Source organism: Cyclopterus lumpus, chromosome 8 (assembly GCF_009769545.1).
Source record: "Cyclopterus lumpus isolate fCycLum1 chromosome 8, fCycLum1.pri, whole genome shotgun sequence".
Taxonomy (NCBI): domain Eukaryota; kingdom Metazoa; phylum Chordata; class Actinopteri; order Perciformes; family Cyclopteridae; genus Cyclopterus; species Cyclopterus lumpus.
Genome location: NC_046973.1, coordinates 1222612 through 1292090, shown reverse-complemented (window position 1 = coordinate 1292090; position 69479 = coordinate 1222612). Strand labels below are relative to the sequence as shown.

At 51.0% G+C, this 69479-nt stretch overlaps 4 protein-coding genes across 10 annotated transcripts in view; 3 read left to right on the top strand and 1 right to left on the bottom strand.

Moving 5' to 3' along the window:
- Window positions 1-11412: 11412 nt before the first annotated feature.
- Window positions 11413-18608, bottom strand: mettl23 (methyltransferase like 23). Of its 2 annotated transcripts, XM_034538898.1 has the most exons (5): window positions 18370-18608; window positions 16071-16175; window positions 15763-16000; window positions 11720-11804; window positions 11413-11637 (listed from the first exon to the last, which is right to left on the bottom strand). In XM_034538898.1, exons 1-5 carry the CDS (start codon window positions 18463-18465, stop codon window positions 11481-11483), a joined length of 681 nt encoding a protein of 226 aa, XP_034394789.1. In that variant the 5' UTR covers window positions 18466-18608; the 3' UTR covers window positions 11413-11480. The 2 variants fall into 2 exon arrangements, with proteins under 2 accessions (XP_034394789.1, XP_034394790.1); XM_034538899.1 differs by lacking the exons at window positions 11413-11637; window positions 11720-11804 and adding an exon at window positions 12852-14115.
- A 129-nt stretch (window positions 18609-18737) lies between these two features.
- On the top strand, window positions 18738-32533 carry jmjd6 (jumonji domain containing 6, arginine demethylase and lysine hydroxylase). 3 transcript variants are annotated; one of them, XR_004609821.1, is made up of 7 exons: window positions 18738-18945; window positions 19671-20059; window positions 22327-22613; window positions 28891-29026; window positions 29501-29639; window positions 29857-30037; window positions 30077-30135. XR_004609821.1 is itself a non-coding variant. In XM_034538891.1 (7 exons), exons 1-6 carry the CDS (start codon window positions 18817-18819, stop codon window positions 29974-29976), a joined length of 1200 nt encoding a protein of 399 aa, XP_034394782.1. In that variant the 5' UTR covers window positions 18738-18816; the 3' UTR covers window positions 29977-30015; window positions 30328-30427. The 3 variants fall into 3 exon arrangements, 2 of the variants coding, with proteins under 2 accessions (XP_034394782.1, XP_034394781.1); XM_034538891.1 differs by lacking the exon at window positions 30077-30135 and adding an exon at window positions 30328-30427 and having other exon boundaries at window positions 29857-30015; XM_034538890.1 differs by having other exon boundaries at window positions 29857-32533.
- A 975-nt stretch (window positions 32534-33508) lies between these two features.
- On the top strand, window positions 33509-50220 carry LOC117734663 (protein TsetseEP-like). 2 transcript variants are annotated; one of them, XM_034538893.1, is made up of 4 exons: window positions 33509-33848; window positions 42753-43335; window positions 43607-43712; window positions 50030-50220. In XM_034538893.1, exons 1-4 carry the CDS (start codon window positions 33582-33584, stop codon window positions 50133-50135), a joined length of 1062 nt encoding a protein of 353 aa, XP_034394784.1. In that variant the 5' UTR covers window positions 33509-33581; the 3' UTR covers window positions 50136-50220. The 2 variants fall into 2 exon arrangements, with proteins under 2 accessions (XP_034394784.1, XP_034394785.1); XM_034538894.1 differs by lacking the exon at window positions 50030-50220 and adding an exon at window positions 49340-49745.
- Window positions 50221-61138: 10918 nt separating this feature from the next.
- LOC117734643 (caskin-2-like) overlaps window positions 61139-69479 on the top strand; it is a 64146-nt gene continuing 55805 nt past the window's right edge. For all 3 annotated transcript variants that reach the window (XM_034538863.1, XM_034538862.1, XM_034538861.1), the window contains exons 1-2: window positions 61139-61496; window positions 69014-69270. In XM_034538863.1, coding sequence (XP_034394754.1) covers window positions 69177-69270 — 94 coding nt within the window. In that variant the 5' untranslated portion in view covers window positions 61139-61496; window positions 69014-69176. The remainder of the gene's footprint in view (window positions 61497-69013; window positions 69271-69479) is intronic.

Below are 69479 nucleotides of genomic sequence, written 5' to 3'. Positions count from 1 at the left end.
CTGGTGGATGTGTACTTGTACACGCTTACTGGTGGATGTGTACTTGTACACGCTTACTGGTGGATGTGTACTTGTACACGCTTACTGGTGGATGTGTACTTGTACACGCTTACTGGTGGATGTGTACTTGTACACGCTTACTTGTGGATGTGTACTTGTACACGCTTACTTGTGGATGTGTACTTGTACACGCTTACTGGTGGATGTGTACTTGTACACGCTTACTGGTGGATGTGTACTTGTACACGCTTACTGGTGGATGTGTACTTGTACACGCTTACTGGTGGATGTGTACTTGTACACGCTTACTTGTGGATGTGTACTTGTACACGCTTACTGGTGGATGTGTACTTGTACACGCTTACTTGTGGATGTGTACTTGTACACGCTTACTGGTGGATGTGTACTTGTACACGCTTACTGGTGGATGTGTACTTGTACACGCTTACTGGTGGATGTGTACTTGTACACGCTTACTGGTGGATGTGTACTTGTACACGCTTACTGGTGGATGTGTACTTGTACACGCTTACTGGTGGATGTGTACTTGTACACGCTTACTGGTGGATGTGTACTTGTACACGCTTACTTGTGGATGTGTACTTGTACACGCTTACTGGTGGATGTGTACTTGTACACGCTTACTGGTGGATGTGTACTTGTACACGCTTACTGGTGGATGTGTACTTGTACACGCTTACTGGTGGATGTGTACTTGTACACGCTTACTGGTGGATGTGTACTTGTACACGCTTACTGGTGGATGTGTACTTGTACACGCTTACTGGTGGATGTGTACTTGTACACGCTTACTGGTGGATGTGTACTTGTACACGCTTACTTGTGGATGTGTACTTGTACACGCTGCCTCTCTTGCTGCTACAAACTCATTTGACTGTTAAATCGTTTCGTTTCCACACTTTCATGACTAACTTTGTATTTATGATATTCATGTTCAGGGGTTCAGATAGATAAACGTTAGCTCAACCTAGCTAAATAGTTCTCGGGGAAGGAAGGAGAACTCTAGCGTGTGATTGGTTGAAAACAACGTTGAATGAATCGCACACAAACAAAACGGCCGACGTGTGAATAATTAATAATCAGAGACGAAGAAACTCAAAGCGGGTTCTGAGAAATATTTTCAAAGAAAAACTCCCCAAAAAGCACAAAATACAATGAAACCGATTCACAGAGAAGGATTTAAAAAAGACTAACTTATGCACAAATAATTTATTATTATTTAAAAATATTTATTATTATTCATTATTTATTAATTAATGTATTAATTATTTATTATGTATTATTTTATTTTTTTTAGTGATAATGTCTTTTTTATTTATTTATTGTGCGCTCGTTTCCAAACAAGGTCGCCGATCTCAGACGGAACTACGAGAATGTACTTTGTACTTTTACTTTAATATTTCTGTCGCCGTAAAACGGCGTTCACTGATTGGCTGCTGCTCCGCTATTTTTTTTGAATGTTTGATGCTCACTAGTCTCTTTATTGTTTGAAGGATCCTCGTATTGTATCGAGCCGCTCATTAAATATTAATGTGAGGGGATGAGAAGCTTTTTGTCATAAAGTGATGAAAATCTTCTGCAGAACTTCACACGGTTTGTTTACACTCCTTCTCTGTTACTTCCTGTTTTTGTTTCTTTTCTATTTGACAGCTGATGACCTGTCTTTGTATTTTTATATTTATATTTCCATCCTCTGGATCTCGTTTTGTATTTACATGATAACCTGCTGTTTGTAATGCTCCTGCTTCCTGCTCGCTTTTTATAAACGGTAAGGGGGGGGGGGGGGGGGGGGTAGCATGACGTCCTCATATTTATGATCATATCTCCTGACAGACTCTTCTTGCCTGTGCATGCCTTAACTTCTGAACTATACACAATGCATAACCAACACACTGTTGACTCCTGATGTGGAGTCTGAGATCATGTTTGAAGGAATAAATCACGAGTTAAGTCCGACCTGCTCCTCGTCTGCAGGCTCCTCCATCACTGCTGGTAATACTGCAGGCACGTGAAATGAATATGTCGGTTACATTACAGGCATCACTTACTCCTGTACATATATATATATACATATATATACATATACATATACATATACCAGCTTTGTATATAAAGCACACCCTGTTTTCACTCTCGTGAAATACAATATGTTTAAAAATAAACTTTTATCTTCAGAGGAAACTACTATGTTTAATAAAATATGGTGAAACTTTATTTTGAAATTAACATGTTTTCTGTACTTGGATTTGTTAAGTGAGAACTACTCACTTAACAAATCCAAGATGTTGACTGCCCAAAACCAAGATGGCGACGGCCCAAAACCAAGATGGCGACGGCCCAAAACCAAGATGGCGACGGCCCAAAACCAAGATGGCGACGGCCCAAAACCAAGATGGCGACGGCCCAATACCAAGATGGCGACAGCCCAATACCAAGATGGCGACAGCCCAATACCAAGATGGCGACAGCCCAAAACCAAGATGGCGACAGCCCAATACCAAGATGGCGACAGCCCAAAACCAAGATGGCGACAGCCCAAAACCAAGATGGCGACAGCCCAATACCAAGATGGCGACAAACACCGTTCACTGAATTACAGAATGTCTTAAAACACAAGAACATGAATAAGTATTGACAACATAACCTTTTATATTTTAAACTGTTTGCAAAACTACACACCATGAGTCTATAAACGGCTATAAAGTCTCAACAGCTTTTATTTTCTTAAACTTTTCGAAAGATAGAGAGAGACGAACCCTGTTTCTAGGCAACCGTCGGCAAGGGAGCAGTAGAGGCAGCGGGGGATGATGATGGGATGGATTCCTCACTGTTAATAAAAGAGCTGTGTGTGTGTGTGTGTGTGTGTGTGTGTGTGTGTGTGTGTGTTTGCTTCATTGGAATTTTAGATCCTTATAAATTATTAAGAGACTTTACCGCAGAGGCTACAGGAGGAGATCAGAGGGAGGAGGAGGAGGAAGAGGAGGAGGAGGAGGAGAGGGAGGAGGAGATGAAGGAAGAGAAGGAGGTGGAGGAAGAAGAGGAGGAGGAGATGAAGGAAGAGGAGGAGGAGGAAGAGGAAGAGGAGGAGATGAAGGAAGAGGAGGAGATGAAGGAAGGGGAGGAGGAGGAGGGGAAGAGGAGGAAATGAAGGAAGAGGAGGAGGAGGAGGAGATGGAGGAGGAGGTGGGGGAGGAGATGGAGGAGGACGAAGAGGAGGTGGGGGAGATGGAGGAGGAGGAGGAAGAAGAGGAGGTGGGGGAGATGGAGATGGAGGAGATGGAGGAAGAGGAGGTGGGGGAGATGGAGGAGGAGGAGGAGGAGGAGATGGAGGAAGAGATGGAGATAGAAGAGATGGAGGAGGAGATGGGGGAGATGGAGGAGGAGGAGGAAATGGAGGAGGAGATGGAGGAGGAGGAAGAGGAGCAGGAGGAGGAAGAAGAGGTGGGGGAGATGGAGGAGGAGGAGGAGGAGATGGAGGAGGAGGAGGAGGAGGTGGGGGAGATGGAGGAGGAGGAGATGGAGATGGAGGAGGTGTGGGAGATGGAGGAGGAGGAGGAGGAGATGGAGGAGGAGGAAGAGGAGATAGAGGAGATGGAGGAGGAGGGGAAGAGGAGGAGATGAAGGAAGAGGAGGAGGAGGAGGAGATGGAGGAGGAGGAGGAGGTGGGGGAGGAGATGGAGGAGGACGAAGAGGAGGTGGGGGAGATGGGGGAGGAGGAGGAAGAGGAGGTGGGGGAGATGGAGGAGGAGGAGGAGATGAAGGAAGAGAAGGACGAGGAAGAGGAAGAGGAGATGAAGGAAGAGGAGGAGGAGGAAGAGGAGGAGGACATGAAGGAAGAGGAGGAAGAGGAAGAGGAGATGAAGGAAGAGGAAGAGGAGGAAGAGGAGGAGGACATGAAGGAAGAGGAGGAGGAGATGAAGGAAAAGGAGGAGGAGATGAAGGAAGAGGAGGAGGAGATGAAGGAAGAGGAGGAGGAGGAGGAAGAAGAGGAGAAGGAGATGAAGGAAGAGGAGGAGGAGGAAGAGGAAGAGGAGGAAGAGGAGGAGATGAAGGAAGGGGAGGAGGAGGAGGGGAAGAGGAGGAGATGAAGGAGGAGGAGATGGAGGAGGAGGAGGAGGTGGGGGAGGAGATGGAGGAGGACGAAGGGGGTGTGGGGGGTGTGGGGGTGTGGGGGTGTGGGGGGTGTGGGGGTGGGGTGGGGGGGTGTGGGGGTGTGGTGGGGGGGTGTGGGGGTGTGGGGGTGGGGTGGGGGGGTGTGGGGGTGGGGGGGTGTGGGGGTGTGGGGGGGTGCGGTTAGCTGCGCCGGTTCTGAAGTTAACAGGGTCAACAAGGAGGATCAGGGCCAGTCTTCCAGTCAGGAGGTCTCTGTGGATCAGGACCTCATTGACTGTGGTCCTGATGGAGCACCACAGTCAGGCTGTGACGAGGCAGCAGCAGTTTGTAGGTGGAGACGACAACAGAGGAGGAGCAGGGAGGTGTCCAACAGACAGCTGTCTACTGGATGATCAGAGCGGGTCAGAGGCTTCTATGTGGGGGCTGACCCGTACTCGTTAGAGGAGATCAACACATTTTTGGATGAAACGTTCAATAAATCTGTAAATGTGAGTGATCACTTTGATGATGTTGGCCCTGACGCTCAGCTGCTGAACGAGCGAGAAGAGCAGAAACAAGCCGAGGAGCAGCAGGTTACTGAGCTGATGTTCTCAGGCCTTGGAGAACATGAGGAAGAGGCTTCCACCAGTGGGAAAGACCTCCGTGGGGGGGCAGGTGCAGAGCAGGGGGTCCCTAACAGCCAGGAGTCCTGTGGGGGTGATATGGTGATTGACTCTGGGTCTGATGCTGCACCTCTCAGTGCAAAGAAGAGCACTGATCTCTACTCTCTAGAGGAAATAAACTCCTTTCTGGATGAAACCTTTAACAAGCTAAAGTAAGGGATTACTTTGGGGACAGCAGTAAGTTCATCAGGTCAGTGGGCATGCTGAACAAACTGGATGAGAGGAAGCGCTACAGGCTGAAGAAACACATTACGTATTCACAGGAGGGGAAAGTAGTGAAGAAAAGGACTCAAAGGTCATGAGTACGTGGGTCAGTCATTGGTTCACTTGTTACTTCTGGACTGACTCTGGATCTGAAGAAGAGGGCGTTGATCTCTGAAGTCTCACTTAGCTCCTCACTGAGGTGGTGAAGGGTCGGTTCCCACAGCAGCTGTTCAGGAGAACACTGGGGGCCTCCATCTTGTCCTCACTGAGGTGGTGAAGGGTCGGTTCCCACAGCAGCTGTTCAGGAGAACACTGGGGGCCTCCATCTTGTCCTCACTGAGGTGGTGAAGGGTCGGCTTCTCGTGGTCAGGGTGGAAATAGAGGGCTCTATCTTCTGTTGTGTAAATGTATATGCACCGAACCATTTGTGTTGTTTTTGTTGTTTGTTTGTTTTGTCTTTGTTTGTTGTTCTGAGGCTGGAAGAGTTGGTTTTATTAATTCATTTAAGTTGTTTTGTTAAGGCTGAACTAACATGATGATGTTTGGTGTCTCCATGGGTGGAGAAATAAACGGACTTTAAAAACCGAACCTCCTCTCGTCTCCTCTCTCTTCTGTCTGTCTCCTCTCCTGTCTCCTTGTCTGCTCCGTCTCCTCCCATGTCTCTTTATCTCCCTGTCTCCTCTTCTGTCTCCTCTCCTGTCTCCTCTTCTGTGTCTCCTCTCCTCTCTCCTCTCTCCTCTTCTGTGTCTCCTCTTCTGTGTCTCCTCTCTCCTGTCTCCTCTTCTGTCTCCTCTCCTCTCTCTCCTGTCTCCTCTCCTGTCTCCTCTTCTGTCTCCTCTCTCTCCTGTCTCCTCTCTCCTGTCTCCTCTTCTGTCTCTCTTCTGTGTCTCCTCTCCTGTCTCCGTGTCTCCCTGTCTCCTCTCCTGTCTCCTCTTCTGTGTCTCCTCTCCTCTCTCCTCTTCTGTGTCTCCTCTTCTGTGTCTCCTCTCTCCTCTTCTGTCTCCTCTCCTCTCTCTCCTGTCTCCTCTCCTCTCTCTCCTGTCTCCTCTCTCCTGTCTCCTCTTCTGTCTCCTCTCTCTCCTGTGTCTCCTCTCCTGTCTCCTCTCTCTCCTGTCTCCTCTTCTGTGTCTCCTCTCCTGTCTCCTCTCTCTCCTCTCTCCTGTCTCCTCTCTCCTCTTCTGTGTCTCCTCTCCTGTCTCCTCTCCTGTCTCCTCTCTCTCCTCTTCTGTGTCTCCTCTCCTGTCTCCTCTCTCTCCTCTCTGCTGTCTCCTCTTCTGTGTCTCCTCTCCTGTCTCCTCTCTCTCCTCTCTCCTCTTCTGTGTCTCCTCTCCTGTCTCCTCTCTCTCCTGTCTCCTCTTCTGTGTCTCCTCTCCTGTCTCCTCTCTCCTGTCTCCTCTTCTGTGTCTCCTCTCCTGTCTCCTCTTCTGTCTAAATTCAGTTTATCAAAGAAAACAGACGTGCGACCAGTTTAAAAAATGGATCCTCTCGTCACGTAAAGATGATATTATTAAATAAATGATGACTCTTGTGGTTGAACCACGGTCCTCTGGAGGTTCTCTTCTCCACGATAGAGCTCGAACCTCCAGAGGACGCCGAGAGGAGAGAGGGGAGAGGGAGTAGAGGGAGGAGGGGAGAGAGTAGAGGGAAGAGAGGAGGGGAGAGGAGAGGAGGGAGGAGGAGGGGAGAGGAGAGGGCAGGGGAGGAGAGAGGAGAGGGCAGAGGGGAGGGGAGGAGAGAGGTTTGGTTTTTAAAATACGTTTATTCCTCCACATTCATGGAGAACATCATCATGTTAGTTCAGCCTTAATAAAACAACTTAAATACATTAATAAAACCAACTCTTCCAGCCTCAGAACAGCAAAACAGACAAAACAGACAACAAAACCAACACAAATGATTCGGTGCATATACATTTATACAACAGAAGGTAGAGCCCTCTATTTCCACCCTGACCACGAGAAGCCGACCCTTCACCACCTCAGTGAGGACAAGATGGAGGCCCCCAGTGTTCTCCTGAACAGCTGCTGTGGGAACCGACCCTTCACCACCTCAGTGAGGACAAGATGGAGGCCCCCAGTGTTCTCCTGAACAGCTGCTGTGGGAACCGACCCTTCACCACAAAGATCCACCTGGTCTGCTGCACCGTGTGAGTCTCCTGTGAGAATCAACCCTCCACCTTTCTGAGTGAGACTTCAGAGATCAACGCCCTCTTCTTCAGATCCAGAGTCAGTCCAGAAGTAACAAGTGAACCAATGACTGACCCACGTACTCATGACCTTTGAGTCCTTTTCTTCACTACTTTCCCCTCCTGTGAATACGTAATGTGTTTCTTCAACCTGTAGCGCTTCCTCTCATCCAGTTTGTTCAGCATGCCCACTGACCTGATGAACTTACTGCTGTCCCCAAAGTAATCCCTTACTTTAGCTTGTTAAAGGTTTCATCCAGAAAGGAGTTTATTTCCTCTAGAGAGTAGAGATCAGTACTCTTCTTTGCAATGAAAGGTGCAGCATCAGACCCAGAGTCAATCACCATATCACCTCTGCAGGACTCCTGGCTGTTAGGGACCCCCTGCTCTGCCCCTGCCCCCCCACGGAGGTCTTTCCCACTGGTGGAAGCCTCTTCCTCATGTTCTCCAAGGCCTGAGAACTGATGCTCTCAGCAGCAGCAGTAACCTGCTGCTCCTCGGCTTGTTTCTGCTGCTCTTCCCGCAGCTGTGCGTCAGGGCCACCCCCCGCCGCTCTGCCAACACCGCAAACTGCCGCCGCTCCTCCAGTCGCCGTTTCGCCGGTCGCCGCTCCTCCAGTCGTAGTTTCGCCGGTCGCCGCTCCTCCAGTCGTAGTTTCGCCGGTCGCCGCTCCTCCAGTCGTAGTTTCGCCGGTCGCCGCTCCTCCAGTCGCCGTTTCGCCGGTCGCCGCTCCTCCAGTCGTAGTTTCGCCGGTCGCCGCTCCTCCAGTCGTAGTTTCGCCGGTCGCCGCTCCCTCGCCGGCCGCCGCGGAGCCGGCCTGCTTTCTGCGTGGACACGCAAACCGCTTGTGGCCCATGTCTCCACACTCGAAGCAGCCCCGAGCTGGCGTACAGCATGTAGGCCCGTCCCCGTGCTTCACCCTGAAGGACACCTCCAGGCTCTGTGCAGGTGAGTCCAGGAACATGAGCACCTGCCGCCTCAGAGACTGGACGTGCCTCAGTTTGGGGTCTTTACAGCCCAAACTCACCGTCTTTAGACCGCTGGCGAATTTGCCAAACCTCCGGAGCTCATTTAGAATCGCTTCACTGGAGATAAACGGCGGAACACCGGACACGGTGATCCGCGTGGAGGGCGCTGACATCGGGGACACCTGCACGTAGGCGTCCCTGATGAACACGCCGCTCTCGATCAGCCGGTACACGTGCGTCTCCTCCTTTAGGAACACGACCACCGCCCGGTTCATACGGGACGCGAAGGACAGGTTGTCATGGCCGACCTGCTCCCCGACAGCCAGCAGCACCTCCTCCACGGTAACGCCGCTATCCGGCGGCATGATCCTCACGCCCTGCCGGAGCGACGGAGGCGGCGCCCCGGAGGACGCCATTCCTCCGAGAGCACCTCCATCAACACAAAGTCAGGTGAACAGTTGTAGACTCACCTGGTCAGCACGTGAGGTTCACCTGGTAGAACCAGGGACACTATCCACCTACTGGTTCAAACAACCCGCCACTCGCATATCCTCCACCACGCTCACCGGAACCGGAAAGAGAGGAGAGGAGAGGAGAGGGAGGAGAGGAGGAGAGAGGAGAGGGAGGAGAGGAGGGGAGAGGAGAGAGGGATTAGAGGGAGGATGGGAGAGGAGAGGAGGGAGGAGGAGGGGAGGGGAGAGGGAAGAGGAGAGAGGAGAGAGGAGGAGGGGAGGAGAGAGGAGAGAGGAGAGGGAGGAGAGGAGGGGAGAGGAGAGGAGAGAGGAGAGGGAGGAGAGAGGAGAGGGAGGAGAGAGGAGAGGGAAGAGAGGAGAGGAGAGAGGAGAGGGAGTAGAGGAGAGGAGAGAGGAGAGAGGAGAGAGGAGAGGGAGGGGAGAGGAGAGGGAAGAGAGAGGAGAGGGAGTAGAGGGAGGAGGGGAGAGGGAGGAGAGGAGAGAGGGATTAGAGGGAGGAGGGGAGAGGGAGGAGGGGAGAGAGGGAGGATGGGAGAGGAGAGGAGGGAGGAGGAGGGGAGGGGAGAGGGAAGAGGAGAGAGGAGAGAGGAGGAGGGGAGGAGAGAGGAGAGAGGAGAGAGGAGAGGAGGAGAGGGGAGAGGGAGGAGGAGAGGGAGGAGAGGAGGGGAGAGGAGAGGAGAGAGGAGAGGGAGGAGAGAGGAGAGGGAAGAGAGGAGAGGGAGGAGGGGAGAGGAGAGAGGAGAGGGAGTAGAGGGAGGAGGGGAGAGGAGAGAGGAGAGGAGAGAGTAGAGGGAGGAGGGGAGAGGAGAGGGAGGGGAGAGGAGAGGGAAGAGAGAGGAGAGGGAGTAGAGGGAGGAGGGGAGAGGGAGGAGAGGAGAGAGGGATTAGAGGGAGGAGGGGAGAGGGAGGAGGGGAGAGAGGGAGGAGAGAGGGATTAGAGGGAGGATGGGAGAGGAGAGGAGGGAGGAGGAGGGGAGGGGAGAGGGAAGAGGAGAGAGGAGAGAGGAGGAGGGGAGGAGAGAGGAGAGAGGAGAGGAGGAGAGGGGAGAGGGAGGAGGAGAGGGAGGAGAGGAGGGGAGAGGAGAGGAGAGAGGAGAGGGAGGAGAGAGGAGAGGGAAGAGAGGAGAGGGAGGAGGGGAGAGGAGAGAGGAGAGGGAGTAGAGGGAGGAGGGGAGAGGAGAGAGTAGAGGGAGGAGGGGAGAGGAGAGGGAAGAGAGAGGAGAGGGAGTAGAGGGAGGAGGGGAGAGGGAGGAGAGGAGAGAGGGATTAGAGGGAGGAGGGATTAGAGGGAGGAGGGGAGAGAGGGAGGAGAGGAGAGAGGGATTAGAGGGAGGATGGGAGAGGAGAGGAGGGAGGAGGAGGGGAGGGGAGAGGGAAGAGGAGAGAGGAGAGAGGAGGAGGGGAGGAGAGAGGAGAGAGGAGAGAGGAGAGGAGGAGAGGGGAGAGGGAGGAGGAGAGGGAGGAGAGGAGGGGAGAGGAGAGGAGAGAGGAGAGGGAGGAGAGAGGAGAGGGAAGAGAGGAGAGGGAGGAGGGGAGAGGAGAGAGGAGAGGGAGTAGAGGGAGGAGGGGAGAGGAGAGAGGAGAGAGGAGAGAGGAGAGGAGAGAGTAGAGGGAGGAGGGGAGAGGAGAGGGAGAGGAGAGGAGAGGGAAGAGAGAGGAGAGGGAGTAGAGGGAGGAGGGGAGAGGGAGGAGAGGAGAGAGGGATTAGAGGGAGGAGGGGAGAGGGAGGAGGGGAGAGAGGGAGGAGAGGAGAGAGGGATTAGAGGGAGGATGGGAGAGGAGAGGAGGGAGGAGGAGGGGAGGGGAGAGGGAAGAGGAGAGAGGAGAGAGGAGAGGGAAGAGGGGAGGAGAGAGGAGAGGGAGGAGAGGAGGAGAGGGGAGAGGGAGGAGGAGAGGGAGGAGAGGAGGGGAGAGGAGAGGAGAGAGGAGAGGGAGGAGAGAGGAGGGGAGAGGAGAGGGAAGAGAGGAGAGGGAGGAGGGGAGAGGAGAGAGGAGAGGGAGTAGAGGGAGGAGGGGAGAGGAGAGGAGAGAGGGAGGAGAGGGAAGAGAGGAGAGGGAGGAGGGGAGAGGAGAGGAGAGAGGGATTAGAGGGAGGATGGGAGAGGAGAGGAGGGGGAGGAGGGGAGGGGAGAGGGAAGAGAGGAGAGGAGAGAGGAGGAGGGGAGAGGAGGGGGAGAGGAGAGGAGAGAGGAGAGGGAGGAGAGAGGAGAGGGGAGGGGAGGGGAGAGGAGAGGGGAGGAGAGAGGAGAGGGGAGAGGGAGGAGAGGGGAGGGGAGGGGAGAGGGAGGAGGAGAGGGAGGAGGAGAGGGGAGAGGAGAGAGGAGAGGGAGGAGGGGAGAGGAGAGAGGAGAGGGAGGAGGAGAGAGGAGAGGGAGGAGGGGAGAGGAGGAGAGGGAGTATACGGGAAGATTAATAAATTACATTATATAAGAATAGATAAATACAACCGTAAAAGATATCTATATGCAATAATAGATCATTTTTATTTAACAATACATACATGTACAAATATAAATACAATTAACTAATGACTGAAAATATTTTTTGTTTTTAAATGCTTATTTTTCTTATGAAAGGGAACTACTTTATCTAAAACCCTGCAGCAGTAAAGAACCTTTTAATGTATGTGATTAATAAATCCCTCTCTCTCTCTCAACTGGGGGTTCAGTGCCTTGCTCAAGGACACTTCAACATGAACTCTGGGGAGAGCGGGTATGGAACCAGGGAACCTTGTGGTTCCCATGAGCTACAGCCGACCCTAAGGTAAATATGACAAGGAATCACAAAAGCTTCTATTGCCTTTATTTGTTTATTTGTATGTATACTTGAAGACAACAACAGATGTGTGACATGTTCACGTCTTGGTGCTGATGACCATCATGAAGACGCTGTGGTTTCCTGGCAGCGTCGAACCCGCCAGCGCCGCCTCGTCTGCACCGAACGTTTCCAGAGGGACGTCCACGCAGCTCAGCTCCCACCTGTGGAGCAGCGCTTCAATGGACCAATCAGCACTGAGGAGGAGGAGGGGGCGGAGTTAGGACCTCAGGTGTGTAACTTACAACTTAAGAAGTGGGACACCGGTTCCTTCAGCACCTCCTCTCCTGGTAGGTGGTCCAGAACTGAGCTTGGGGGTTCTTCCTCAGGAGGAACGCAACAGTCAGGAGGACATCTTCAAAATCTGGACCAGGAAGACGGGTGAGGAGGAGAGAGAGGAGAGAGGAGGAGAGGACGAGAGAGGAGGAGGAAAGGAGGAGAGAGGACGAGAGAGGAGGAGGAAAGAAGGAGAGAGGACGAGAGGAGGAGGAAAGGAGGAGGAAAGGAGGAGAGAGGACGAGAGAGGAGGAGGAAAGGAGGAGAGGACGAGAGAGGAGAGAGAGGAGGAGGAGAGAGGACGAGAGAGGAGGGAGGATGAGAGAAGAGGAGGAGGAGAGAGAGGAGAGAGGACGAGAGAGGAGCGAGGAGGAGGAAAGAAGGAGAGAGGACGAGAGAGGAGAGAGAGGAGGAGGAGAGAGGACGAGAGGAGGAGGAAAGGAGGAGAGAGGAGAGAGGAGGAGGAAAGAAGGAGAGAGGACGAGAGGAGGAGGAAAGGAGGAGGAAAGGAGGAGAGAGGACGAGAGAGGAGGAGGAGAGAGGACGAGAGAGGAGGGAGGATGAGAGAAGAGCGAGGAGGAGGAAAGAAGGAGAGAGGACGAGAGAGGAGGAGGAAAGGAGGAGAGAGGACGAGAGAGGAAAGGAGGAGAGGACGAGAGAGGAGGAGGAAAGGAGGAGAGAGGACGAGAGGAGAGAGAGGAGGAGGAAAGGAGGAGAGAGGAGGGAGGAAAGGAGGAGAGGACGAGAGAGGAGGAGGAAAGGAGGAGAGAGGACGAGAGAGGAGGGAGGATGAGAGAAGAGGAGGAGGAGAGAGAGGAGAGAGGACGAGAGAGGAGCGAGGAGGAGGAAAGAAGGAGAGAGGACGAGAGAGAGGAGGAGGAAAGGAGGAGAGAGGACGAGAGAGGAGGAGGAAAGGAGGAGAGGACGAGAGAGGAGAGAGAGGAGGAGGAGGAGAGAGGACGAGAGAGGAGGGAGGATGAGAGAAGAGGAGGAGGAGAGAGAGGAGAGGAGCGAGGAGGAGGAAAGAAGGAGAGAGGACGAGAGAGAGAGGAGAGAGGAGGAGGAAAGGACGAGAGGGGATGAGAGAAGAGGAGGAGGAGAGAGGACGAGAGAGGAGCGAGGAAAGAAGGAGAGAGGATGAGAGAGAGAGGAGAGAGGAGGAGGAAAGGAGGAGAGAGGACGAGAGAGAGGAGGAGGAGAGAGAGGTTTTTGAAGTCTGTTTATTTCTCCACTCAGGGAGACACCAAACATCATCATCTTAGTTCAGCCTTAACAAAACAACTTACATCTTCCAGCCTCAGAACAACAAACAAACAACACAAAAACAAACAACACAAAAACAAACAACACAAAAACAAACACAAAAACAAAACCCATCTTTACAAGCTAACACATAGCTCCCCCCCACAGAGCAGAGAACCCCCCCTACAGCCGTCACATTGTTCATCATCGTATAACAGGTGTGCTCCACCCTCAGTCGGGCCTTCAGCAGCCCCTTCAGGACCGGGACCAGGACCACCAGGACCGGGACCGGGACCAGGACCACCAGGACCGGGACCAGGACCAGGACCACCAGGACCGGGACCACCTCCACACTGCCGGTACTCTGTGTCCAGTTCTTACGAGTCAGCCAAATGGCCGACTTTGCAATCCCCAACAAAAGATTCACCAGCATGTGCTCCCGTTTCCTCTTTACTGTGTACTTCGGCCCAAAGACAAACGAGAACACCTCCCCAAGACCCTGGAACCACCTTTAACAGAGCAACCAGCTCTGCCAGACGAGGACACTGAACGAAGAGATGGACCAGGTCCTCACTCTGTGCAGAATGAACACCCCTCCCCCAGCTCCGGATCAAGCTGCTCTGTACCTGTTTGTGGCTATCGCTCCATGTACGACCCTCCACTGGAGGTCTGCTGCTTCTCAACAGGCAGCTTGTACAGAGCCCGCCAGCTGCCTTTCAGGGAAAAACTGGACCAAAGAACTCGGTCCACCTCGACTCCTTTACCCCGGCCAAAAAACGCAAATCCACCACCTTGACACACGTATGGTAGACGGCTTTTTTCCCCATATCCTGAAATGTTCCAAGATGCGGGGTTGCCATTGTGAGCAGCTGACTCTGCCCCAAAGAGGCAGCGACGGACAGCGAGGGGAACCAGTACTCAAACCCATCCGACCACTGGTCACAGAGAGCTCGGTCCATGGTGAACTCCCTCTGGTTGATGGACAGGGCGGCACAGACCTCCTCCACCACCCGGCTGATCAGCCTGACGGAGGTGATGTTGCTCCTGTCCCTCAGTGCGTCCACCGATGTCGCCGTCATCCTCATCAGATGGCCCAGTTTGGTGCAGCCGGCCTCTCTGAGACTCGCTCGCAGGCTGGCGGATTGCAGGGTTTGAGCCTGGAAAAAGAAGAGAGGTTCCTCAAACAGCCACATTCCAGGAACCTCAGGGATGGTGCGTGTGGTCTCAACGGTCCTCCAGGCCTGCAGTACGGAGCTGTAGAAAGACGTGAGCCCGTTTGGATCACAGCTCTCCGGCTGCAGGAGGAAGAGCTGCTTGTCAAAACCAAGCCGCCCAGCTCTCCTCAACAGGAGTCCAGCTGTGTCCAGCCAGCCTGGGCCACAGCTGTAAAGCAGTTTTTGAGCTGTCCGGAGTCTAAAAGAGGCAATTTTTGACTGAATGTTAATCAGTCCTTGCCCCCCTTCATCCACAGGCAGGTACATGGCTGCTGCCCGGACCCAGTGTTTGCCAGACCAGAACAAGTCCACCAAGGCTCTCTGGAAGTCCTCCATCAGGCCTCTCGGTGGCATCAGGACACTGAGCTTGTGCCAGAGAGTCGCAACCAAGTTATTGATGACCAGAACTCTTCCCCTATACGACAACTGAGGTAGCAACCATTTCCATCCAGATAACTGAGCGCACACTTTCTCCTTCACTCCCTCCCAGTTCTTTGTTTGAAAAACCTCGGTGCCCAAAAGATTTTCAGCCCCTCCCTCCCCCACTCAAGTCCACCAGTGCTGTTGGCAAAAAACACAAAGCTTCAGAGAAACAAAATCGGCCTTTCTGCTTTTCCACACCATCCAAAACGTCTCAAAACTCTGGCAAAAGACACCATCCTGCAGGAGTTTGACTTGACCCTTTGACCCTTTGACCCTTTGACCCGGGGACGTGATCAGCTGTGCAGTGACGATGTGATGGCCACTGAAGCCAACTGGACTGATCATGCTGTGGAGGATTCTGGAGCTTAGACTATAACCGGTCCAATCTGGCTGCACTCACCCTGTTGGTGTTGACCCTCACCCATGTGTACTGCCTGGCTTGTGGATGTTTGGTTCTCCTTGCGTCTAACAGGTCCAGTTGTGTGATAACCCTCTGAAGGCTCCGAGCCGACTGTAGGTGTGGTTCCTCACCAGTCCGATCTACAGTGAAGTCCACCGTGCAGTTAAAATCACCACCAACAACCAAGTGCTCCCGATTGTGGTTCTTCAGCTCATGTTCCAGTGTACTGAACAAACCTACCCTCTCTGTTCCCTGGTTCGGTGCATATACATTTAAACAGAAGATAGAGCCCTCTATTTCCGCCCTGACCACAAGAAGCCGACCCCTCACCACCTCAGTGAGGACAAGATGGAGGCCCCCAGTGTTCTCCTGAACAGCACCGCTACCCCTGCGCTCGTATTCGTGCCATGGCTGTGGGAAACAGACCCGTCCACCACAACCCCGATACAAACCCAAACCTCCGGAGCTCATTTTAAATCGTTTCACTGGAGATAAACGGAGGCTCACCGGACACGGTGATCCGCGTGGAGGGCGCTGACATCGGGGACACCTGCACGTGGGCGTCCCCGATGAACACGCCGCTCTCGATACGTACGTCTCCTCCTTTAGGAACACGACCACCGCCCGGTTCAACAACCCGCCACTCGCATATCCTCCACCACGCTCACCGGAACCGGAAAGAGAGAGTAGAGAGGAAGGAAGACGAGAGAGAGAGAGAGAGGGGAGAGGAGAGAGGAGGAGAAGAGGAGGAGAGACGTTAAACTGACCCTGCGGCTCGTAGAAGACATCCGATCCCAAGATGATATCCAGCTCGGGGAGCAGGAGGAGCTCAGGTGAGACCTCCCCCCAGGTGAGAGACAGCACCCCCACGTCCAGGAGCCCGTTGGCCTCACAGCTACGCCGGCAATTGTCCAGACACAGAGGGGTCTTAGCGCCGTCCGACAGGGTCACCTGGGCCCCGCACCGCGCCGCCACCACACCTGGGAGACTCACACCTGCACCGAGCTGAGAGAGAGAGGCTGTTTTTAAAGATGGCCGCTCGGATCCCTGGCGATGCAACGGGAGTCCTCCTCACCTCCAACACCTTCTTGCCCCTCAGCGTCTCCCTCCGAGTCCACAGATACTGAGCCAGCACCACCGCACAGGGCCACACGTACATCCCATAATGTGGGTCCAGAACCTGGGAGCACAAAACACAACGAGCAGCGTTAATCACACCCAGAACCTGGTCTAACCTCACATCGAGGACCTGGTCTAACCTCACATCCAGGACATGGTCTAACCTCACACCAGGACATGGTCTAACCTCACATCCAGGACCTGGTCTAACCTCACACCCAGGACATGGTCTAACCTCACACCCAGGACATGGTCTAACCTCACATCCAGGACATGGTCTAACCTCACATCCAGGACATGGTCTAACCTCACATCCAGGACATGGTCTAACCTCACATCCAGGACCTGGTCTAACCTCACATCGAGGACCTGGTCTAACCTCACACCCAGGACCTGGTCTAACCTCACATCGAGGACCTGGTCTAACCTCACATCCAGGACATGGTCTAACCTCACATCCAGGACATGGTCTAACCTCACACCCAGGACATGGTCTAACCTCACATCCAGGACATGGTCTAACCTCACACCAGGACATGGTCTAACCTCACATCGAGGACCTGGTCTAACCTCACATCGAGGACCTGGTCTAACCTCACACCCAGGACATGGTCTAACCTCACACCCAGGACATGGTCTAACCTCACATCCAGGACATGGTCTAACCTCACACCCAGGACCTGGTCTAACCTCACATCGAGGACCTGGTCTAACCTCACATCGAGGACCTGGTCTAACCTCACACCAGGACATGGTCTAACCTCACACCCAGGACATGGTCTAACCTCACATCCAGGACATGGTCTAACCTCACACCCAGGACCTGGTCTAACCTCACATCGAGGACCTGGTCTAACCTCACATCGAGGACCTGGTCTAACCTCACACCCAGGACCTGGTCTAACCTCACATCGAGGACCTGGTCTAACCTCACATCCAGGACATGGTCTAACCTCACATCCAGGACCTGGTCTAACCTCACACCCAGGACCTGGTCTAACCTCACACCCAGGACATGGTCTAACCTCACATCCAGGACCTGGTCTAACCTCACACCCAGGATATGGTCTAACCTCACACCCAGGACATGGTCTAACCTCACATCCAGGATATGGTCTAACCTCACACCAGGACATGGTCTAACCTCACACCCAGGACATGGTCTAACCTCACACCCAGGACATGGTCTAACCTCACACCAGGACATGGTCTAACCTCACACCAGGACATGGTCTAACCTCACACCCAGGACATGGTCTAACCTCACATCCAGGACCTGGTCTAACCTCACATCCAGGACCTGGTCTAACCTCACACCCAGGACATGGTCTAACCTCACACCAGGACATGGTCTAACCTCACACCCAGGACATGGTCTAACCTCACACCCAGGACATGGTCTAACCTCACACCAGGACATGGTCTAACCTCACACCAGGACATGGTCTAACCTCACACCCAGGACATGGTCTAACCTCACACCAGGACATGGTCTAACCTCACACCAGGACATGGTCTAACCTCACACCCAGGACATGGTCTAACCTCACACCCAGGACATGGTCTAACCTCACACCCAGGACATGGTCTAACCTCACACCAGGACATGGTCTAACCTCACACCCCACCTTGTTCACTTCGCTCGGCTTTGGCCAATCGGCTTGTAGCTCCGTCACTACGAGCTGCAAGAGTTAGTAGCACTTAAATGTCTCTTACTGATAGCACTTTGTAGTTTAACACTTTAGTAGCACTTAAATGTCTCTTACTGATAGCACTTTGTAGTTTAACACTTTAGTAGCACTTAAATGTCTCTTACTGATAGCACTTTGTAGTTTAACACTTTAGTAGCACTTAAATGTCTCTTACCGATAGCACTTTGTAGTTTAACACTTTAGTAACACTTAAATGTCTCTTCCTGATAGCACTTTGTAGTTTAACACTTTAGTAACACTTAAATGTCTCTTCCTGATAGCACTTTGTTGTTTAACACTTTAGTAGCACTTAAATGTCTCTTCCTGATAGCACTTTGTTGTTTAACACTTTAGTAGCACTTAAATGTCTCTTACTGATAGCACTTTGTAGTTTAACGTTATTGAAGAAATTGTACTTTCTTGATTCTTGTTGTTCTGAGTTTGGACTCATGGTTTAATGCACTTATTGTAAGTCGCTTTGGATAAAAGCGTCAGCTAAATGTCGAAGAGCACTCTAATACATTCTGTATCAACACAAATTGAACCTAAAGTCACGTGTTGTACCTCCGGTATGGAGACGGAGAGGCACACCGGAGGGCTCCTCTGGTCGTCTTTGAACGTGAACACTTTGCTCGGTGGTTCTGCTCCGCCGGGCTCCATTGGGGTTAATGCCCCCTAAATTACATCATCACATCTACAGCTACTATTCCGATTCTTCGTCTTCCGCATTAAGTAACTGAATCAATATCTATATTGATATGATATCACTAGCAGCCACGCTGACATCGACTTCCGGGTCGACTGTGACGAAAGGGTTAACAGCCAATCGAAACGACGCAAAAGCCCGGTGGGAAGGGCTTCGTCTAAATCCCAGCCAATAAGCGCGCTGCCCTCATGGGATGCTTCAGCCAATGAGCGTTGCGTTCCGGCACCAGAGGGCGGGAGCTACAGCTGTCCATCAGTCAGCCTCGGCATTGCGTTAGCTAGCTAGCTAGCTGAGCGGCAGGAGGAATGAACCATAAAAGCAAGAAGCGCATTAAAGAGGCGAGGCGGAGCGCCAGGCCGGAGTTGAAGGACTCGCTGGACTGGATCCGACACGACTACCACGAGTCCTTTGACGTGTCGCACCGGACCGTGACGGTAACGCGTCCACGAGCTAACGTGCTAAAGCTAACGCTAGCTAAGCGTGAGCTAGCAGCATGATGCTAGTTACAAAAACATCTCTATTTTTATCTAAATGACGTCAGTAGTGTCTTTTATTGTATAACCGTGTTAACAATATTGCTAAAATAAAGTACTATATATATACTGGGCATTAAACACAAAATGAGTTATTGTGCTTCACTTTAAAATACATTGCTCTGATGAGAACAATACCAACAGCTGCCACAACATTATATATTATTATTTTACATATTTGTAACCTACTGACCATAACTACAAATGTTTTTTATTTATTATTTCTTAATACTAAATATATATTTTTTAACTTCCTCATTCTAAAATATGTAATTATTATTGCTGCATGTTCATTTTATTCTTGTAACTAAAACGTCTCATTCTGGGGCAAAGTTGAGTGATCATTATGTTTTTAATGCGTTTCAACGGTCAGGTTTTATTCTGAAGGTGTAACTAGTGAGAGCTGATGTTAGTGTGTCATTGCTCAGCACGTGAGTGTGTCCTTCAAGTACACACTCACACCTCTTCTCTGTGTGCTGCTATCAGCCTCCTCTATCATTATTTAACTGTTTTAAAAACACGTGCAGATGTTCTCAAGCTGCGACTTTTCTAATGAGCTCCTTGCTCAAATGTGAGGCAATGCGTCGGTTGAGAATCTGCTCCGGTCCTAACGAGCTGCGTTCCAGGACAACGTGGAGCGCATGGACGCCCTGCGCGTCGGCCCCGAGGAGTTCATCCGGCGCTTCGAGCGGCCCTACAAGCCCGTGGTGCTGCAGCGCTGCCAGGAGAGCTGGCCGGCCCGGGAGAAGTGGACCCTGGAGCGCCTCAAGCGCAAGTACCGCAACCAGAAGTTCAAGTGCGGCGAGGACAACGACGGCTACTCCGTGAAGATGAAGATGAAGTACTACATGGAGTACCTGGAGACCACCAGGGACGACAGCCCGCTCTACATCTTCGACAGCAGCTACGGGGAACACGCCAAGCGGCGCAAGCTGCTGGAGGACTACCAGGTGCCGGTCTTCTTCAGGGACGACCTGTTCCAGTTCGCAGGAGAGAAGCGCAGACCGCCCTACAGGTGAGCCCTTTGTTTATGGAGCGTAGACCGCCCTACAGGTGAGCCCTTTGTTTATGGAGCGTAGACCGCCCTACAGGTGAGCCCTTTGTTTATGGAGCGTAGACCGCCCTACAGGTGAGCCCTTTGTTTATGGAGCGTAGACCGCCCTACAGGTGAGCCCTTTGTTTATGGAGCGCAGACCGCCCTACAGGTGAGCCCTTTGTTTATGAAGCGTAGACCGCCCTACAGGTGAGCCCTTTGTTTATGTAGCGTAGACCTCCCTACAGGTGAGCCCTTTGTTTATGGAGCGTAGACCGCCCTACAGGTGAGCCCTTTGTTTATGAAGCGTAGACCGCCCTACAGGTGAGCCCTTTGTTTATGTAGCGTAGACCGCCCTACAGGTGAGCCCTTTGTTTATGGAGCGTAGACCGCCCTACAGGTGAGCCCTTTGTTTATGGAGCGTAGACCGCCCTACAGGTGAGCCCTTTGTTTATGGAGCGTAGACCGCCCTACAGGTGAGCCCTTTGTTTATGGAGCGTAGACCGCCCTACAGGTGAGCCCTTTGTTTATGGAGCGTAGACCGCCCTACAGGTGAGCCCTTTGTTTATGGAGCGTAGACCGCCCTACAGGTGAGCCCTTTGTTTATGGAGCGCAGACCGCCCTACAGGTGAGCCCTTTGTTTATGAAGCGTAGACCGCCCTACAGGTGAGCCCTTTGTTTATGTAGCGTAGACCGCCCTACAGGTGAGCCCTTTGTTTATGGAGCGTAGACCGCCCTACAGGTGAGCCCTTTGTTTATGAAGCGTAGACCGCCCTACAGGTGAGCCCTTTGTTTATGGAGCGTAGACCGCCCTACAGGTGAGCCCTTTGTTTATGGAGCGTAGACCGCCCTACAGGTGAGCCCTTTGTTTATGGAGCGTAGACCGCCCTACAGGTGAGCCCTTTGTTTATGGAGCGTAGACCGCCCTACAGGTGAGCCCTTTGTTTATGGAGCGTAGACCGCCCTACAGGTGAGCCCTTTGTTTATGGAGCGTAGACCGCCCTACAGGTGAGCCCTTTGTTTATGGAGCGTAGACCGCCCTACAGGTGAGCCCTTTGTTTATGGAGCGTAGACCGCCCTACAGGTGAGCCCTTTGTTTATGGAGCGTAGACCGCCCTACAGGTGAGCCCTTTGTTTATGGAGCGTAGACCGCCCTACAGGTGAGCCCTTTGTTTATGAAGCATAGACTACCGTACAGGTGAGCCCTTTGTTTATGGAGCGTAGACCGCCCTACAGGTGAGCCCTTTGTTTATGGAGCGTAGACCGCCCTACAGGTGAGCCCTTTGTTTATGGAGCGTAGACCGCCCTACAGGTGAGCCCTTTGTTTATGCAGCGTAGACCGCCCTACAGGTGAGCCCTTTGTTTATGAAGCGTAGACCACCGTACAGGTGAGCCCTTTGTTTATGGAGCGTAGACTACCGTACAGGTGAGCCCTTTGTTTATGAAGCGCAGACCACCCTACAGGTGAGCCCTTTGTTTATGAAGCGCAGACCACCGTACAGGTGAGCCCTTTGTTTATGAAGCGTAGACCACCGTACAGGTGAGCCCTTTGTTTATGGAGCGTAGACTACCGTACAGGTGAGCCCTTTGTTTATGGAGCGTAGACTACCGTACATGTGAGCCCTTTGTTTATGGAGCGTAGACCACCGTACAGGTGAGCCCTTTGTTTATGAAGCGCAGACCACCGTACAGGTGAGCCCTTTGTTTATGAAGCGTAGACCACCCTACAGGTGAGCCCTTTGTTTATGAAGCGCAGACCACCGTACAGGTGAGCCCTTTGTTTATGAAGCGTAGACCACCGTACAGGTGAGCCCTTTGTTTATGGAGCGTAGACTACCGTACAGGTGAGCCCTTTGTTTATGGAGCGTAGACCACCGTACAGGTGAGCCCTTTGTTTATGAAGCGTAGACCACCGTACAGGATAACACTTTATTTACTCAGAACCGATGTGTGATCAGCTGGTGGTAATGTCCAGACATGCTTCCATGCTCCTTCAAAGACATTTAAAATATGATTTGGATATTGAAAAATAATAATTTCGAATAGCTTTCATAATATACTCAATATTCTTTTCAGCCCGTGTTATCTTATGTTACCTGCTAATCACTTTTTCTATTCATATTTTAGTGCCAGACGTCTTCATGACCAACATTAAAAACAAAGACATCTATCAGTCTCTGGTGATGGAGAGGTTTTGGTGGTGCGTACTCGTGCAGCTCAACCGGTTGGTGCTCTGGTCTATCTCACAGGTGGTTTGTAATGGGCCCGGCTCGCTCTGGCACCGGCATCCACATCGACCCGCTGGGCACCAGCGCCTGGAACGCCCTGGTCCATGGACACAAGAGGTGGTGTCTGTTCCCCACCAACACACCCCGAGAGCTGATCAAAGTCTCCAGAGAGGACGGGGGCAACCAGCAGGACGAGGCTATCACCTGGTTCAACGTGGTTTACCCCAGGACACAGCAGCCCAACTGGCCTCCAGAGTTCATGCCGCTGGAGATCCTCCAGAGACCCGGGGAGACCGTGTTTGTGCCGGGTCAGTACCTTCAGCTTCTAAATATATTCATCCACGATCAGATGTTCAACGGTTAGAGGACAGGAAAGGAATACAGGAGAGGTTAGGGTTGAAGAACGGTAGAGAAGGGCGATGTGGAGGGGCAATGTAGAGAAGGGCGATGTGGAGGGGCAATGTAGAGAAGGGCAATGTAGAGAAGGGCAATGTAGAGAAGGGCGATGTGGAGGGGCAATGTAGAGAAGGGCGATGTGGAGGGGCAATGTAGAGAGGGGCAATGTAGAGAAGGGCAATGTAGAGAAGGGCGATGTGGAGGGGCAATGTAGAGAAGGGCGATGTGGAGGGGCAATGTAGAGAGGGGCAATGTAGAGAAGGGCAATGTAGAGAAGGGCGATGTGGAGGGGCAATGTAGAGAAGGGCGATGTGGAGGGGCAATGTAGAGAAGGGCGATGTGGAGGGGCAATGTAGAGAAGGGCGATGTGGAGGGGCAATGTAGAGAAGGGCGATGTGGAGGGGCAATGTAGAGAAGGGCGATGTGGAGGGGCAATGTAGAGAAGGGCAATGTGGAGGGGCAATGTAGAGAAGGGCGATGTGGAGGGGCAATGTAGAGAAGGGCGATGTGGAGGGGCAATGTAGAGAAGGGCGATGTGGAGGGGCAATGTAGAGAAGGGCGATGTGGAGAAGGGCGATGTGGAGGGGCAATGTAGAGAAGGGAGTTGTAAAGAAGGGAGTTGTAGAGAAGGGCGATGTAGAGAAGGGAGTTGTAGAGAAGGGAGTTGTAGAGAAGGGCGATGTGGAGGGGCAATGTAGAGAAGGGAGTTGTAGAGAAGGGCAATTTGGAGGGGCAATGTAGAGAAGGGAGATGTAGAGAAGGGAGATGTAGAGAAGGGCGATGTAGAGAAGGGAGTTGTGGAGAAGGGAGTTGTAGAGAAGGGCGATGTAGAGAAGGGAGTTGTAGAGAAGGGAGTTGTAGAGAAGGGCGATGTAGAGAAGGGAGATGTGGAGGGGCAATGTAGAGAAGGGAGTTGTAAAGAAGGGAGTTGTAGAGAAGGGCGATGTAGAGAAGGGAGTTGTAGAGAAGGGAGTTGTAGAGAAGGGCGATGTAGAGAAGGGAGTTGTAGAGAAGGGAGTTGTAGAGAAGGGCGATGTAGAGAAGGGAGTTGTAGAGAAGGGAGATGTAGAGAAGGGCGATGTAGAGAAGGGAGTTGTAGAGAAGGGCAATGTGGAGGGGCAATGTAGAGAAGGGAGATGTAGAGAAGGGAGATGTAGAGAAGGGCGATGTAGAGAAGGGAGTTGTGGAGAAGGGCGATGTAGAGAAGGGAGTTGTGGAGAAGGGAGTTGTAGAGAAGGGCGATGTGGAGGGGCAATGTAGAGAAGGGAGTTGTAGAGAAGGGCAATGTGGAGGGGCAATGTAGAGAAGGGAGATGTAGAGAAGGGCGATGTGGAGAAGGGCGATGTAGAGAAGGGAGTTGTGGAGAAGGGCGATGTAGAGAAGGGCGATGTGGAGAAGGGCGATGTAGAGAAGGGAGATGTGGAGAAGGGCGATGTGGAGAAGGGCGATGTAGAGAAGGGAGTTGTGGAGAAGGGAGATGTGGAGAAGGGCGATGTGGAGAAGGGAGATGTGGAGAAGGGCGATGTAGAGAAGGGCGATGTAGAGAAGGGAGTTGTGGAGAAGGGAGATGTGGAGAAGGGCGATGTGGAGAAGGGAGATGTGGAGAAGGGCGATGTGGAGAAGGGCGATGTAGAGAAGGGAGTTGTGGAGAAGGGCGATGTAGAGAAGGGCGATGTAGAGAAGGGAGATGTGGAGAAGGGCGATGTGGAGAAGGGCGATGTAGAGAAGGGCGATGTAGAGAAGGGAGTTGTGGAGAAGGGCGATGTAGAGAAGGGCGATGTAGAGAAGGGAGTTGTGGAGAAGGGCGATGTAGAGAAGGGCGATGTAGAGAAGGGAGTTGTGGAGAAGGGCGATGTAGAGAAGGGCGATGTAGAGAAGGGAGTTGTGGAGAAGGGCGATGTAGAGAAGGGCGATGTGGAGAAGGGAGTTGTGGAGAAGGGCGATGTGGAGAAGGGAGTTGTGGAGAAGGGAGTTGTGGAGAAGGGAGTTGTGGAGAAGGGCGATGTGGAGAAGGGCGATGTAGAGAAGGGCGATGTGGAGAAGGGAGTTGTGGAGAAGGGAGTTGTGGAGAAGGGCGATGTGGAGAAGGGCGATGTAGAGAAGGGCGATGTGGAGAAGGGAGTTGTGGAGAAGGGCGATGTAGAGAAGGGAGTTGTGGAGAAGGGCGATGTGGAGAAGGGCGATGTAGAGAAGGGAGTTGTGGAGAAGGGCGATGTAGAGAAGGGCGATGTGGAGAAGGGAGTTGTGGAGAAGGGCGATGTGGAGAAGGGAGTTGTGGAGAAGGGCGATGTGGAGAAGGCCGATGTGGAGAAGGGCGATGTGGAGAAGGGCGATGTGGAGAAGGGAGTTGTGGAGAAGGGCGATGTGGAGAAGGGCGATGTAGAGAAGGGCGATGTAGAGAAGGGAGTTGTGGAGAAGGGAGATGTGGAGAAGGGCGATGTGGAGAAGGGCGATGTGGAGAAGGGAGTTGTGGAGAAGGGCGATGTGGAGAAGGGCGATGTGGAGAAGGGCGATGTGGAGAAGGCCGATGTGGAGAAGGGCGATGTGGAGAAGGGAGTTGTGGAGAAGGGCGATGTAGAGAAGGGCGATGTGGAGAAGGGCGATGTGGAGAAGGGCGATGTGGAGAAGGGCGATGTGGAGAAGGGAGTTGTGGAGAAGGGCGATGTGGAGAAGGCCGATGTGGAGAAGGGCGATGTAGAGAAGGGAGTTGTGGAGAAGGGAGTTGTGGAGAAGGGAGTTGTGGAGAAGGGCGATGTGGAGAAGGGCGATGTGGAGAAGGGCGATGTGGAGAAGGGAGTTGTGGAGAAGGGCGATGTGGAGAAGGGAGTTGTGGAGAAGGGCGATGTGGAGAAGGGCGATGTAGAGAAGGGCGATGTGGAGAAGGGAGTTGTGGAGAAGGGCGATGTGGAGAAGGGCGATGTGGAGAAGGGAGTTGTGGAGAAGGGCGATGTGGAGAAGGGCGATGTGGAGAAGGGCGATGTGGAGAAGGGAGTTGTAGAGAAGGGCGATGTGGAGAAGGGAGTTGTAGAGAAGGGAGTCGTAGAGAAGGGCAATGTAGAGGAACAATTAAAGAGGGGCGTGGCAGAGGGCATTAACGAGGGCGTGGCAGAGGGCATTAACGAGGGCGAGGCAGAGGGCATTAACGAGAGCGAGGCAGAGGGCATTAACGAGGGCGTGGCAGAGGGCATTAACGAGGGCGTGGCAGAGGGCATTAACGAGGGCGTGGCAGAGGGCATTAACGAGAGCGAGGCAGAGGGCATTAACGAGGGCGTGGCAGAGGGCATTAACGAGGGCGTGGCAGAGGGCATTAACGAGGGCGTGGCAGAGGGCATTAAAGAGGGGCGTGGCAGAGGGCATTAACGAGGGCGAGGCAGAGGGCATTAACGAGGGCGTGGCAGAGGGCATTAACGAGGGCGTGGCAGAGGGCATTAAAGAGGGGCGTGGCAGAGGGCATTAACGAGGGCGTGGCAGAGGGCATTAACGAGGGCGTGGCAGAGGGCATTAACGAGGGCGTGGCAGAGGGCATTAACGAGGGCGTGGCAGAGGGCATTAACGAGGGCGAGGCAGAGGGCATTAACGAGGGCGTGGCAGAGGGCATTAACGAGGGCGTGGCAGAGGCATTAACGAGGGCGTGGCAGAGGGCATTAACGAGGGCGTGGCAGAGGGCATTAACGAGGGCGTGGCAGAGGCATTAACGAGGGCGTGGCAGAGGGCATTAACGAGGGCGTGGCAGAGGGCATTAACGAGGGCGAGGCAGAGGGCATTAACGAGGGCGTGGCAGAGGGCATTAACGAGGGCGTGGCAGAGGGCATTAACGAGGGCGTGGCAGAGGGCATTAACGAGGGCGTGGCAGAGGGCATTAACGAGGGCGAGGCAGAGGGCATTAACGAGGGCGAGGCAGAGGGCATTAACGAGGGCGTGGCAGAGGGCATTAACGAGGGCGTGGCAGAGGGCATTAACGAGGGCGTGGCAGAGGGCATTAACGAGGGCGAGGCAGAGGGCATTAACGAGGGCGTGGCAGAGGGCATTAAAGAGGGCGTGGCAGAGGGCATTAACGAGGGCGTGGCAGAGGGCATTAACGAGGGCGAGGCAGAGGGCATTAAAGAGGGGCGTGGCAGAGGGCATTAAAGAGGGCGTGGCAGAGGGCATTAACGAGGGCGTGGCAGAGGGCATTAACGAGGGCGTGGCAGAGGGCATTAACGAGGGCGTGGCAGAGGGCATTAACGAGGGGCGTGGCAGAGGGCATTAACGAGGGCGAGGCAGAGGGCATTAAAGAGGGCGTGGCAGAGGGCATTAACGAGGGCGTGGCAGAGGGCATTAACGAGGGCGTGGCAGAGGGCATTAAAGAGGGCGTGGCAGAGGGCATTAAAGAGGGCGAGGCAGAGGGCATTAACGAGGGCGTGGCAGAGGGCATTAACGAGGGCGAGGCAGAGGGCATTAACGAGGGCGTGGCAGAGGGCATTAAAGAGGGCGAGGCAGAGGGCATTAACGAGGGCGTGGCAGAGGGCATTAACGAGGGCGTGGCAGAGGGCATTAACGAGGGCGTGGCAGAGGGCATTAACGAGGGCGTGGCAGAGGGCATTAACGAGGGCGTGGCAGAGGGCATTAACGAGGGCGAGGCAGAGGGCATTAAAGAGGGGCGTGGCAGAGGGCATTAAAGAGGGCGTGGCAGAGGGCATTAACGAGGGCGTGGCAGAGGGCATTAACGAGGGCGTGGCAGAGGGCATTAACGAGGGCGTGGCAGAGGGCATTAACGAGGGCGTGGCAGAGGGCATTAAAGAGGGCGAGGCAGAGGGCATTAACGAGGGCGTGGCAGAGGGCATTAACGAGGGCGTGGCAGAGGGCATTAACGAGGGGGCATTAACGAGGGCGTGGCAGAGGGCATTAACGAGGGCGAGGCAGAGGGCATTAACGAGGGCGAGGCAGAGGGCATTAACGAGGGCGTGGCAGAGGGCATTAACGAGGGCGTGGCAGAGGGCATTAACGAGGGCGTGGCAGAGGGCATTAACGAGGGGCGTGGCAGAGGGCATTAACGAGGGCGAGGCAGAGGGCATTAAAGAGGGGCGTGGCAGAGGGCATTAACGAGGGCGAGGCAGAGGGCATTAACGAGGGCGTGGCAGAGGGCATTAACGAGGGCGAGGCAGAGGGCATTAACGAGGGGCGTGGCAGAGGGCATTAACGAGGGCGAGGCAGAGGGCATTAACGAGGGCGTGGCAGAGGGCATTAACGAGGGCGTGGCAGAGGGCATTAAAGAGGGCGTGGCAGAGGGCATTAAAGAGGGGCGTGGCAGAGGGCATTAACGAGGGCGTGGCAGAGGGCATTAACGAGGGCGTGGCAGAGGGCATTAACGAGGGCGTGGCAGAGGGCATTAACGAGGGCGTGGCAGAGGGCATTAACGAGGGCGAGGCAGAGGGCATTAACGAGGGCGTGGCAGAGGGCATTAACGAGGGCGTGGCAGAGGGCATTAACGAGGGCGAGGCAGAGGGCATTAACGAGGGCGTGGCAGAGGGCATTAACGAGGGCGAGGCAGAGGGCATTAACGAGGGCGAGGCAGAGGGCATTAACGAGGGCGTGGCAGAGGGCATTAACGAGGGCGTGGCAGAGGGCATTAACGAGGGCGTGGCAGAGGGCATTAACGAGGGCGTGGCAGAGGGCATTAACGAGGGCGTGGCAGAGGGCATTAACGAGGGCGAGGCAGAGGGCATTAACGAGGGCGTGGCAGAGGGCATTAACGAGGGCGTGGCAGAGGGCATTAACGAGGGCGTGGCAGAGGGCATTAACGAGGGCGTGGCAGAGGGCATTAACGAGGGCGTGGCAGAGGGCATTAACGAGGGCGTGGCAGAGGGCATTAACGAGGGCGAGGCAGAGGGCATTAACGAGGGCGTGGCAGAGGGCATTAACGAGGGCGTGGCAGAGGGCATTAACGAGGGCGTGGCAGAGGGCATTAACGAGGGCGTGGCAGAGGGCATTAACGAGGGCGTGGCAGAGGGCATTAACGAGGGCGTGGCAGAGGGCATTAACGAGGGCGTGGCAGAGGGCATTAACGAGGGCGTGGCAGAGGGCATTAACGAGGGCGAGGCAGAGGGCATTAACGAGGGCGTGGCAGAGGGCATTAACGAGGGCGAGGCAGAGGGCATTAACGAGGGCGTGGCAGAGGGCATTGTGTGGCTCACCAGCTGTGTGTCGCAGGCGGGTGGTGGCACGTCGTGCTCAACATGGACACCACCATCGCCGTCACGCAGAACTTCGCCAGCACCACCAACTTCCCGGTCGTGTGGCACAAGACCGTCCGGGGCCGGCCCAAGCTGTCCAGGAAGTGGTACCGGTAAGAACCCAGAGATTAGACGGGTCCCATTTGCTCCAACAACACACCAGTTTGATTGTCTTTGTTGTGACTTCTTTTTTTAGACTTCTTGTGTTTCCGCAACATTTAAGAACATTAACAGATATTTTACTTTAAAACAACGTTTTTGTTTCTTGTTGTATAAGAAATATACTCTTTGTGGTCTTTGATTTTCAAAATAAAAGTCCCGCGAATCTCTGGAAACAGAAACATGATGACTAGAACTAGAACATGTCTTTAATGCAGAATAATTAAGTTAAACAATATAATCTAAATAGTATATGTTTCAAGTGTCTACAGGTTTTACTAATGTTATGAATAATTATGCTCAATGTTTTCTAGTCTTTGTGTTTCAGAGAGATATATTTGTATATAAATATATATATATAATGTATATAAAATAATAAATCCTATGTAGGCCTGTGATTGACTTCTTTAAACTCACGTTGGGTTCAGGGTCTTGAAGCAGGAGAGGCCCGACTTGGCGGTGCTGGCCGACCAAGTGGACCTTCAGGAGTCGACGGGCATCGCGTCAGACAGCTCCAGCGACTCTTCATCCTCCTCATCCTCTAGTTCATCTGACTCCGACTCCAATGTATGCACACACACACACACACACACACACACACACTCACGCACGCATATAAATATATATATATATCTGTTAGGATCACACATGTCGACCCTGTAACATAATACACATGTTAACGGTGTTGTAAGGGCACACGTCTGAACACTTCCTCCTCTCCTCCCCCTCCCCCTCCCCCTCCCCATCCCCCCCCCCTCCTCCTCCTCCTCCTCCTCCTCCCCAGCCGGCGTCGGGCTCTGAGGAGGCCGTGTCCCACCGCAGGAAGAAGAGGAGGACTTGTGGGTCGACGTCCATCGGTGGTCGTGACGCCTGCGTCAACAAGGAGAGGAGCTCGTCTCGGTGACCTCGGCCCTCTGCAGGCTCCGCCCACCTCCAGCTGGGGGTCACTGGAGAGCCGTCATCTGGTGACCTCCAGCTGGGGGTCACCGGAGAGCCGTCCTCTGGTGACCTCCAGCTGGGGGTCACCGGAGAGCCGTCCTCTGGTGACCTCCAGCTGGGGGTCACCGGAGAGCCGTCCTCTGGTGACCTCCAGCTGGGGGTCACCGGAGAGCCGTCCTCTGGTGACCTCCAGCTGGGGGTCACCGGAGAGCCGTCCTCTGGTGACCTCCAGCTGGGGGTCACCGGAGAGCCGTCCTCTGGTGACCTCCAGCTGGGGGTCACCGGAGAGCCGTCCTCTGGTGACCTCCAGCTGGGGGTCACCGGAGAGCCGTCCTCTGGTGACCAGCCGTCAGGGAGCTGCTTGTGTACCTGTAACCTCCTCCAGGCCTCTAGTTTCACAGGGGCGGTCCTTAACCCTCTGAACGCCAACGCCGGTTCTCTTTTCAAAATAAAGGTCCTGCTCCTCTAAGAACCAGAACCTTCATGACTAGAAGGAGTTTGATAGTTTATTTTACCAACTATTCTCCTCCTCTCCTCTCCTCTCCTCTCCTCTCCTCTCCTCTCCTCTCCTCTCCTCTCCTCTCCTTCCTCCTCCTCTTCTCCCCTCTCCTCTCCTCTCCTCTCCTCTCCTCTCCTCTCCTCTCCTCTCCTCTCCTCTCCTCTCCTCTCCTCTCCTTCCTCCTCCTCTTCTCCCCTCTCCTCTCCTCTCCTCTCCTCTCCTCTCCTCTCCTCTCCTCTCCTCTCCTTCCTCCTCCTCTTCTCCCCTTTCCTCTCCTTTCCTCTCCTCTCCTTTCCTCTCCTCTCCTCTCCTCTCCTCTCCTCTTCTCTTCTCTCCTCTCCTCTCCTCTCCTCTCCTCTCCTCTCCTTCCTCCTCCTCTTCTCTCCTCTCCTCTCCTTCCTCCTCCTCTTCTCCCCTCTCCTCTCCTTTCCTCTCCTCCTCTCTCCTCTCCTCTCTTCTCCTTGTCTCATGACGTCAGAATGTAATGTTTAATGTTGTTTACACAATCTGATGAAAGTAAACCGATTATTTGAAGATTCTAAAAGACAAAGAATTAAATATCACAAGTTTAAGGTGCACATGATGTGTTCAAGGACCGCTGGAGAGAGCTGTTTTCTGGAGTTCAGGGGGTTAAAAGAGCTCAAATGATGGAGAGCTACACAGGCCTTGTTGTTGTTGTTGATGTGAAGCTAGAGGCCCAAGTCGTAGGAAGACTTTCCTGCGAGCTGATTGGTCGAGGCGTCGTCCCGGTGATTCAAAGCCTTAAAGAAACAGAAACCTTTGATCCAAAACGTTTCCTCCTCCCGCTTTGTGCCAAAATGCTGCAGCGGCCTCGCAGAGTACACTACATTCCCCACAATGCACTGCTGCTGCTTTTTGTTTGTTTATCTCCAGTAGAGGAACTGTCTGTCTGCCTGTCTGTCTGTCTGTCTGCCTGTCTGTCTGTCTGTGTGTCGGAGTTCATCTTGTTCACAAATCAATTGTTTGGTGTCTCCTCCTTCTTCTTCTCCTTCTCCTTCTTCTCTTCCATCTTCTCCTTCTCCTCCTTCTTCTTCTCCTCCTTCATCTCCCTCCTTCTCTTCCTTCTCCTTCTCTTCCTTCTTCTCCTCCTTCTCCCTCCTTCTCCTTCTCTTCCTTCTTCTCCCTCCTTCTTCTCTTCCTTCTTCTTCTCCCTCCTTCTTCTTCTCTTCCTTCTTCTCCCTCCTTCTTCTTCTCTTCCTTCTTCTCCCTCCTTCTTCTCTTCCTTCTTCTTCTCCCTCCTTCTTCTTCTCTTCCTTCTCCTCCTTCTTCTCCCTCCTTCTTCTCTTCCTTCTTCTTCTCCCTCCTTCTTCTTCTCTTCCTTCTCCTCCTTCTTCTCCCTCCTTCTTCTTCTCTTCCTTCTCCTCCTTCTTCTCCCTCCTTCTTCTTCTCCCTCCTTCTTCTTCTCTTCCTTCTTCTTCTTCTCTTCCTTCTTCTCCTCCTTCTCCTTCTTCCTTATTCGGTTATTCAAGTAATTTTTAAAGTGAATATGGTTCAAAACGTTTTTTAATGTGGTTATTTAGACTTTTTCTTTCTGGTCGAACAAAACAAGACTTTTGAAGACGAGATTTTGACGGTTTAAAGAGCTGTGAAGTTTAACCCCAGAACATGAATATTTAAATAACTCTGAGGTCATTCAAACTAATTATTGATTAAGAAGATCACCGGTTAATAAAACAGATTTTGATGTTAATTATCATTAAAATAGTCAGTTAATCCATATTCAAACGTCTCGTTTTGTCCCAAAGAACCGGTTTTCTGATCAAAGGGTTATTGATCGTCCTCTGAATGGAGGCGTGGCTTTAGACTCAAGTGCCTCTGAAGACGTCAGTCGGTGCGACTGGCGCCTTCGTGCGCCTGAAGGCACCACATTGGCCCCTGAGGTCGGTCACGTGGTGCCTTCAGGGCCTCTCCGCTGATCTGGGATCAGAGTTGAAGTGAATCTCATACAATGTGATGAATTTCATTTTGTTGGTCAATAAAATATTTTCTATGACTTTGTTTAGACGATCTTTTGAGCATTAATGGCGACATGTTGGTCTTTTTATTGTTTGTTTTCATGCGCCACAAATATCAACGTTTAGTCCTTTAACAAAAGTACTTCATTAAAATACTACGAAAACTGAAAAAATACAACTTTCACTTCCATACTTAAAGTACGTTTAGCTGGTAATACTTCAGTACTGTATCTATAATACACATAGTACAGCAATACCATGTGTACCAGATGTAGTACAGTAACAAGTACAACACATACCTCTGAGATGTAGTACAGTAGAGAGTACAACATGTACCTCAGATGTAGTACAACATGTACTTCTGAGGTGTAGTACAGTAGAGAGTACAACATGTACCTCTGAGATGTAGTACAGTAACAAGTACAACATGTACCTCTGAGATGTAGTACAGTAACAAGTACAACATGTACCTCTGAGGTGTAGTACAGTAACAAGTACAACATGTACCTCTGAGGTGTAGTACAGTAACAAGTACAACATGTACCTCAGATGTAGTACAACATGTACTTCTGAGGTGTAGTACAGTAGAGAGTACAACATGTACCTCTGAGGTGTAGTACAGTAACAAGTACAACATGTACCTCAGATGTAGTACAACATGTACTTCTGAGGTGTAGTACAGTAGAGAGTACAACATGTACCTCTGAGGTGTAGTACAGTAACAAGTACAACATGTACCTCTGAGGTGTAGTACAGTAACAAGTACAACATGTACCTCTGAGATGTAGTACAGTAACAAGTACAACATGTACCTCTGAGATGTAGTACAGTAACAAGTACAACATGTACCTCTGAGGTGTAGTGGAGTAATACTATTTACAGGAAGTTCTCTCAAAAGCTATTTTATTCTGAAAACCTAAGTTACATTCCAGTAATATTCTGCACGGGCTTTTATTTTGAAAGCGTAGTCGCGTGTCCGTGGTCCAGCCGGTGAGGACCGAAGCCGCTCAGTGCGCGTGTGACTGCAGCCCGATCAACACGCGCCGGCCTCCTGCTCAACACACGCACGCGCACACACGCTTCTCGCCCCGCACCATGGACCTGGACCCGACCGTGCTCGTGCCCGCCGTGCTCGTCACCGTGGTCGCCGGGTACTTCGCGTCGTCGCTGCTGAGCAAGAAGCCCGGCGCCTCTTCCCCCTCGGCCGGGAGCAAGAAGCCCCAAGCCGGCTACGGAGACGACGTCCCCCCGTCAAGAGCGCTGGGGGAGCCGCGCCGCCCGGAGCCCGCAGCCGCCCCGTCCACGCCGCCTCCGGCTCCGGCTGTGGAGGACGTGGGAGCCGCCGAGAAGCTCCGGGCGGAGGTGAGAATCGATCCAATTGATTAGTGACTTAAAGTTATCGGAAACTCTTTTTCTCTCACAAAACAACCACATTATTTAGTTCTACAGAAGCCACAATAAGTGTTTTAAGTAAATAAATACAAGAATATATACATCTATATATTTCCGTGTAGAGAAAAATAATTATTATACAAATATTTTTGTATACATTTAATTTGTAGTGACATTTAAGAACAAAGTGGTATTTAGATTGTATTTCTATTGAACATCCGGGTCCAGTTATTGATTAATCCCTCATGAAGTCTTTAATAAGAAACTCCCTAACCTGTCAATAATTATGTATGAAAAACAAATTCCTCTAAAATGTCACTCCAAATTCAATATATTTGAATATTTATATTGCTTTGTTTGTGTACTTATCTGTCTAATAATCTCATTATAATAATAATAAACTACATGTTACATAACATGTTTTAAAAATGATTATAGTGTAGAACGTAGTTAACACTGTAAACATTAAATAAATAAATATATATACATATATTGAATTATATTTAATGTTCTAATAATATCTACATAATATATGTCATATATATATGATCGAAAACTGAATTGTACTAAAACAGACAACATAATACAAAAAAGATAAAGAAACTCAGTTTGGTTCAGGGGGAGGAAGCAAGGAGGGAAACTTTAGCCCGTTACAGCTGATCTCTTGTTTTTATTGTTTTTTTAGGGCTGCAAAGATATTTAGTTTTTATTTGTTGAGTAAACTGCTGTTTAAAAAAAAAAATGAATTGACTTTATATATATATATATATATATATATATATAAAAAGTTAAAATTGGAGTCTGCTTGAATAATGTCTGTATGTTGTTGTTTTTAATAACTAATTAATTATTTGTATTTAATATCATCAGCTGTAAAATGCTAAATATACAATATCTATTGTATTCACTTTGTTGTTGATTAACTGGCTAATTGTTTCATCTTTAAATCGTTTTGATATATAATATACATTATATTTATCTGCTTTACTGCTCACAAAGCTCCAGCAGCGATGGAGTTATTGATGCTAAATGGGCTGTCCGTCCAAGGAGGAGGTCGTGGGCACGACTTCCTCCTTGGACGGACAGCCCATTTAGCATCATCACATTACATCACATTACATCACATTACATCACATTACATCACATTACATCACATTACATTACATTACATTACATTACATCACATTACATTACATTACATTACATTACATCACATCACATCACATCACATTACATTACATTACATCACATTACATTACATTACATCACATTACATTACATTACATTACATTACATCACATTACATTACATTACATTACATTACATCACATTACATTACATTACATTACATCACATTACATTACATTACATTACATCACATTACATCACATTACATCACATTACATTACATTACATCACATTACATTACATTACATTACATTACATTACATTACATTACATCACATTACATTACATTACATCACATTACATCACATTACATCACATTACATTACATTACATCACATTACATTACATTACATCACATTACATTACATTACATCACATTACATCACATTACATCACATTACATTACATTACATTACATTACATTACATTACATTACATTACATCACATTACATTACATCACATTACATTACATTACATCACATCACATCACATTACATTACATCACATTACATCACATTACATTACATTACATTACATTACTTTACATTTCATGTCATTTAGCTGATCCTTTTATCCAAAGCGACTTACAATAAGTGCATTAAACCATGAGTCCAAACTCAGAACAACAAGAATCAAGAAAGTACAATTTCTTCAATAAAGTTAAACTACAAAGTGCTATCAGTAAGAGACATTTAAGTGCTACTAAAGTGCTATCGGTAAGGGACATTTAAGTGCTACTACGGCATTTAAGTGCTACCTATTCAAGGTATAGTCGAAAAAGATGTGTTTTTAGTTTGTGACGGAAGATGTAGAGACTTTCTGCTGTCCTGATGTCAATGAGGGGCTCGTTCCACCAATGAGGAGCCAGCACAGCAAACAGTCTGACTTTGTTGAGTGTTTAGCTCGAAGTGAAGGAGCTACAAGCCGATTGGCAGAAGCCGAGCGAAGTGAACGGGCTGGGGTGTGAGGTTAGACCATGTCCTGGTGTGAGGTTAGACCATGTCCTGGGTGTGAGGTTAGACCATGTCCTGGTGTGAGGTTAGACCATGTCCTGGGTGTGAGGTTAGACCATGTCCTGGGTGTGAGGTTAGACCATGTCCTGGGTGTGAGGTTAGACCATGTCCTGGATGTGAGGTTAGACCAGGTCCTGGGTGTGAGGTTAGACCATGTCCTGGATGTGAGGTTAGACCAGGTCCTGGGTGTGAGGTTAGACCATGTCCTGGGTGTGAGGTTAGACCATGTCCTGGGTGTGAGGTTAGACCAGGTCCTGGGTGTGAGGTTAGACCAGGTCCTGGTGTGAGGTTAGACCATGTCCTGGTGTGAGGTTAGACCATGTCCTGGTGTGAGGTTAGACCAGGTCCTGGTGTGAGGTTAGACCATGTCCTGGGTGTGAGGTTAGACCAGGTCCTGGTGTGAGGTTAGACCAGGTCCTGGTGTGAGGTTAGACCATGTCCTGGATGTAGACCGGCATCAATAACTCCATCGCTGTTTCATGTGAATGTTTCCGGGACCAGGAGCTCGGAGCCCACTAAGAGCTGCAGGAATGTGAGCTGCGGCTCTATTTGGGGCGTCGTGCTCCAGATATTCACACCTGTGCTTGTCGGAGGTGTCACGTGTCGCCTTCACGTGGGCTTTGAGAACCAATCGGATACCCTACAAAGTGTGACGCTTCGTTAGCGGCATATACGACCAAATGCGAAGCTCTGTGATTGGCTGTTTGTAGGTGAAATGCACCCTGGGAGTTGTAGTTGAGTAGTACATCCAGACTCCTACTTCTGTGTTAAATTGACCGTGTGGAAGCCTCCTGGACTCAACTGTGTGCATCATACAGCAGCAGTGCATCATGGGATATCTGTCTCTGTGTCTCTTGTGTTTGTGGAGTCTTGTTGTTCTGTGACGACGTCACCGTCGAACACTAAGTCCTCCTTTTGCCATATAAATCTGTAAAATAATAATAGATTCAGCAACGTGTCTAGAAATAACTTCTTTAGTTTACTTCTGTCTGAAGTCAAGGAATAAATTACATATCAGAACATAGAATATTATTTAGACTATAAATTAGAATATAATTTAGAATCTAACATTTAGAATAAAAATTGGAACCTAAAATATAATTTTATTTAAAAGTCAGAATGAGTGAGAACTTGTGTAACTGAAACATGAGCCTGGGTCCTCCCAGTAGCTCCAGACTGGTCCCAGCTTCCAAAGTGGCCTCCTGACATTCATGTGCTTCACATGTCGTCCATCTAGAGTTACAGCTGCTGCTCCACCCGCCCCTGCACAAAGGTCGGAGGTCACCGAGCTGCTTGGGAGGTGCCAGCGGACATGTTGACCTCACCTTGAGGTGAAGGAACGAGGTGGGATGAGGAGGTGGAGGAACGAGGTGGGATGAGGAGGTGGAGGAACGAGGTGGGATGAGGAGGTGGAGGAACGAGGTGGGATGAGGAGGTGAAGGACGAGGTGGAACGACAAGGTGGAATGAGGAGGTGGAGGAACGAGGTGGGATGAGGAGGTGGAGGAACGAGGTGGGATGAGGAGGTGGGATGAGGAGGTGAAGAACGAGGTGGAACGACAAGGTGGAATGAGGAGGTGGAGGAACGAGGTGGGATGAGGAGGTGAAGGACGAGGTGGAATGAGGAGGTGGGATGAGGAGGTGAAGAACGAGGTGGAACGACAAGGTGGAATGAGGAGGTGGAGGAACGAGGTGGGATGAGGAGGTGGAGGACGAGGTGGAATGAGGAGGTGGAAGAACGAGGTAGAATGAGGTGGAATGAGGAGGTGAAGGACGAGGTGGAATGAGGAGGTGAAGGACGAGGTGGAATGAGGAGGTGAAGAACGAGGTGGAATGAGGAGGTGAAGGACGAGGTGGAATGAGGAGGTGAAGAACGAGGTGGAACGACAAGGTGGAATGAGGAGGTGGAGGAACGAGTTGGGATGAGGAGGTGGAGGAACGAGGTGGGATGAGGAGGTGAAGAACGAGGAGGAACGACAAGGTGGAATGAGGAGGTGAAGGACGAGGTGGAATGAGGAGGTGAAGGACGAGGTGGAATGAGGAGGTGAAGGACGAGGTGGAATGAGGAGGTGAAGAACGAGGTGGAACGACAAGGTGGAATGAGGAGGTGGAGGAACGAGTTGGGATGAGGAGGTGGAGGAACGAGGTGGGATGAGGAGGTGAAGAACGAGGAAGAACGACAAGGTGGAATGAGGAGGTGGAGGAACGAGGTGGGATGAGGAGGTGGAGGAACGAGGTGGGATGAGGAGGTGAAGAACGAGGAGGAACGACAAGGTGGAATGAGGAGGTGGAGGAACGAGGTGGGATGAGGAGGTGAAGAACGAGGTGGAATGAGGAGGTGGAATGAGGAGGTGGAGGACGAGGTGGAATGAGGAGGTGAATGAGGAGGTGGAATGAGGAGGTGGAGGACGAGGTGGAATGAGGAGGTGAAGGACGAGGTGGAATGAGGAGGTGGAGGACGAGGTGGAATGAGGAGGTGAAGGACGAGGTGGAATGAGGAGGTGGAGGACGAGGTGGAATGAGGAGGTGGAGGACGAGGTGGAATGAGGAGGTGGAGGACGAGGTGGAATGAGGAGGTGGAGGAACGAGGTGGAATGAGGAGGTGGAGGAACGAGGTGGGATGAGGAGGTGGAGGAACGAGGTGGGATGAGGAGGTGGAGGAACGAGGTGGGATGAGGAGGTGGAGGAACGAGGTGGGATGAGGAGGTGAAGGACGAGGTGGAATGAGGAGGTGGGATGAGGAGGTGAAGAACGAGGTGGAATGAGGAGGTGGGATGAGGAGGTGAAGGAACGAGGTGGGATGAGGAGGTGGAGGAACGAGGTGGGATGAGGAGGTGAAGGACGAGGTGGAACGACAAGGTGGAATGAGGAGGTGGAGGAACGAGGTGGGATGAGGAGGTGAAGGACGAGGTGGAATGAGGAGGTGGGATGAGGAGGTGAAGAACGAGGTGGAACGACAAGGTGGAATGAGGAGGTGGAGGAACGAGGTGGGATGAGGAGGTGGAGGAACGAGGTGGGATGAGGAGGTGGGATGAGGAGGTGAAGAACGAGGTGGAACGACAAGGTGGAATGAGGAGGTGGAGGAACGAGGTGGGATGAGGAGGTGGAGGAACGAGGTGGGATGAGGAGGTGGGATGAGGAGGTGAAGAACGAGGTGGAACGACAAGGTGGAATGAGGAGGTGGAGGAACGAGGTGGGATGAGGAGGTGGAGGAACGAGGTGGGATGAGGAGGTGGGATGAGGAGGTGAAGAACGAGGTGGAACGACAAGGTGGATTGAGGAGGTGGAGGAACGAGGTGGGATGAGGAGGTGGAGGAACGAGGTGGGATGAGGAGGTGGAGGACGAGGTGGAATGAGGATGTGGAAGAACGAGGTAGAATGAGGTGGAATGAGGAGGTGAAGGACGAGGTGGAATGAGGAGGTGAAGGACGAGGTGGAATGAGGTGAAGAACGAGGTGGAACGACAAGGTGGAATGAGGAGGTGGAGGAACGAGGTGGGATGAGGAGGTGGAGGAACGAGGTGGAATGAGGAGGTGAAGGACGAGGTGGAATGAGGAGGTGAAGAACGAGGTGGAACGACAAGGTGGAATGAGGAGGTGGAGGAACGAGTTGGGATGAGGAGGTGGAGGAACGAGGTGGGATGAGGAGGTGAAGAACGAGGAGGAACGACAAGGTGGAATGAGGAGGTGGAGGAACGAGGTGGGATGAGGAGGTGGAGGAACGAGGTGGGATGAGGAGGTGAAGAACGAGGAGGAACGAGGTGGAATGAGGAGGTGGAATGAGGAGGTGGAGGACGAGGTGGAATGAGGAGGTGAATGAGGAGGTGGAATGAGGAGGTGGAGGACGAGGTGGAATGAGGAGGTGAAGGACGAGGTGGAATGAGGAGGTGGAGGACGAGGTGGAATGAGGAGGTGAAGGACGAGGTGGAATGAGGAGGTGAAGGACGAGGTGGAATGAGGAGGTGGAGGAACGAGGTGGAATGAGGAGGTGGAGGACGAGGTGGAATGAGGAGGTGGAGGACGAGGTGGAATGAGGAGGTGAAGGACGAGGTGGAATGAGGAGGTGAAGGACGAGGTGGAATGAGGAGGTGAAGGAACGAGGTGGAATGAGGAGGTGGAGGACGAGGTGGAATGAGGAGGTGGAGGACGAGGTGGAATGAGGAGGTGAAGGACGAGGTGGAATGAGGAGGTGGAGGAACGAGGTGGGATGAGGAGGTGAAGAACGAGGAGGAACGAGGTGGAATGAGGAGGTGGAATGAGGAGGTGAAGAACGAGGAGGAACGAGGTGGAATGAGGAGGTGGAATGAGGAGGTGGAGGACGAGGTGGAATGAGGAGGTGGAGGACGAGGTGGAGAAAGAATAATTCTGGTCTAGCAGATGTTTACCTGCAGTCTTTTTTTCTGCAAACAATCCTCCAGATGTTTCCAGCTTCTCTCCTAAATGGCGTCGGAGTGAACACAGAACAGATCAGAGCGTTCATCTTTGTCTCCGGTGGAAGAAGAGAAAGACATTTAGATCTTTTGTTGTAGTTTAATCTGCATCAACGGACAATATTTGATAAACTGATGATTTGAAGTATAAAGGAGCACAACGAGCACCAAGCTGCGTACATTTCATGTGATGAGTCTGGTTTCTGCTCACGGAGAACACAAACATATGGGACCGGTTTGGGCCTCGGTTTGGACCTCGGTTTGTGGACCTCGGTTTGGGCCTCGGTTTGGACCTCGGTTTGGGCCTCGGTTTGGGCCTCGGTTTGGACCTCGGTTTGGGCCTCGGTTTGGACCTCGGTTTGTGGACCTCGGTTTGGACCTCGGTTTGGGCCTCGGTTTGGACCTCGGTTTGTGGACCTCGGTTTGTGGACCTCGGTTTGGACCTCGGTTTGGGCCTCGGTTTAGACCTCGGTTTGGACCTCGGTTTGGGCCTCGGTTTGTGGACCTCGGTTTGGACCTCGGTTTGGACCTCGGTTTGTGGACCTCGGTTTGGACCTCGGTTTGGACCTCGGTTTGGGCCTCGGTTTGGACCTCGGTTTGGGCCTCGGTTTGGACCTCGGTTTGTGGACCTCGGTTTGGACCTCGGTTTGGGCCTCGGTTTAGACCTCGGTTTGGACCTCGGTTTGTGGACCTCGGTTTGGGCCTCGGTTTGGACCTCGGTTTGGACCTCGGTTTGTGGACCTCGGTTTGGGCCTCGGTTTGGACCTCGGTTTGGGCCTCGGTTTGGGCCTCGGTTTGGACCTCGGTTTGGGCCTCGGTTTGGACCTCGGTTTGTGGACCTCGGTTTGGACCTCGGTTTGGGCCTCGGTTTGGACCTCGGTTTGTGGACCTCGGTTTGTGGACCTCGGTTTGGACCTCGGTTTGGGCCTCGGTTTAGACCTCGGTTTGGACCTCGGTTTGGACCTCGGTTTGGGCCTCGGTTTAGACCTCGGTTTGGACCTCGGTTTGGGCCTCGGTTTGTGGACCTCGGTTTGGACCTCGGTTTGGGCCTCGGTTTGGACCTCGGTTTGGGCCTCGGTTTGTGGACCTCGGTTTGGACCTCGGTTTGGGCCTCGGTTTAGACCTCGGTTTGGACCTCGGTTTGTGGACCTCGGTTTGGGCCTCGGTTTGGACCTCGGTTTGGACCTCGGTTTGGACCTCGGTTTGTGGACCTCGGTTTGGGCCTCGGTTTGGACCTCGGTTTGTGGACCTCGGTTTGGGCCTCGGTTTGGACCTCGGTTTGTGGACCTCGGTTTGGGCCTCGGTTTGGACCTCGGTTTGTGGACCTCGGTTTGGACCTCGGTTTGGACCTCGGTTTGTGGACCTCGGTTTGGACCTCGGTTTGGACCTCGGTTTGTGGACCTCGGTTTGGGCCTCGGTTTGGACCTCGGTTTGTGGACCTCGGTTTGGACCTCGGTTTGGGCCTCGGTTTGTGGACCTCGGTTTGGACCTCGGTTTGTGGACCTCGGTTTGGACCTCGGTTTGGACCTCGGTTTGTGGACCTCGGTTTGGACCTCGGTTTGTGGACCTCGGTTTGGACCTCGGTTTGGACCAATGAGTTCACGACTCGGAGGAATGCTTCAGCGAGTCGGCTGTTTGGCGTTTCAGAGCTCAGGAACTCAGAGGAAGTGTTTCAAGTGGATGCCGATCCGGTGAGAGAGCGAGGCCAGCAGAGTCCTTTAATGCAGCCTGAAGCCACCGGTGGACCACAACACCTGGTCCACCGGTGGACCACAACACCTGGTCCACCGGTGGACCACAACACCTGGTCCCACTTCTGACGTTAAATACACAGAAACACAAACTTGTTTTTAGCTCAAATGGAGCCAAACATCCACATTAAAAGATAGTTCAAACCTGAGAACCCTGCAGGAACGTCACTGGAACCAGATCTGACACAGACAGGTGGCTCGGCCATTAAAACTGATGTATGTGTGTGTGTGTGTGTGTGTGTGTATATATATATATTCATGTGAGCTGTCGGGTGTCGGGAGACCCTGAAGAGGGTTTTATTTGTCGTGGAGTCAGCTGCAGACGGCGGCTGATCCTCAACGAGGAGCTGCAACTGACAGTCGTCTGTTAGAGGTCAAAGGTCAGCGAGCGGGTTCTTGGGTTCCAGACGGCTTCCATGTTGGATTCTGGTTCATCAACAAACTGCTGAGTCACTTCAACTCAACCGGTTTAAAACCCTTTTGTCTTTTACAGGTCGTCCCTGAACCAGTATCGGCACCAAAACCAGTCCCAGAACCAGAGACTCTACCAGAACCAGAACTTGTCCCAGAACCAGAGACTCTACCAGAACTTGTCCCAGAACCAGAGACTCTACCAGAACCAGAACTTGTCCCAGAACCAGAGAGTCTACCAGAACTTGTCCCAGAACCAGAGACTCTACCAGAACCAGAACTTGTCCCGGAACCAGAGATTCTACCAGAACTTGTCCCAGAACCAGAGACTCTACCAGAACCAGAACTTGTCCCGGAACCAGAGATTCTACCAGAACCAGAACTTGTCCCAGAACCAGTTGTGGCACCAGAACCCATCCCAGAGCCAGAACCTGTCCCAGAACCAGCTGAAGAGCCAGAACCGGTATCTGAACCCAAACCTGTGCCTGATCCAGAGCCTGTGGTCGAGTCTGAACCAGAATCTGAAGCGGTCCAGGAACCTGAACCAGAACCTGTTGTGGAGCAGTCCTTACCTGAGCTGATCCCTGGTTCTACAGAGGACCGCCTGCCAACCCCAGAACCTGTTATAGAGGAACCAGAAGAACCAGAGACCGTCCTGGACAACGGTAATGTGTCTGTCTGTCTGTCTGTCTGTCTGTCTGTCTGCCTGCCTGCCTGTCTGTCTGTCTGTCTGTCTGTCTGTCTGCCTGTCTGTCATCTGCTTCAGCAGGATGATACTTAATCTTGAAGCATTCGTTGCTCTGGACAACAGACTAACGATCTGCTTCCTGTCTGAGTGACAGGTGTGTGTTGTACATATTATTATTAACCTGAGTACTTGTGTACCTGAGTACCGAGTACGTGTACCTGAATACTGAGTACTCTGTGTCTCCTCAGACGAGGCTGCAGCTGAAGACAAAGTGAAGTTCACTCCAGGAAAGAAACAGAACAAGTTGGAGACGACGATGACGATGACGAAGGAGGAGACCGAGGAAGAACGCAGGTGAGTTCTGCGTATTAATCGTGTATATTCACCTGAAACAAAGTATTTAAACAAAGAGAATACTTCTGTGTTTAAATACTACACAGAATACTTCTGTGTGTATATACTAAACAAAATACTTCTGTATCGGTCTCACCTCTTGGTGTCACCTGTCGGTCTCACCTCACCTGTCAGCCTCACCTCTTGGTGTCACCTGTCGGTCTCACCTCACCTGTCGGCCTCACCTGTCAGCCTCACCTCTTGGTGTCAGCTGTCGGTCTCACCTCACCTGTCGGCCTCACCTCTTGGTCTCACCTCACCTGTCGGCCTCACCTCACCTCTTGGTGTCACCTGTCGGCCTCACCTCACCTGTCGGCCTCACCTCACCTCTTGGTGTCACCTGTCGGTCTCACCTCACCTGTCGGCCTCACCTCACCTCTTGGTGTCACCTGTCGGTCTCACCTCACCTGTCGGCCTCACCTCACCTGTCGGCCTCACCTTAGTGTCACCTGTCGGTCTCACCTCTTGGTGTCACCTGTCGGTCTCACCTCTTGGTGTCACCTGTCGGCCTCACCTCTTGGTGTCACCTGTCGGTCTCACCTCTTGGTGTCACCTGTCGGTCTCACCTCTTGGTGTCACCTGTCGGCCTCACCTCTTGGTCTCACCTCACCTGTCAGCCTCACCTCTTGGTGTCAGCTGTCGGTCTCACCTCACCTGTCGGCCTCACCTGTCAGCCTCACCTCTTGGTGTCACCTGTCGGTCTCACCTCACCTCTTGGTGTCACCTGTCGGTCTCACCTCTTGGTGTCACCTGTCGATCTCACCTCTTGGTGTCACCTATCGGTCTCACCTCACCTGTCGGTCTCACCTCACCTGTCGGCCTCACCTGTCAGCCTCACCTCTTGGTGTCACCTGTCGGTCTCACCTCACCTCTTGGTGTCACCTGTCGGTCTCACCTCTTGGTGTCACCTGTCGATCTCACCTCTTGGTGTCACCTATCGGTCTCACCTCACCTGTCGGCCTCACCTCACCTGTCAGCCTCACCTCTTGGTCTCACCTCACCTGTCGGCCTCACCTCTTGGTGTCTCCTATCGGCCTCACCTCACCTGTCGGCCTCACCTCTTGGTGTCTCCTATCGGCCTCACCTCACCTGTCGGCCTCACCTCACCTGTCGGTCTCACCTCTTGGTCTCACCTCACCTATCGGTCTCACCTCACCTGTCTGCCTCACCTCACCTGTCGGCCTCACCTGTCGGTCTCACCTCTTGGTCTCACCTCACCTGTCGGCCTCACCTCTTGGTGTCTCCTATCGGCCTCACCTCACCTGTTGGTCTCACCTCTTGGTGTCACCTATCGGTCTCACTTCACCTATCGGCCTCACCTCACCTGTTGGTCTCACCTCTTGGTGTCACCTGTCGGTCTCACTTCACCTATCGGTCTCACCTCACCTGTCGGCCTCACCTCTTGGTCTCACCTCACCTGTCGGTCTCACCTCTTGGTGTCACCTATCGGTCTCACCTCACCTGTCGGCCTCACCTCACCTGTCGGCCTCACCTCACCTGTCGGCCTCACCTGTCGGTCTCACCTCACCTGTCGGCCTCACCTCTTGGTGTCTCCTATCGGCCTAACCTCACCTGTCGGTCTCACCTCTTGGTGTCACCTATCGGTCTCACCTCACCTGTCGGCCTCACCTCACCTGTCGGCCTCACCTCACCTCTTGGTCTCACCTCACCTATCGGTCTCACCTCACCTGTCTGCCTCACCTCACCTGTCGGCCTCACCTCACCTGTCGGCCTCACCTCTTGGTCTCACCTCACCTGTCGGTCTCACCTCACCTGTCAGCCTCACCTCTTGGTGTCACCTGTCGGTCTCACCTCACCTGTCGGCCTCACCTGTCAGCCTCACCTCTTGGTGTCAGCTGTCGGTCTCACCTCACCTGTCGGCCTCACCTCTTGGTCTCACCTCACCTGTCGGCCTCACCTCACCTCTTGGTGTCACCTGTCGGCCTCACCTCACCTGTCGGCCTCACCTCACCTCTTGGTGTCACCTGTCGGTCTCACCTCACCTGTCGGCCTCACCTCACCTCTTGGTGTCACCTGTCGGTCTCACCTCACCTGTCGGCCTCACCTCACCTGTCGGCCTCACCTTAGTGTCACCTGTCGGTCTCACCTCTTGGTGTCACCTGTCGGTCTCACCTCTTGGTGTCACCTGTCGGCCTCACCTCTTGGTGTCACCTGTCGGTCTCACCTCTTGGTGTCACCTGTCGGTCTCACCTCTTGGTGTCACCTGTCGGCCTCACCTCTTGGTCTCACCTCACCTGTCAGCCTCACCTCTTGGTGTCAGCTGTCGGTCTCACCTCACCTGTCGGCCTCACCTGTCAGCCTCACCTGTCAGCCTCACCTCTTGGTGTCACCTGTCGGTCTCACCTCACCTCTTGGTGTCACCTGTCGGTCTCACCTCTTGGTGTCACCTGTCGATCTCACCTCTTGGTGTCACCTATCGGTCTCACCTCACCTGTCGGCCTCACCTCACCTGTCAGCCTCACCTCTTGGTCTCACCTCACCTGTCGGCCTCACCTCTTGGTGTCTCCTATCGGCCTCACCTCACCTGTCGGCCTCACCTCTTGGTGTCTCCTATCGGCCTCACCTCACCTGTCGGCCTCACCTCACCTGTCGGTCTCACCTCTTGGTCTCACCTCACCTATCGGTCTCACCTCACCTGTCTGCCTCACCTCACCTGTCGGCCTCACCTGTCGGTCTCACCTCTTGGTCTCACCTCACCTGTCGGCCTCACCTCTTGGTGTCTCCTATCGGCCTCACCTCACCTGTTGGTCTCACCTCTTGGTGTCACCTATCGGTCTCACTTCACCTATCGGCCTCACCTCACCTGTTGGTCTCACCTCTTGGTGTCACCTGTCGGTCTCACTTCACCTATCGGTCTCACCTCACCTGTCGGCCTCACCTCTTGGTCTCACCTCACCTGTCGGTCTCACCTCTTGGTGTCACCTATCGGTCTCACCTCACCTGTCGGCCTCACCTCACCTGTCGGCCTCACCTCACCTGTCGGCCTCACCTGTCGGTCTCACCTCACCTGTCGGCCTCACCTCTTGGTGTCTCCTATCGGCCTAACCTCACCTGTCGGTCTCACCTCTTGGTGTCACCTATCGGTCTCACCTCACCTGTCGGCCTCACCTCACCTGTCGGCCTCACCTCACCTCTTGGTCTCACCTCACCTATCGGTCTCACCTCACCTGTCTGCCTCACCTCACCTGTCGGCCTCACCTCACCTGTCGGTCTCACCTCTTGGTCTCACCTCACCTATCGGTCTCACCTCACCTGTCTGCCTCACCTCACCTGTCGGCCTCACCTGTCGGTCTCACCTCTTGGTCTCACCTCACCTGTCGGCCTCACCTCTTGGTGTCTCCTATCGGCCTCACCTCACCTGTTGGTCTCACCTCTTGGTGTCACCTATCGGTCTCACTTCACCTATCGGCCTCACCTCACCTGTTGGTCTCACCTCTTGGTGTCACCTGTCGGTCTCACTTCACCTATCGGTCTCACCTCACCTGTCGGCCTCACCTCTTGGTCTCACCTCACCTGTCGGTCTCACCTCTTGGTGTCACCTATCGGTCTCACCTCACCTGTCGGCCTCACCTCACCTGTCGGCCTCACCTCACCTGTCGGCCTCACCTGTCGGTCTCACCTCACCTGTCGGCCTCACCTCTTGGTGTCTCCTATCGGCCTAACCTCACCTGTCGGTCTCACCTCTTGGTGTCACCTATCGGTCTCACCTCACCTGTCGGCCTCACCTCACCTGTCGGCCTCACCTCACCTCTTGGTCTCACCTCACCTATCGGTCTCACCTCACCTGTCTGCCTCACCTCACCTGTCGGCCTCACCTCACCTGTCGGCCTCACCTCTTGGTCTCACCTCACCTATCGGTCTCGCCTCACCTGTCTGCCTCACCTCACCTGTCGGCCTCACCTCACCTGTCGGCCTCACCTCTTGGTCTCACCTCACCTGTCGGTCTCACCTCTTGGTGTCACCTATCGGTCTCACCTCACCTGTCGGCCTCACCTCACCTGTCGGCCTCACCTCACCTGTCGGCCTCACCTCACCTCTTGGTCTCACCTCACCTATCGGTCTCACCTCACCTGTCTGCCTCACCTCACCTGTCGGCCTCACCTCACCTCTTGGTCTCACCTAACCTATCGGTCTCACCTCACCTGTCTGCCTCACCTCACCTGTCGGCCTCACCTCACCTGTCGGCCTCACCTCTTGGTGTCTCCTATCGGTCTCACCTCACCTGTTGGCCTCACCTCACCTGTCGGCCTCACCTCTTGGTCTCACCTCACCTATCGGTCTCACCTCACCTGTCTGCCTCACCTCACCTGTCGGCCTCACCTCACCTGTCGGCCTCACCTCACCTGTCGGCCTCACCTCTTGGTGTCTCCTATCGGTCTCACCTCACCTGTCGGCCTCACCTGCTAACCCTGCATGCTGCCCACTAACACCTCAGCTAACGGTGAGTTCACATCCGAATCTTTCAATGGAAACTCACCTGTTTGTTGTTTTAAGCTCCAGCTGTGAACTGATGTTTACCTGTAACGGAGTCTCTGATTGGCTGAGAAGTCTAACGAGTTTAAATGAACCTGAACCTTTATGAATAACTGAACTCTTAAAGGTTAACAAATAAAAATATAAAATATTAGTTCAGTATCGAACTGTATATTCTCACCATTTCAAACCAGAGTTGACTTTATATATATTTATATAAATATATATAAAATATATATATATATATATATATATATATTTATATAAATATATTTATATATACAAATATGTATATATAAATATATGTATATATTCATGTATTTATAAATATATGTATATAAATGAACCAAAAACCTTAATAATTGATTCTAACATGATCAATAACTCCGGTCTGCATTTAAAGGACCACACTGGCATGTTACTAATTTTCAATTTACTTTTTTCTAATTTTCAATTTACTTTTTGAAAATCAAAGCGAGGTTTCTTGACTTAATCTCACGTTGTTCTCAACGGTTTCTTCATAATAATTGTATTCTCACAATGTTGATGTTTATTTATCAACATTGTGATCCAAAAATCTTTCAAAACAAATTCCTGAAAAACTCTAAATATTTTTATTTTATCTCGCCGTCGTAGTTTAATTTAATAATTAAAAAAAACTCTTCAGGACTCAAAAAAGATTATTGTTATTTTTCAAAAAGAAATGTTTCCTTTTTATTAAAAACAGGAAATCGATCTAGAGCATTTTGATCTGTATTCTGAAATAACATTACTATCAAAATGTAGGATTGTATTTTCACTTATTACACATTTCTTCCTAGAAAATGTCTCTTTTTTCACTCTTTCATGGATTTAATCTGCTTTAGTTAATAATGAATATGATGTGCTACTTTATTATGTAACTGACAACAATGATACACAATATAAATATAAATCAACAGCCTGAATCAGAAAAGAATCATTTTAAAATTCATATGTAATATTGTTTGAATAGTTTGAACTTTGTGGTAAAGTTTCATGTGTTTGTCAGATTAAAACGTTCATTATTATTTTATTAATCTTATTAATCTGAATCCTGAATCCTTGACTTTCAGCGCTCCCGAATGAGATTTCTGCCTTCAGGACCTCTTGGCGTGCAGAGGAAAAGGGGAGGAGTCTCAGGACCTCTTGGCGTGCAGAGGGAAAGGGGAGGAGTCTCAGGACCTCTTGGCGTGCAGAGGAAAAGGGGAGGAGTCTCAGGACCTCTTGGCATGCAGAGGAAAAGGGGAGGAGTCTCAGGACCTCTTGGCGTGCAGAGGAAAAGGGGAGGAGTCTAAGGACCTCTTGGCGTGCAGAGGAAAAGGGGAGGGGTCTAAGGACCTCTTGGCGTGCGGAGGAAAAGGGGAGGAGTCTAATTATCAGAGCTTGTTTTGTTTAAGAATTAATAAATAACTCCTCAGTCGTGTGTTTTGAGTTGAAACGTTTAAACGTGCAATAAATTAATAAATGTGTGAAACCAAACCGACGTTTTTGTTTTTATTCCATGAGTTTATTTTAGATTTTTGGTGAAAAATATTCTGGAATTTAAATCCAGTTTCACGTTGACATCGTAGAATATGATTATTATTATTTATTATAATAATTATCCAGATAAAAGTACCTTCAGAACATTCATAAAGTATCACAGCTTTAAAATGAAAATACTTTATTCTTAAAATATTAAGAATCAAAACTTTTTTTAATTAAAATTTTACAACATTAATTTTATGTTTTGCATTTTCTGTGTGTGTGTGTGTACTTCCCAGGGTGCAACAGGAGCAGCTGGCGGCCATCTTCCTGCTGCTGAGGGAGAACCAGGAGGAGGCGCAGGACGACGTGGAGGAGCAGCTGAAGCTCTACTCGCTGAGATAAAAGACTTTATTGTTCACTTTGTTGTTGTTATTGTCATCTGATTTATTTGTATACATATTGGTGAAGAGCTTTATTTAATTTATACGTAACATTTATATGTTTTTAATATTGATCATTACTTAGTGCAGCCGAGTATCCCATAATGCACTCTGCATTCTGGGTAACGTAGTCTTTTATAACAAAGTGCTGCATTCTGGGCTTTTATAATGTAGCGCCCTGCTAATTTGGTAACGTGTGTTGTGGTCCTTCCTGTTATGTTGTGGTCAGACTTTTGTGGGCTGGTTCAGGTGTCCAGAGGGTGGGGAGCCAATCAGAAGGAGGGAGGCGAGTGAAGATAACGGGAGAGGTGGAGCTAGAGTTCAGGGGGTTCGGAGTGGGAGAACAGGTGTGTTATGGGCAGTGGCGGATTTAGCAAATTGGGGGCCCAAGGCGAAGGTATGTATGGGGCCCCCATCCGATCTTTAAAAGATTGAACCGACTGAATGGTGGATAGGAAGCTCATCTACAGGAAGTAAAGGTTGGAGGAGCTTCCCCTTTAAACCCTGCACACACTTCTTTACTCCAAAGTGAAGATGGAAAGCAGAGAACCATCTTCTCACATCTTCACACCAACATGATGCGCAGATGTAGGAGCTGTACCTGTAAAATAATAATGATACTAACAATAAAAAACATTGTCACCAACTAACAATATGGTCTATGAACAAAATGAGCTTATTTATTCTATCGTGAAGTGAGAGGATAACAAAAAACAACAGCAGTCCATCATTGGGATTAAGAAATATGATGTTTTGTATTGTTAAATGATTACCTTCTCTCTTTTATGTCCGTCCCTTCCTTTCTCTCCCTCATGTTTCTCTTCCTCCGTACACCTGTTTTTACTCCTTCTCTCCCTCATGTTTCTCTTCCTCCGTACACCTGTTTTTACTCCTTCTCTCCCTCATGTTTCTCTTCCTCCGTACACCTGTTTTTACTCCTTCTCTCCCTCATGTTTCTCTTCCTCCGTACACCTGTTTTTACTCCTTCTCTCCCTCATGTTTCTCTTCCTCCGTACACCTGTTTTTACTCCTTCTCTCCCTCATGTTTCTCTTCCTCCGTACACCTGTTTTTACTCCTTCTCTCCCTCATGTTTCTCTTCCTCCGTACACCTGTTTTTACTCCTTCTCTCCCTCATGTTTCTCTTCCTCCGTACACCTGTTTTTACTCCTTCTCTCCCTCATGTTTCTCTTCCTCCGTACACCTGTTTTTACTCCTTCTCTCCCTCATGTTTCTCTTCCTCCGTACACCTGTTTTTACTCCTTCTCTCCCTCATGTTTCTCTTCCTCCGTACGCCTGTTTTTACTCCTTCTCTCCCTCATGTTTCTCTTCCTCCGTACACCTGTTTTTACTCCTTCTCTCCCTCATGTTTCTCTTCCTCCGTACGCCTGTTTTTACTCCTTCTCTCTCTCATGTTTCTCTTCCTCCGTACGCCTGTTTTTACTCCTTCTCTCCCTCATGTTTCTCTTCCTCCGTACGCGTTTTTACTCCTTCTCTCCCTCATGTTTCTCTTCCTCCGTACGCCTGTTTTTACTCCTTCTCTCCCTCATGTTTCTCTTCCTCCGTACGCCTGTTTTTACTCCTTCTCTCCCTCATGTTTCTCTTCCTCCGTACGCCTGTTTTTACTCCTTCTCTCCCTCATGTTTCTCTAGTTCTGCTATTAGCCCCGTGCTAGGGCTATTAGCCCCGTGCTAGGGCTATTAGCCCCGGGCTAGGGCTATTAGCCCCGGGCTAGGGCTATGAGCAGAACTAGGCAGTTGACTCACCAAAGCCCCATTATCGTCATCATCGTTGTGGTGGGCGGTCCTCTTCATCGTCTTGGGTAACGTCGTTATCCTCACCTAGCGCCACTTCACAGCTAGCTGCTGCTGTAGCGGCGTGTTCAACGCTGTGGGCGTTCCTGCCTGTATCCCCAGTAGCCGTAAAAAGTGTGTCATCTTTGGCAGCGTTTCTAAATATTTATCGGCGTCTTTTCTTTTTTTTCTTTTAATTGAGCCGCTTGGATAACTTCGTTTGATTTGTAAGATAAGATAAGATAATCCTTTATTAGTCCCTCAGTGGGGAAATTACAGGATTACAGCAGCATTGCTCACAGTAATAAGTAAAACAAGTAGTATAATAACAGAATTAAGATAAAAGAGTAAAAAACAAGAAGAATATTATATATACAGACGGAGTAGAAATAGAATAAAGTGGATAAAGTGTATAAAATAAATTTAAAAAAATTAAAAAGTACTTAAACGTATTAGTATTGCACAACTGGGCTAAAGTAAGTGCTGTTCAGTGCGAAGTCCAAAGTGTTCAAGTGTTTGTGGCCTACTGGGAGCTCAGCTTGTTGTGCAGCCTGACAGCAGCGGGGAGAAAGGACCTGTGGTACCTCCCAGACACCGGGGATGAATCAGCCGGTGGCTGAAGGAGAAAGGACCTGTGGTACCTCTCCCTCAGACACCGGGGATGAATCAGCCGGTGTCTGGGGGAGAAAGGACCTGCGGTACCTCTCCCCCAGACATCGGGGATGAATCAGCCGGTGGCTGAAGGAGAAAGGACCTGCGGTACCTCTCCCCCAGACACCGGGGGTGAATCAGCCGGTGTCTGGGGGAGAAAGGACCTGCGGTACCTCTCCCCCAGACACCGGGGATGAATCAGCCGGTGGCTGAAGGAGAAAGGACCTGCGGTACCTCTCCCCCAGACACCGGGGGTGAATCAGCCGGTGGCTGAAGGAGAAAGGACCTGCGGTACCTCTCCCCCAGACACCGGGGATGAATCAGCCGGTGGCTGAAGGAGAAAGGACCTGCGGTACCTCTCCCCCAGACACCGGGGATGAATCAGCCGGTGGCTGAAGGAGAAAGGACCTGCGGTACCTCTCCCCCAGACACCGGGGATGAATCAGCCGGTGGCTGAAGGAGAAAGGACCTGCGGTACCTCTCCCCCAGACACCGGGGATGAATCAGCCGGTGGCTGAAGGAGAAAGGACCTGCGGTACCTCTCCCCCAGACACCGGGGATGAATCAGCCGGTGGCTGAAGGAGAAAGGACCTGCGGTACCTCTCCCTCAGACACCGGGGATGAATCAGCTGGTGGCTGAAGGAGAAAGGACCTGTGGTACCTCTCCCCCAGACACCGGGGATGAATCAGCCGGTGGCTGAAGGAGAAAGGACCTGCGGTACCTCTCCCCCAGACACCGGGGATGAATCAGCCGGTGGCTGAAGGAGCTGTGCAGCGCTGCCAGAGTACCCTGCATGGGGTGGGAGGTGTTGTCCATCAGGGACGATAGCTTGGCCATCATCCTCCTGTCCCCCACCACCTCCACAGTATCCAGAGGACACCCCAGCACGCTGCTGGCCTTCTCCACCAGTTTGTCCAGTCTTCTCCTGTCAGCTGCTGTGATGCCGCTGCACCAGAAGACCACTCCATAAAAGATGGTTGATGCCACCACCGAGTCGAAGAAGGTCTTCAGGAGTGCTCCCTGCACCCCAAAGGACCACAGTCTCCTCAGCAGAAAGAGTCTGCTCTGTCCCTTCTTGTAGAGTGCATGAGCGTGGTCAGACCAGTCCAGCTTATTGTTCAAGTGAACACCCAGGTACTTATAAGACTTCACAATCTCAATATCCAGTCCCTGGATGCTCACTGGTGTTGGAGGAGAGCGTTTACCCCGGCGGAAGTCCACCACCAGCTCCTTGGTCTTGCTGGAGTTGATCTGGAGGCGGTTCCGCTGGCACCATCCTAAGAAGTCCTGGTTCAGTTCCCTGTACTCCCTGTCATCATCGGCCGAGATGAGGCCGACGATCGCAGAGTCGTCAGAGAACTTTTGCAGGTGGCAGTTGGCAGAGTTGTGTTTGAAGTCCGATGTGTAGATGGAGAAGAGGAATGGAGCCAGAACGGTTCCCTGTGGAGCCCCTGTGCTGCAGGACACCCGATCTGACTCACACTCCCGTATCCGCACATACTGTGGACGGTTGGTGAGGTAGTCCAGGATCCATGCAGTGAGGTGGTGTTCCACCCCGGTCTGCTTCAGCTTGTCCCTCAGGAGCAAAGGCTGAATGGTGTTGAAGGCACTGGAGAAGTCGTAGAACATGACTCTCACAGTGCTTCCAGCCTTTTCCAGGTGAGAGAGGCATCTCTGCAGCAGGAAGATGACGGCGTCATCCACCCCGATGCCAGATTGGTAGGCGAACTGAAGTGGGTCCAGGGATGAGCTCACCAGGGGGCGGAGATGGACATGGACCAGCCTCTCCAGGGTCCTTCATCAGGTGGGATGTCAATGCCACCGGCCTATAGCTGTTGAGGTCCTTGGGCCGCGGGGTCTTTGGTACCGGTACCACGCAGGATGTCTTCCATAGCTGTGGTACTTTCCCCAGCCTCAAGCTCAAGTTGAAGATGTGCTCCGCTATCCCGCACAGTTGGTCTGCGCAGGATTTGAGGAGCCTTGAGCTGATGCCATCTGGACCCGTGGCCTTCCTCACCTTGATCCTCCTCAGTTCCTTCCTCACCTGGTGACGGTACACGCTGGGGGGTGTGGTGCTGTGAGGTGTTGGAGTGGGGGTGGGTTGCCGGTCGTAGAGTGCTGAGTATGAGTATGAGAGGTGTGAAGGGGGGCCGAGTGCTGTAGAAAGGGGGGAGGTGCAGGGGGAGGGGGGGGCAATAATCCGCAGGGGGTGCAAAAGATGGGGGCTGCAGCGGCCGCAGCAGGGAGGTCTGGGTGGGGGGAGGATGGCTGGTCAAATCTGTTAAAAAATGAGTTCAGATCATTCACCCACTTATGGTCCCCCTCAGGCTGTTTGTTGAGCCCCTTGAACCCAGAAATCGCCTTGCCCTTCCAGACCCCGATGGTGTTGTTCTGCTGCAGCTGGTCTTCCATCCTGGTCCTGTAGACATCTTTACCCTCCCTGATCTCCACCCTCAGCTCCCTCTGCACAGTCCTCAGCGCCTCCTTGTTGCCAGATCTAAAGACCCTCTTCTTCTCCTTGAGGAGGGCCTTTATCTTTGGAGAGATCCAGGGTTTGCCATTTGAGAAGCACCGTACAGTCCTGGTGGGTACGGTGTTCTCAACACAGAAGTTGATGTAGTCTGTGATGCAGTCGGTGAGACCGTCGATGTCTTCCCCATGGGCATCACTGAATACCTCCCACACAGTTGTCTCAAAACAGTCCTTGTGCTTTTATTCTTGTCTTCTGAATCGTCTCTGTGTAACTTCCAGTCCTCCTGTCACTGTGTTTATCTTTACGGACTAGTCCATTTCATGGTGAAAGTAGGGGGTGTAGGGACACGACAGATAACCATGAACTGGACATTTTAACTTCAACGTTTCAACGTATTTCATAAGAATATTAATACAATTGACCATGCTTCTGAAGCGTTCATGATGATAAGGGGCTTTTTCTTTTTGGTTGGGGGCCCCCCTACTACGACCACTGGTAGGGGGCCCCAAGCAGCCGCCTACCTATGCCTCTATGTTAAGACCGCCATGGGGGAGCGTGAACGGAGGGCTGTGATTGGCGTCGAGCAGCAGCCACATGGAGGACCGTGAGCCGGGGACCAGCTAGCGGCGGAGCCGCGAGGGGTTCGCAGAGGACGGCGCCGCCGGCGAGAAGAAGGGAGGCAGGACGGAGTTTCCATTCCAGCTGTGGTCGCTAGCAGCTGGACAGCAGGGCTTCTAGTAGGACTGCAGCCATCGCTCTCTCTGGGGACCGTGAGTACTGACCCCCGTGATGAGGAGGGTTTAGGACTGCAGCCATCGCTCTCTCTGGGGACCGTGAGCACTGACCCCCGTGATGAGGAGGGTTTAGGACTGCAGCCATCGCTCTCTCTGGGGGACCGTGAGCACTGACCCCCGTGATGAGGAGGGTTTAGGACTGCAGCCATCGCTCTCTCTGGGGGACCGTGAGTACTGACCCCCGTGATGAGGAGGGTTTAGAACTGCAGCCATCGCTCTCTCTGGGGACCGTGAGTACTGACCCCCGTGATGAGGAGGGTTTAGGACTGCAGCCATCGCTCTCTCTGGGGACCGTGAGTACTGACCCCCGTGATGAGGAGGGTTTAGGACTGCAGCCATCGCTCTCTCTGGGGGACCGTGAGTACTGACCCCCGTGATGAGGAGGGTTTAGGACTGCAGCCATCGCTCTCTCTGGGGGACCGTGAGTACTGACCCCCGTGATGAGAAGGGTTTAGGACTGCAGCCATCGCTCTCTCTGGGGACCGTGAGCACTGACCCCCGTGATGAGGAGGGTTTAGGACTGCAGCCATCGCTCTCTCTGGGGGACCGTGAGTACTGACCCCCGTGATGAGGAGGGTTTAGGACTGCAGCCATCGCTCTCTCTGGGGGACCGTGAGTACTGACCCCCGTGATGAGGAGGGTTTAGGACTGCAGCCATCGCTCTCTCTGGGGACCGTGAGCACTGACCCCCGTGATGAGGAGGGTTTAGGACTGCAGCCATCGCTCTCTCTGGGGACCGTGAGCACTGACCCCCGTGATGAGGAGGGTTTAGGACTGCAGCCATCGCTCTCTCTGGGGGACCGTGAGTACTGATCCCCGTGATGAGGAGGGTTTAGGACTGCAGCCATCGCTCTCTCTGGGGGACCGTGAGTACTGATCCCCGTGATGAGGAGGGTTTAGGACTGCAGCCATCGCTCTCTCTGGGGACCGTGAGTACTGACCCCCGTGATGAGGAGGGTTTAGGACTGCAGCCATCGCTCTCTCTGGGGACCGTGAGTACTGACCCCCGTGATGAGGAGGGTTTAGGACTGCAGCCATCGCTCTCTCTGGGGACCGTGAGCACTGACCCCCGTGATGAGGAGGGTTTAGGACTGCAGCCATCGCTCTCTCTGGGGGACCGTGAGTACTGACCCCCGTGATGAGGAGGGTTTAGGACTGCAGCCATCGCTCTCTCTGGGGACCGTGAGCACTGACCCCCGTGATGAGGAGGGTTTAGGACTGCAGCCATCGCTCTCTCTGGGGACCGTGAGTACTGACCCCCGTGATGAGGAGGGTTTACATGAGCTCCAACCAGCCCGAGCACGGACTGTTAGCCCGGGTATTGTTGTGGGTTTCCTGTTCCCCTTGAAGTGTTGGATTAAATGTTCATGTGTGTTAATCCCCCGTGTCGGGGTGGAATTCCGCTGTTAGCAACCTGCTATATTTATAAAGTACACGAAGGGTTTAACCCGGGATATATATTTATATTAATGCATGGGAGTTGAGCCTTTTTCAATGCAACAGGGGGATGAGGCCCCTGGAACAGCTACTGAGAGGGGGGCTACAATAACAAAGTGCTGCATTCTGGGTAACGTCATCTTTTATAACAAAGTATTACGAATTTTGTCTTTTTGGAATTTATTTCTTGAAAGATTAGAATAAAAAACAAAAAAACATGTTTTAATTCATAATGTAACTTCCTGAAAGTATTACACTTTTTTTCCTTAAAATTTATAAAAACCTCCTTAGGAAATGTTGCATTGTGGGTACAGTAGTGTTTTATTTGGTCACATCTGATGAATCTGCTTAATTGAGTCTTATTTATTTAGAGTTTTATTTTTTAAATGAATTGTGTTTTTTTTCATGACAATAAATAAATATTTCTTTGAGTGCAGATTGTGATGATTTAGTAATGTGAATAATTATTTGTTAATTATTTTTTTGTAATGATTATAGCAATACAAATATTGGAAGTAGAGTATAAACTCTGATAACACTCAAATATGAAATACATATAAACATTTACTAAAGTACCAGACTTTGGTATACATCTGAGGTACTTTGAGTATTTTGTATTATACATTAAACTACAAGCAGTATATAAAGTCATTTAAATAAGCTCCATCTTTATTTAACGTGTATTATTTATTATTATTATGTAGTATTATTGTTTCTGTTATAACATATTATTCATAAGTACTTTTACTGTTGGAAGTTGATATTTTAATGATGATACTTGTGTACTTTTACTTTATGTTGTAACCGAGTACTTCTACACTTTGGTATTCATGTTTTTACTGAAGTAAATTACATCTTATATCATTATTAAAAATAATTATATAATAATTATAATAATAATAATAATAATAATAATAATAATAGGGGCAGTGGTCAGCATTGTCTCCTCACAAGAGGGTTCTTCTGCACGTTCTCCCGTGGCAGCGTGGGTTCCCTTTGGGTTCTCCGGTTCCTCCCACAGTCCAAAGACATCAGCTCAGGTTAAACGGCCCGTAAGTGTGAATGGTTTATGATTATATATTTATATATGAGATACACTGAATATATTATTATATATTTATATATGAGATACATTATATATATTATAATTATATATGAGATACACTGAATATATTATTACATATTTATATATGAGATACATTATATATATTATAATTATATATGAGATACACTGAATATATTATTATATATTTATATATGAGATACATTATATATATTATAATTATATATGAGATACACTGAATATATTATAATATATTTATATATGAGATACACTGAATATATTATTATATATTTATATATGAGATACATTATATATATTATAATTATATGAGATACACTGAATATATAATTATATATTTATATATGAGATACACTGAATATATTATTAGATATTTATATATGAGATACATTATATATATTATAATTATATGAGATACACTGAATATATTATAATTATATATTTATATATGAGATACACTGAATATATTATTATATATTTATATATGAGATACATTATATATATTATAATTATATGAGATACACTGAATATATAATTATATATTTATATATGAGATACACTGAATATATTATTAGATATTTATATATGAGATACATTATATATATTATAATTATATATTTATATATGAGATACATTGAATATATTATTATATATTTATATATGAGATACATTATATATATTATAATTATATATGAGATACACAGAATATATTATATATTTATATATGAGATACATTATATATATTATAATTATATATTTATATATGAGATACACTGAATATAATATTATATATTTATATATGAGATACATTTTATATATATTATAATTATATATGAGATACACTGAATATATTATAATTATATATTTAAATATGAGATATCATAGATAATTTATTATCACAGGTTTGTTCCTTCAAATCAATCGTTGTCCTTTTTTTTCTGTCCGAAGCTTTCAAGGAGTCAAAGTGATTTTTATTATAAGACAAAGAGACAGAAGACGAAGAGACAAAGAGACAGAAGACGAAGAGACAAAGAGATAGAAGACAAAGAGACAGAAGACAAAGAGACAGAAGACGAAGAGACAAAGAGACAGAAGACAAAGAGACAAAGAGACAGAAGACAAAGAGACAGAAGACAAAGAGACAGAAGACAAAGAGACAAAGAGACAGAAGACAAAGAGACAAAGAGACAGAAGACAAAGAGACAAAGAGACAGAAGACAAAGAGACAGAAGACGAAGAGACAAAGAGATAGAAGACAAAGAGACAGAAGACAAAGAGACAGAAGACGAAGAGACAAAGAGACAGAAGACAAAGAGACAAAGAGACAGAAGACAAAGAGACAGAAGACAAAGAGACAGAAGACGAAGAGACAAAGAGACAAGAGACAGAAGACGAAGAGACAAAGAGACAAGAGACAGAAGACGTCAGAGTGGAGACACTCAGTCTGTCCGCTAGATGGAAGCAGAGAGCTCTTATTAAAGATCAATACATAAACCAGAAGAAATGTTCTGTAATTAAAGTGTTGCACATTCTGAAACATTAGAGCTTTTATTTTCACAAGATACTAAACAACCACCATAATAATAATAATAATAATAATGATCATTATCATTATTATTGTGGTTTTAATTTTTATCATCATTATCATATTTTTTATTTTTTGCATTTTAATGTTCGTAATTATTAATATTACTATTACTATCAATATTATCATTACCGTTCCTTTGTTATTGATGTCTTAAATGCTGTCGCAGAAAAGAAAACACTAATTTGCATTAAATAATATTATTATTAACAATAAAACTGTTGCAGGTTTTTTTATTGAGAAAACTCAATTAAACAAAGAATGCAATCTTGATCTAAAAGTAACTATTAGTATTAGTAAATCCTTTTAAAATAGTTTTGAATGTACTTAGAATAAGTCAGATCTGATGCCCCCAGTGGTCTGAGATTAAACTAATATAATAAAGATAATTATAATAATATCTTGATATAACATAAAGCTAAACAAAAGTGAAATTATAAAAGCCTGTTAAATTATATTTATATTAATATTCAGACCTGGGATTAATGAATTTAATACATTTTAAAATATCGAAATCACCTGAACAACCAAATGAAATAGCGCCTTCTCTTTCTGGAAAGAGCGAGATGAAAGAAAGTAGGATATTATAATATTCAATAAAGCTCAACAACGAGAGACGGAACTAAACCGGAAACGGTTCTTTCAAAACAAAACCACGAATGTCAAAGTTTAATATCTTTTTTTTATTAATCGAACATGTTTGCAGGTATATTTAATCTTAACAGCAACATATGTGGACCACTACCCTGAACGCACCACGACCTGTGGCATAATGACATAATATTAATAATAATTATTGTTTTTATTATTGTTGTTGTTACTATTAGTTTTAAATTTTAAATTATTGGTATTATCATTATTTTTATAATAATATTAATATGAATACTTATTATCATTATTATTATTATGATATGACTATTATTATAGTAATATTTGGAGGAGATTATTCGATCATCATGTTCATTAACTAATCAATTAACGACTAATATATATTTTAAAAGTTATATATATATATATATATATATATATATATATATATTTAGCACACGGTTAAAAGAAGTGACTCAATTCAATTTTGTGGAATAGATATTGCTTTGTCGGCGATTATTGTGAAGGGCCGGACCGGATGTTCTGTCTGTCGTCGGGTGTAACTTGACACCGCGTCCACGTTCCGAAGAACGGAGCGGAGAGAATGTGGCATTCAGGGAGCAGAGGGAAAACCGGGAGGAGCGTCAACTCGCGATGCGTCGCACGAAAAAGTACTAAAAAAAACTCTAAAAGTACACAAATCTGTACTTTAATTAAACTTTAATCCAACACGTTTTGAAGTATCAACATTCCTGGAATATAAAAACTCGATTTTCTTTTTTCTGGAATATCAACACAAGGAATAAATAAAACTGCTCTGGAGAGTTTTTTCTTTCTTTTTTTTCTTCATAAAACTGGTCCGTGAAAATCTCGGGACGCGGAGAGTTTCTGCGGTGCTTTCACTCCCCAAACCGCGACCCAGGTAACGTAGTCCGGTTCACCGGAGACTGCAACTCATACTACCGCAGATGTGCTTTAAAGAAAACGGTCCCGACGGAGAACTCCCGCCCGCTTCGGTGCAAAGGTCGCCCGTCGTCGGCTCGCCGGACTCCGGCCGCGGCTCCACCGTTCACTCCCCTAAACACTCCCGTCGCGAGCCGCGTTCACGAGCCGTGTATTAGTACACGAGCCGTGTATTAGTACACGAGTTATTAGTTCACGAGTTGTGTATTAGTACACGAGTTGTGTATTAGTACACGAGTTGTGTATTAGTACACGAGTTGTGTATTAGTACACGAACTGTTGTAGTATTCAACCGGTGAAACACGCCGTTAACTTACTTCAACGTACGCGGGGAGCATTTGGGGTCGGGACCGGAACCGGGTCCCCCCCATCGCGGTCCTTCTGATCGAAGATCTCGCTCGGAGACGCTCGGAGACGCTCGGAGACGCTCGGCTCCGAGGCGCCGCGGCCGGAAACACGCGTCGTGTTGAGTTTACCTGCTTTATGACGCCGGGAAGTTAGATCTAGTGACTCTGGGACCGGGATCTGGTCCGGAACCAGGTCTACATAAAGGGCTCACATCGAAGCTTGTGAAGATGTAAGTGTCAACACTTGTTGTGTAATCATAAAGTGTCAACACTTGTTGTGTAATCATAAAGTGTCAACACTTGTTGTGTAATCATAAAGTGTCAACACTTGTTGTGTAAACATAAAGTGTCAACACTTGTTGTGTAAACACTCAGTTGGTGAATTCCCATGACGCTTCACCGTGACGTCACGAGCTGTCAAGAGGTTCTTGTTTGAGGAGTGATTTGTTCCTCCTGTCATGACGCAGTGGAAGGCCTGGGGGGCGGAGCTTGATGGGGGCGGGGCTTCATGGGGGGGTGGGGGGCTGCTGGTTATGTAATGAAACCAGTTGCAACCAGGACAGAGCAAGCAGACCGCCATGTCTATGTGGACTCAGTGATCCGGCTCCGTTCTGTGTGCAGCAACACTTTGGTTGTTGTTGTTGTTGTTGTTGTTTCTTTGAGGCCTTCTGCTGCAGCCGGGACCCTGTCCTCGTGCAGAGACCTGGACCGTGTCCTCGTGCAGAGACCTGGACCGTGTCCTCGTGCAGAAACCTGGACTGTGTCCTCGTGCAGAGACCTGGACCCTGTTCTCTTGCAGAGACCTGGACCCTGTCCTCGTGCAGAGACCTGGACCCTGTCCTTGTGGAGAGACCTGGACCCTGTCCTCGTGCAGAGACCTGGACCCTGTCCTCGTGCAGAGACCTGGACCGTGTCCTCGTGCAGAGACCTGGACCCTGTTCTCTTGCAGAGACCTGGACCCTGTCCTTGTGGAGAGACCTGAACCTTGTCCTCGTGCAGAGACCTGGACCTTGTCCTCGTGCAGAGACCTGGACCGTGTCCTCGTGCAGAGACCTGGACCCTGTCCTCGTGCAGAGACCTGGACCGTGTCCTCGTGCAGAGACCTGGACCCTGTTCTCTTGCAGAGACCTGGACCCTGTCCTCGTGCAGAGACCTGGACCCTGTTCTCTTGCAGAGACCTGGACCCTATTCTCTTGCAGAGACCTGGACCTTGTCCTCATGCCGAGACCTGGACCCTGTTCTCTTGCAGAGACCTGGACCCTGTCCTCGTGCAGAGACCTGGACCCTGTCCTCGTGGAGAGACCTGGACCTTGTCCTCGTGCAGAGACCTGGACCTTGTCCTCGTGCAGAGACCTGGACCGTGTCCTCGTGCAGAGACCTGGACCCTGTTCTCTTGCAGAGACCTGGACCCTGTCCTCGTGCAGAGACCTGGACCCTGTTCTCTTGCAGAGACCTGGACCCTGTCCTCGTGCAGAGACCTGGACCCTGTCCTCGTGGAGAGACCTGGACCTTGTCCTCATGCAGAGACCTGGACCCTGTCCTCGTGCAGAGACCTGGACCCTGTCCTCGTGCAGAGACCTGGACCCTGTCCTCGTGCAGAGACCTGGACCGTGTCCTCGTGCAGAGACCTGGACCCTGTTCTCTTGCAGAGACCTGGACCCTGTCCTCGTGCAGAGACCTGGACCTTGTCCTCATGCCAAGACCTGGACCCTGTTCTCTTGCAGAGACCTGGACCCTGTCCTCGTGCAGAGACCTGGACCGTGTCCTCGTGCAGAGACCTGGACCCTGTCCTCGTGCAGAGACCTGGACCGTGTCCTCGTGCAGAGACCTGGACCCTGTCCTCGTGCAGAGACCTGGACCCTGTCCTCGTGCAGAGACCTGGACCGTGTCCTCGTGCAGAGACCTGGACCCTGTTCTCTTGCAGAGACCTGGACCCTGTCCTCGTGCAGAGACCTGGACCCTGTTCTCTTGCAGAGACCTGGACCCTATTCTCTTGCAGAGACCTGGACCTTGTCCTCATGCCGAGACCTGGACCCTGTTCTCTTGCAGAGACCTGGACCCTGTCCTCGTGCAGAGACCTGGACCCTGTCCTTGTGGAGAGACCTGGACCTTGTCCTCGTGCAGAGACCTGGACCTTGTCCTCGTGCAGAGACCTGGACCGTGTCCTTGTGCAGAGACCTGGACCCTGTTCTCTTGCAGAGACCTGGACCGTGTCCTCGTGCAGAGACCTGGACCCTGTTCTCTTGCAGAGACCTGGACCCTGTCCTCGTGCAGAGACCTGGACCCTGTCCTCGTGGAGAGACCTGGACCCTGTCCTCGTGCAGAGACCTGGACCCTGTCCTCGTGCAGAGACCTGGACCGTGTCCTCGTGCAGAGACCTGGACCGTGTCCTCGTGCAGAGACCTGGACCCTGTTCTCTTGCAGAGACCTAGACCCTGTCCTCGTGCAGAGACCTGGACCCTGTCCTCGTGCAGAGACCTGGACCGTGTCCTCATGCCGAGACCTGGACCCTGTTCTCTTGCAGAGACCTGGACCCTGTCCTCGTGCAGAGACCTGGACCCTGTTCTCTTGCAGAGACCTGGACCCTGTCCTCGTGCAGAGACCTGGACCCTGTCCTCGTGCAGAGACCTGGACCCTGTCCTCTTGTAGCTGAGAGTTGTTCCTGTGCAGCGAGCTGGAAGAGTTTAAGTAGCTGGTGCTCTGCCACAGCCTGAGGGGGGGCGACATGATGATGGGGGAGGGGGCGACATGATGGGGGGGGGGACATGATGGTGGGGGAGGGGGGCGATATGATGATGGGGGAGGGGGCGACATGATGATGGGGGGAGGGGGCGACATGATGGTGGGGGGACATGATGGTGGGGGAGGGGGGCGATATGATGGGGGAGGGGGCGACATGATAGGGGGAGGGGGCGACATGATGATGGGGGAGGGGGCGACATGATGGTGGGGGGACATGATGGTGGGGGAGGGGGGCGATATGATGGGGGAGGGAGCGACATGATGAGGGGGCGACATGATGATGGGGGGAGGGGGCGACATGATGGGGGGGCGACATGATGATGGGGGAGGGGGCGACATGATGATGGGGGAGGGGGCGACATGATGGTGGGGGAGGGGGGCGATATGATGATGGGGGAGGGGGCGATATGATGGGGGAGGGAGCGACATGATGAGGGGGCGACATGATGATGGGGGGAGGGGGCGACATGATGGGGGGGCGACATGATGATGGGGGAGGGGGCGACATGATGATGGGGGAGGGGGCGACATGATGGTGGGGGAGGGGGGCGATATGATGATGGGGGAGGGGGCGACATGATGGGGGCGACATGATGAGGGGGCGACATGATGAGGGGGCGACATGATGATGGGGAAGGGGGCGACATGATGGGGGGGACATGATGAGGGGGCGACATGATGAGGGGGCGACATGATGATGGGGGAGGGGGCGACATGATGGGGGCGACATGATGATGGGGGGACATGATGAGGGGGCGACATGATGAGGGGGCGACATGATGGGGGAGGGGGCGACATGATGGTGGGGGGACATGATGATGGGGGATGGGGCGACATGATGGGGGGGAAGGGGGCGACATGATGGGGGGAAGGGGGCGACATGATGGTGGGGGAGGGGGCGACATGATGGTGGGGGGACATGATGATGGGGGATGGAGCGACATGATGATGGGGAGGGGGCGACATGATGATGGGGGAGGGGGCGACATGATGGTGGGGGAGGGGGCGACATGATGGTGGGGGGACATGATGATGGGGGATGGGGCGACATGATGATGGGGGAGGGGGCGACATGATGATGGGGGAGGGGCGACATGATGATGGGGCGACATGATGGGGGAGGGGGCGACATGATGGTGGGGGGACATGATGATGGGGCGACATGATGATGGGGGAGGGGGCAACATGATGATGGGGGATGGGGCGACATGATGATGGGGAAGGGGGCGACATGATGGGGGGGGACATGATGATGGGGCGACATGATGATGGGGAAGGGGGCGACATGATGGGGGGAAGGGGGCGACATGATGATGGGGAAGGGGGCGACATGATGATGGGGGATGGGGCGACATGATGGGGGCGACATGATGATGGGGGACATGATGATGGGGAAGGGGGCGACATGATGGGGGGGAAGGGGGCGACATGATGATGGGGGATGGGGCGACATGATGATGGGGAACGGGGCGACATGATGATGGGGGAGGGGGCAACATGATAATGGGGGATGGGGCGACATGATGATGGGGGAGGGGGCAACATGATGATGGGGGATGGGGCGACATGATGATGGGGAAGGGGGCGACATGATGGTGGGGGGACATGATGATGGGGCGACATGATGATGGGGAAGGGGGCGACATGATGGTGGGGGGACATGATGATGGGGCGACATGATGATGGGGAAGGGGGCGACATGATGGGGGGGAAGGGGGCGACATGATGATGGGGAAGGGGGCGACATGATGATGGGGGATGGGGCAACATGATGATGGGGGATGGGGCGACATGATGATGGGGGAGGGGGCGACATGATGGGGGGGAAGGGGGCGACATGATGATGGGGGATGGGGCGACATGATGATGGGGAAGGGGGCGACATGATGGGGGGGAAGGGGGCAACATGATGGTGGGGGGACATGATGATGGGGCGACATGATGATGGGGAAGGGGGCGACATGATGGGGGGGAAGGGGGCGATATGATGATGGGGGAGGGGGCGACATGATGGTGGGGGGACATGATGATGGGGCGACATGATGATGGGGAAGGGGGCGACATGATGGGGGGGAAGGGGGCGACATGATGATGGGGAAGGGGGCGACATGATGGTGGGGGGACATGATGATGGGGCGACATGATGATGGGGAAGGGGGCGACATGATGATGGGGAAGGGGGCGACATGATGGGGCGACATGATTGGGGGTATAATGGGGGGCATGATGGGGAGGGGCAACATGATGGGAGGTATTATGGGGGGGCATGATGGGGAGGGGCAACATGATGGGAGGTATTATGGGGGCATGATGGGGAGGGGCAACATGATGGGAGGTATTATGGGGGCATGATGGGAGGGGCAACATGATGGGAGGTATTATGGGGGCATGATGGGGAGGGGCAACATGATGGGAGGTATTATGGGGGCATGATGGGAGGGGCAACATGATGGGAGGTATTATGGGGGCATGATGGGAGGGGCAACATGATGGGAGGTATTATGGGGGGCATGATGGGAGGGGCAACATGATGGGAGGTATTATGGGGGGCATGATGGGAGGGGCAACATGATGGGAGGTATTATGGGGGCATGATGGGAGGTATTATGGGGGAGTCAGGTGGTTCCCCCTCAGGTCTGCTCGGGTTTAAAAATTACAAATAACTGAGTTAGTGCAGTTAAAGTTTGTGTCTGTGTATCTGTGTGTGTGTCTCTGTGTGTGTTGTGTGTGTGTGTGTCTCTGTGTGTGTGTTGTGTGTGTGTGTGTGTGTGTGAGTGTGTGTGTGTCTCTGTGTGTGTGTGTGTGTGTGTCTGTGTGTGTGTGTGTGTGTGTCTCTGTGTGTGTTGTGTGAGTCTGTGTGTGTTGTGTGTGTGTGTCTGTGTGTGTGTGTCTGTGTGTGTGTGTGTGTGTCTCTGTGTGTGTTGTGTGTGTGAGTGTGTGTGTCTCTGTGTGTGTTGTGTGTGTGTGTGTGTGTGTGTCTGTGTGTGTGTGTGTGTGTCTCTGTGTGTGTGTTGTGTGTGTGTGTCTGTGTGTGTGTGTGTGTCTGTGTGTGTGTGTGTGTGTCTCTGTGTGTGTTGTGTGTGTGTGTCTCTGTGTGTGTGTTCTGTGTGTGTTGTGTGTGCGTGTCTCTGTGTGTGTGTTGTGTGTATGTGTGTGTGTGTGTGTGAGCGTGTGTGTGTCTCTGTGTGTGTTGTGTGTGTGTATCTCTGTGTGTGTGTTGTGTGTGTATGTGTGTGTGTGTGTGTGTCTGTGTGTGTGTTGTGTGTATGTGTGTGTATGTGTGTGTGTGTGTGTGAGCGTGTGTGTGTCTGTGTGTGTGTTGTGTGTGTGTGTGTGTGTATCTGTGTGTGTGTGTGTGTCTGTGTATCTGTGTGTGAGCGTATGTGTGTCTGTGTATCTGTGTGAGCGTGTGTGTGTTTGTGTATCTGTGTGTGTGTGTGTGTTAGCGTGTGTGTGTCTGTGTGTGTGTGTGTGTATCTGTGTGTGCGTGTGTGAGCTTGTGTGTGTCGGTGTATCTGTGTGTGTGTCTGTGTATCTGTGTGTGTGTCTGTGTATCTGTGTGTGTGTGTCTGTGTATCTGTGTGTGTATCTGTGTATCTGTGTGTGTGTGTCTGTGTATCTGTGTGTGTCTGTGTATCTGTCTGTGTGTTTGTGTATCTGTGTGTGTATCTGTGTATCTGTGTGTGTCTGTGTATCTGTGTGTGTGTGTGTATCTGTGTGTGTGTGTGTGTGTGTGAGCATGTGTGTGTCTGTGTGTGTGAGCGTGTGTGTGTCTGTGTATCTGTGTGAGCGTGTGTGTATCTGTGTGTGTGTGTGTGTGTGTGTATCTGCGTGTGTGTATCTGTGTGTGTATCTGTGTGTGTGTGTGTATCTGTGTGTGTATCTGTGTGTGTGTATCTGTGTGTGTATCTGTGTGTGTGTGTGTATCTGTGTGTGTATCTGTGTGTGTGTGTGTATCTGTGTGTGTATCTGTGTGTGTGTCTGTGTATCTGTGTCTGTGTGCGTGTGTGTGTGTGTGTGTATCTGTGTGTGTGTGTGTGAGCGTGTGTGTGTGTGTATCTGTGTGTGAGCGTGTGTGTGTGTGTGTGTGTCTGTGTGTGTGTGTGTGTTTCACTTTCTGAGTGTCAATAATAATCTTTAATGTCTCGTGACCTCTGACCTCCAACAGTAAACAGCTGAGATCAAATATTTCAGCCGTTCTTTTCTTGCGGCTCTCGTTTCCTAAAAAGAGACTTGAAGCGGATTGGGTCCGATGAGGGATTAGACGGGATCAGGATCTGATAAGTGGATTCAGGACTGGATTTGGGGTTTAGAAGATGCTCCTGAACCCAGAGCCGTCATCCTGTTACTGGATTCTCTCTGATCTGGGTTCTCTCCTCTTTTTCAGTCCTGAACCACTCTGAGTCTGGTTCTGCTTCCTGGCGGTCCGCCTGGGGGGGGTGGGGGGGGGTCCTACCTGAGGCAGGTCTCCATGTCCACAACGCTCAGCATGGGGCTTTGAAGTGGACCTAAAGAAGCCCGGTTCAGATCCGAGGAGCAGAAGTAGGAGCATGGGAAAGGAGCAGGACCTGCTGCAGGCGGTGAAGACCGGAGACCTGCTGTCCACCCAGAAGCTGCTCTCCAAGCTCAAAGCCAACCGGAACAGTGAGTACACCCCAAGCTTTTATTCTGAAATACGGCTGATAACCAAAAGGGGGTCTCCCGGGCTCCTGTCCAGGGTGGATCCATGAAGACCTGGTTCAACACAGTCTAGTCTGAAGTGGGATTAGAGATGAGAAAAGAACAGACAATAACAACATGATGATGAACATAAACAAATTATTCTTGTCTCTTACTCTGATGGTTCCTCTGAT

What these genes read in the sequence shown, in the direction of transcription:
- mettl23 (XM_034538898.1), bottom strand. Translation starts at nt 18,465, where the DNA reads ATGGAGCCCGGCGGAGCAGAACCACCGAGCAAAGTGTTCACGTTCAAA. An exon ending in GGGGCAAGAAGGTGTTGGAG is followed by an intron (nt 16,001 to 16,070) that starts GTGAGGAGGACT and finishes TCTCTCTCTCAG; the next exon opens with CTCGGTGCAGGTGTGAGTCT. An exon ending in TGTCTTCTACGAGCCGCAGG is followed by an intron (nt 11,805 to 15,762) that starts GTCAGTTTAACG and finishes TTCCTGGTCCAG; the next exon opens with ATTTTGAAGATGTCCTCCTG.
- LOC117734663 (XM_034538893.1), top strand. Translation starts at nt 33,582, where the DNA reads ATGGACCTGGACCCGACCGTGCTCGTGCCCGCCGTGCTCGTCACCGTG. An exon ending in AGAGACCGTCCTGGACAACG is followed by an intron (nt 43,336 to 43,606) that starts GTAATGTGTCTG and finishes GTGTCTCCTCAG; the next exon opens with ACGAGGCTGCAGCTGAAGAC. An exon ending in GAGACCGAGGAAGAACGCAG is followed by an intron (nt 43,713 to 50,029) that starts GTGAGTTCTGCG and finishes TGTACTTCCCAG; the next exon opens with GGTGCAACAGGAGCAGCTGG.
- jmjd6 (XM_034538890.1), top strand. Translation starts at nt 18,817, where the DNA reads ATGAACCATAAAAGCAAGAAGCGCATTAAAGAGGCGAGGCGGAGCGCC. An exon ending in TGTCGCACCGGACCGTGACG is followed by an intron (nt 18,946 to 19,670) that starts GTAACGCGTCCA and finishes GCTGCGTTCCAG; the next exon opens with GACAACGTGGAGCGCATGGA. An exon ending in GGAGACCGTGTTTGTGCCGG is followed by an intron (nt 22,614 to 28,890) that starts GTCAGTACCTTC and finishes TGTGTGTCGCAG; the next exon opens with GCGGGTGGTGGCACGTCGTG.